General features: G+C 44.5%; 1 protein-coding gene across 1 annotated transcript; it reads left to right on the forward strand.

Moving 5' to 3' along the window:
* Nucleotides 1-19254: 19254 nt before the first annotated feature.
* LOC144692001 (lysozyme C-1-like) lies at nucleotides 19255-44024 on the forward strand. Its single transcript, XM_078560565.1, has 4 exons — nucleotides 19255-19467; nucleotides 23082-23255; nucleotides 25886-25964; nucleotides 43777-44024. The coding sequence occupies exons 1-4, from the start codon at nucleotides 19338-19340 to the stop codon at nucleotides 43841-43843; spliced, it is 450 nt and encodes a 149-aa protein (XP_078416691.1). The 5' UTR covers nucleotides 19255-19337; the 3' UTR covers nucleotides 43844-44024.
* The last annotated feature ends 16924 nt before the right edge of the window (nucleotides 44025-60948 follow it).

Here is a 60948-nt window from a genome sequence, read left to right on the forward strand (position 1 = left end):
CTAAGAACAGAACGCTAACACCGTGTGTGCTTCTTCAATCACCTCCAGCTCTAGACTTACAGTTACCCAAGTAGCCCGTGCTGTATAACGATTGGTCGATACAGTCACATGGTCAGTTAACTACATTCTCCTAAAGGTACATAACACTCCACATTACCATAGTGTCCAAAATAATAAAAAAAAGTTACGACTGCTATGATCTTTCTCTGGAATTTGGTCACAGCATTGTCCTGTAAGGTTAGCAACTCTGCAAAAGGTCATGGTTCGGCCCCACTAAAAAAAATTGAGCACATTGTTGTTGGATCTTGTGGATCCTAGTTTCACGCTTGTTGTAAGCGGTGGCCGAGCTGGTACAATAGATAGAGTTGTCAGCAGATACTTCTTAAGTGGAACACGTTCTGTTTATTTATAAAGGTACTCAGCAGCTGCACATGTGTGCTTTTACATCAAACCCTATCTCCATACTACTGACTACTAACTACAGACTACTGACTACAGAGGTAGCCCACGCTACTCTATTATTGGTTACACAAGATCATGTGATCTTACTTTCTAACATCCTTCCTAAAGGTATACAACACATCAGGTAAGGCCATAATTACCACAATTATCTATTTTTTTTCATTTCTGGGATGGGATGCGAGCGTCGCTGGCTAGGCCAATATTTGAGAAGGTGGTATAAGTCAGCTTCTTGAACCACTACAACCCGCAGGGTTTGGATACACCCACAGTGCTAATAGGGAGGGCGTTCCAAGATTTTGATGAAGAAACACTGAAGGAACAGCGGTATAGATCCAGGTCAGGATGGTGTGTGACTGGGAAGGGAACTTGTAGGAGACTGTGTCTAGGCTGACACTCCAGAGCTGTTGAGGTGCCATCTTTCAGATGAGATATTATACATACATACGAACATATGAAATAAGAGCAGTAGTAGGCCATTCGGCCCCTCAAGCTAGCTCCACCAATCAATAAGATAATGGCTGATCTGATTGTGGCTTCAGCCCCAGATTCCCCCACTCCTTTGACTCCCTAGTTAGTCAAGAATCTATCTACTTCTGCCTTAAAAATATTCATTGACCCTGTCTCCACCGCTCTCTGGGGAACAAAGTTCCAAAGATTCACAACCCTCTGAGAGAAAATAAATTCTCCTCATCTTATCCACAAATGGAAGTCTCCTTATTTTTAAGCTGTGTCCCATAGTTCTAGTCCCTCCCACAAGGGGAAACATCCTTTCAGCATCCACCTTGTCAAATCCCCTCAGGATCTTATATTCTTATATGTCTCAGTAAGATCACCTCTCATCCTTCCAATGGATACAGGCCCAGCCTGTTCAACCTTTCCTCATAAGATAAGCACCCCACCCCACCCGACCCCCGCCACCCCTGCAGCCCCCACAACCCACCATCCCAGGTATCAGTCAAGTAAACCTTTTTTGAACTTCTTCTGACGCATTTATATCATTTCTTAAATAAAGAGACCAAAAGTGTACTCAGTACTCCAGATATGGTCTCACCAACGCCCTGTACAACTGTAGTAAAACTTCCCTGCTTTTATATTCCATTCCCATTGTAATAAGTGACAACATTCCATTGGCTGTCCTAATGACATACTATACCCACCTACTAACTTTTTATCAGTCATGTACCAGGACACCCAGATCCCTCTGCATCGCAGAGTTCCGTAATCTCTCTCCCTTGAAATAATATACTGCTTTTCTATTCCTCCTGCCCAAATAAACAAGTTCACACTTTCCCACATTCTACTCCATCTGCCAAATTTTTTGCCCATTCAATTAACCTATCTATATCCCTTTTCAGGCTCCTTATGTCCTCTTCACATCTTACTTTCCTACCTACCTTTGTGTCATCAGCAAATTTAGCAACCATACATTCAGCCCCTTCATCCAAGTCATTGATATAAATTGTAAGTGGTTGAGGCACCAGCACCAATCCATTTGGCACTCCACCCGTTGCATCTTGCCAACCCAAAAATGAGCCATTTATGCCTGTTCTCTGTTTCCTGTTAGCTAGCCAATACTCTGTCCATGCTAATATATTACCCCCTACACCATGAGCTTTATTTTGCACTGTCACCTTTGATCTGGGATTTTGTCAAATCCCTTCTGGAAATCTAAGTACACCACATCCACAGGTTCCTCTCTATCCACTTTGATTGTTATTTCCTTAAAGAACTCCAATACATTAGTCGAATATGATTTCTCTTTCACAAAACCATGTTGACTCTCCCTGATTGCATTGAGATTTACTAAGTGCCCTGCTATAGCCTACTTAATAATAGATTCTAGCATTTTCCCAATGACAGATGTTAAGCTAACTTTTGTCAGTGGTTTCTTGCTTTTCGTCTCCCTCCTTTCTTCAATAGAGGAATCATATTCCCTATTTTCCAGATGGAACCTTTCCAGAATCTAGAGAATTTTGGAAAATTAAAACTAATGTATCTACTATTTCAGCAGCCACTCCCTTTAAAACCCTAAGATGAAGTCTATCAGTACCTGGGAACTTATCAGCTTTTAGTTCTAATAATTTTCTCAGTACCCTTTCCCTGGTGATTGTCATTGTTTTAAGTTCCTTCCTTCTTTTCACCTCCTGATTCACACTTATTTCTAGGATGTTATTTGTATCCTCCACAGTGAAGATGGATGCAAAACATCTGCTCAATTTGTCTGCCATTTCTTTATTTTCCCTTATTAAGCCCCCAGACTCACTCTCTAGAGAACCAACACTCACTTTACTCACTCTTATCTTTTTTAAATACCTGTAGAAACTCTTACTATTTTTATATTTCTAGCTAGCTTACTCTTGTATATAATTTCTCCCTTTTTTTTAGTCATTCTTTGCTGTTAATTATATGCAGTCCAATCTTCTGACCTGCCACTCATCTTTGCAGAATTATACACTTTTTCTTGCAATTTGAAACTAACTTTAACTTTCTAAGTTAGCCACAGATGGCGTATCTGTCCTTTAGACTCTTTCTATCTCACTGGAATGTGTCTTTTCTGTGTATTCTGAAATATCTCCTTAAATGTCTGCTGCTGAATCTCTACTGATCTAACCCTTAATCAAATTTCCCAGTTCACTTTAGCCAGCTCTGTCTTCATGCCCTCATAATTACCCTTACTTAAGTTTGAAACACGACACTTAGATCCACTCTTCTCTCCCTCAAACTGAATGTGAAATTAAATCATATTATGATCACTGACACCTAGGGACACTTTCACTATGCGGTCATTAATTAATTCTGCCTCATTGCACAAAACCAGATCTAGTATAGTCAGCTCTCTGATTGGCTCTAGAATGTGCTGCTCTAAGAAACTATTCTGAAATTACTCTATAAGCTCTTCAGCTAGGCTGTCTTTACCAACCTAGTTTGTCCAATCTATGTGTAGATTGAAATCAACCATGATTGAAATCAACCTATTATCAGGAGCTCCCATTATCTCTTTCTGTATACCTTGTCCTGCAGTGTGGTTGCTGTTAGGGGGCCTATAAATCATTCCCACAAGCAGCCTTCCTACTTTTACTATTTATCATCTGCACCTAAACTGACTCTACATCTTGATCTCTAGAACTAAGGTCATCCCTCTCTATAGTACCAATGTCATCCTTAATTAAAGCAGCTACCCATCTAACTTTTCCTAGCTTCCTGTCCTTCCTAAAATGCCATGTACCCTTCAGCTATGTCTCTGTAATAGCAATCAAATCATACATATTTATTTCTATTTACACTATCGATTCATCTGTTTTGTTACGAATGTTATGTGCATTCAGATACAGAACCTTTAGTTCTGCCCTTTGACTATGTTTGTAACCTTTGGCCTTAACTGCTGTACATTCTGTCCCTTCCTGCCATGCTCTGATCATCATTCTCCTTGTTGCAACTTTGCTCTCTTGCTACTTTGCTCTCTTGCCTTCTCTTCTCCATTTAATTTATCACAATAACGAGATGCAAATGCATTAAAATTAAGTTTCCAACATTTAAGGGTGAAGTGGACAATTGAAAACTGCTTTCATGACGTTGTGAAACCAATTTTTGGCCTTCTTACCCTATAAGCCGCTTATGCCCACAATGACACCTGCCTCCAATGGGACCAGGTGATTCTACTTTTTAGCATAGCTAGAATTTCATTATGCAGCAGTTTAATTATTTAATTCAATCCCACTAGAAATATGAACTTTTTAAATATATTCATTGGATGTGGACATTGCTGGCTAGGCCAGCATTTATTTCCCATCTCTAATCACCCCACAGGGCATTTAAGAGCCAACCACATTGCTGTGGGTCTGGAATCACATGTAGGCCAGACCAGGTAAGGATAGCAGATCTCTTTCCCTAAAGGACATTAGTGAATCAGCAATGGTTTCATAGCCATCATCAGGCCTCTAATTCCAGATTGTTATTTAACTCAAATTTTGCCATCTGCCACAGGGGGATTTGAACCCAGGTCTCTGGGGCATTACTCTGAGTCTTTGGAATACTAGTCAGTAACAACACCACTATGCCACCACCTCCCCAGAAGACAGAATACTCACAGAAGACTTTCCTTACTTCTGGCTCAAGGTTGGTAATGGAGGGGGTCACTGCTTTTCTTAATTTATATTTATAACCTAGACCTGGATGTACAGGGCACAATTTCAAAATTTGAAGAAGATGCAAGACTTAGAAGCATTCTGAACTGTGAGGGGGATAGTGATAGACTTCAAGAGGGTGTAGATAGGCTGGTAGAATGGGCAGACAGGTGGCAGATGAAATTTAATGTAGAGAAGTGTGAAGTGATATATTTTGGTCAGAAGAATGAGGAGAGGTGACATAAAATAAAAGGTACACTTCTAAAGGAAATGCAGGAGCACAGGGACCTGGGTGTATATGCGCATAAATCATAAAATATGGCAGGGCAGGTTGGGAAAGCAGTGAATGAATTATACTGAATCTTGTGTTTTTTTCAATAGGGGCACACAGTACAAAAGCAAGTAAGTTATGAACCTTCATAAAACATTGGTTCAGCCTCAACGGGAAGGATATGAAGGTTTTAGAAAGGCTGCAGAAAAGAATTACAAGAATGGTTTCAGGGATGCGAGACTTTAGTTATATGGGATTGGCAAAGCCAGGGCTGTTCTCCTTGGAGAGGAGAAGGTGGAGAGGTGATTTGTTAGAGGTGTTCAAAATCATGAGGGGCCTGGACAGAATAAGTGGGGAGAAACTATTCTCAAAAGCAGATGGTTGAGAACCCTAAGGTAACTAAAGAACCAGAGGCAACATGAGGAAAAAACTTGTTTAGGCAACAGATGGTTCAGATGTGGAATGCACTAAGAGTGTGGTGGGGACAGATTCAATTCCGGTTTTCAAAAGGGAACTGGATAATTACCTGAAGAGAAAAGGTTTTATAGGGCTAGAGGGAGAAGGTCGAGGTGTGGGACTAGCTGAGCTGCTGCTGCTGAGAACTGGCACAGAGACAATGTGCTGAATGGCCTTATTCTGTGCTGTAACCATTCTGTGATTCTAGTATAGACACCTCAAAGAACTTGATAAACACATGAGGAAAAAAAGAAGCTGAAGGTTACCCTGACAGTGTGATCAAGAAGGGTGGGAGGAGGCTTGTGTGGAACATAAACACCAACATAGATGGGGTGGACCAAATGGCCTGTGTCTATGCTGTAAATTCCATGTAAAGCTGCCAGCAGGGAATACAAACAGTATAGAGTGTCTCACATCCTCAGGCCATCACAGCCAAGGGACTAACATTCAGTAGGCAAACTATCAGTAGGGTACTAATGATGCTTTGGCTCCCAGTAACCTTGAACTTCAAAGACCCTGAAATACCTGTTTATGAGAAAGCTGTGCGCAGGGAGTTGTAAGGTCTGTATTTGTTTTACATTGACTCAGAGACATTCAGCAGCAGCAGCTTGAGATCCAGGAGCCTGGGGCCAGCCTTCCCTCTTAGTCTCCCCAGGCTCTGAATTCACAGCCACACCATGAGCTCCAGACATTCTGCTCAACTCTTACCTTCCAGTCGGAACTTAAACTCCAGGAACTCATGACCAAACTTGCCCTTGTGCCCCACATAATAATGCAGGTAGAAATTATTTGCCATGGCCCCTGTGCTGCCTGCCTCTGCGTCACACATTACACAGCCCCACGTGGCTGCAGAGAAGGATTTCCCTCCAGTTCTGATTGTTGTCATCATTGAGCCAAATCCCCCAGCCTGTGTTATTCCTGAAAACTTGCTTCAATATAGGAGGCAGCGAACATTAAAATCAGCACCAATCTTACGGATTGAAAATCCAGTGAGACAATTAGTGGAGTGGGTTCCACTGAGGTCAGTGGAAAGAAAAATCAAGTTGGGCAAAACAAAAGCGGAGTTGAGAAATGGCTGGCTCCATACCTGACCAATTATAGCACGTATGGTCCCAGTATTCTGCTAGGCCAGGAGATCGCTATCCATCATACATATCTTGTGAAGGGCAGAATAGGGGTTTCTGCCATGCATCTATCAATCAACACTTGGAGTCAAAAAATTCACCAGAGGCAAAAGCAAAAAGCCAAGCTGCTTCACAAAATAGGATTGAAAAAAGCTCACATGACAGCAGTGAACGCACACACACACATGCACACACATACATGGACACATACATGCACACTTACACAAACATACACACACACAAACATACACATGTGCGTGCACACACACACAAACATAAACACACATGCACACACAAACATACACACACAAACACACACACATACGTGCGCAGACACACACACAAACACATGCACACAAACACATGCACGCACACACATGCACACACACACATACACAAACACACACACAAACAAACATACTGCATGTATTTCCCGCACATAAAAAGTGACCTTGCTTCAAAAGTATCATTCAGAAATTTGCCATTCAATTATCTGATAATAACTGCCTGTTTTGAATGAAAAAACAAATTAATAAATAAGGCTTTATTTGGAAAGTAGAATGATTTCTGTAATTTTGTACCATTTTTGTAAAACATCAGATTAACTCACTGATTTTCAAATAACTATATCTACAGCTGAAGAACAAAGATTACCTATATGCTCAGAATATCAATACTAGCATTATGCAGAGCACTGATTGAAAGTGTTTCTATAACAAACAAAGTATAGGTTTATTCATGTACCATGTTACAAAACTTAGTGTCTAAATTGTGTTAAATATTCTGCGACACTTTTTTCTAATATACAATACCAAAATGCTAAAATAGTACACAAGGACAAATAACTGTTGAGTGGAAAATATCCTGCACTAAAAGCAAGCAAATATTGCTGCTAGTCAAAAGTGAGGGCCAAAGACTTGTGCTTCTGGGGAGTAAATAAGACAATTAATTGTTGACTAGTGACCAGTTATTTTGCATATAAAACACAATATACTTTTAAGATGGAAGTGAGCTACCTTTTAATTTGCACTTTACTGATAGTTAGTAAATCAATGTTAAAATGTCATGCCACTTCAAATAAAGAACAGATGCTTGGGTTATAATTTGATTGATGTGAAAAACTATTTCTCACGTATAATACCTTTTTGTTGAAAATACTCCCCACACATCATTTAACAGAAGGCTGAAGTAGGGTGCATTCACCCTGTTCCTAATGTCATTTAATTTGCTTCATATTTCTTCCGTTCCAAAGCAATGTTGACAAATGAACGCTACCGCCAACTCTGCAACACTTACTCCAGTAGAACGCATCAAACTTACCCTTTGCTACAAATTATAAAACATCATCACCAAAGGAATGTTTGATGGGTTCAGTCTTTTATCTTCTTACCTGTGAGGTATTTGTAGCATCCAGCTGTGTTTTTTTCTGCTGTCGAACTGTTGATTATTGCCACCCTGGGAGCATTAGAAAGTTATGATTGATTAACTTTGAAAAAAGTTTAATTTCAGACACAAATTAGGCTTCTTAAATAATGCTAGTGAGGTCAGTGGAATTAAAACTCAAACGGGGCATATAACGGATGGCCAATCAGCAAAGGGGAGTTTGCCATCTGTTATGATATGCCAGATGGTATTTGCCAGGCTGACCAAATCCCACAGGGAAACTTGGCCAAGCTACCACAAAGATTTTACAATTTGCATTTATTACGAGAAGGTTTGTGCACTGAAGTCAGAGGCAAAGAGTCCACTACCTGCCTTAGAGATTTTAAAGAGTAAATTAAAACACTTACTAACAAAAGAAAAGAGAAAGTTAAACACACAAGATTACAGTTACACGGTTAAACTTAATCTTATAACAGTTCCCAAAAGATTTGGGAATAGACTCCCAAGTAAACACCCCTTTCAGGCAACAGTGCAAATAGAGTCTTAATCTATAAAGCATCCAGCAATATTACCACAAGCACCCACTGTTTGTATAAGGGAGGCATTTCACAGTTTCTCTCTCTCTCTCTCTCACTCGACAATGGAATTCCAATGCTTTTAACAAAGCCTTGTTCTCTGGAACAAGCAAACCCCTCTCGGGGTGGCTAGAGACTGCATTTTCACAGGCTTAATTCACACAGTCCGCCTTTCAAGATCCCACATGGCCACTCCCCGTACAGCTTGTCATCTTTCTTTAAATATATTTTCTCCCATTTGACCTGCAAATCCCATTGTTTCAACCTTATTTGGAAGTTACTTTTCCCAGGACATAAAAATCTTTCATGTTGTCATTATGGCCAGCACTTTCAGGAAAATTATACTTAATAGCTTTATCTTATTTACCTTGCCAGTTGTAAAACATTCTATCATGTCCCCTTGGAGTTCAAACAACCTTTCAACTCACCTACAAATGTAAATTCCCTGCACGCTATGTCTACTGGAACTTCATCTTAAGCTTACCAATATCCATTTCAAAATGCCTGTTTTTACACTTAACCCCTTCGCTGATTCAAACCTCACAGTCTGACTGTCTGCAGTTTAATGAAACTAGTCACATACATACAAACATACACACACAGCCCCCATAAGCCTGTTTCAGTATCCCACAGTAATATTAAGGAAACAAAAATGTTTCCTTTACACATCCAGCAGTGAATATTAAAACCTTTAAATAGGAGGTGCCGGAAGGACAGTCCGGTGTGCTATGAAATTCTATGTATAAATGCTGTGAGCCTCTTCCTGTTCAGTGTCCCTGTCCTTTCCGCACTGACACTGTTTTCCATTGCAGGCCCATTTGGAAAAATAAATGCATGTGGCAAGATCTCAGTGGATATCTGCAGGGTTGCCAACTGTAAAGATGGAAGAGACTGCGCTCAGCATTCCACGTTGTATTCCTCCACGAGATTCTTTTAACTAGTTAGCTTTGCATTGCTGGGACTTTCACATCTCATTAAACTGCACTTGCCCAAGATGGTGAGCAGTCAGTCCCCTGGGATCGCTTTCTACACATTTAGTTGGTAGGACTGGGTCAAGGGGTGACTCATCGTCAGGAGTTGAGACTTCCTTAAATGGAGGGAGGCCATGTGGGCCTGATCCTGCAGATGTCCTGCATCAGTGTGAATCATCACCAGTGTGAATCCCAAGGATGATTACCATGGAGTTCCTGAGTTGGTTCCCTTCTCTCTGCTGAGTGTGAGGAAATTGGAGGAGACTTCGATCAGCTTCAATGTCCCTGGGTTGTAGAGGGTGAAAATAAAGCAATGGACAGCCCCTGGTACAGTGCATCTGAACCCCAATCGACGATTTCGGGATCTGAGTCAGGCTCCAAAACCTCCCCTCAAGATGGTGCCATTAAGCCCAGAGCTTAAAATAATGCTCGTTACATTTGGAGAGTGTGATGGTGAGGGACATAGAGGGCTACCATGAGATGTGTTAACTTGTCCGAACCTTGCACCCATTCCCTTCATTGCTTCCATTCTGATTCTGTAACGCTTCGAGCTCCAGCTTTGTGGGTAATTGTTTTACAATTGTACCCACAAGAATTTGAAATAAATAAATGCAGCAACACAATCTAAGCAGTTGGTGTCAATAAGATTCTTTCAACAACAACAACAACAACAAGTTGTCTTTACATCATGTTTTTAACACAGTAAAACATCCCAAAATGTTTCAGAGAGGCGTAATCAGATTTAAACAGAAAGTTCTGGAAATGCTCTACAGGCCCGGCAGCAACTGGAGACAGAGAAACAGAGTCAACGTTTCAGGTCAACGATCCTTCTTCGGATCTGGGAAAAATTAGAAAGACAATAACTTTATGTAGGTCAACCGGGAGGATAGAAAAATAACAAAAGGGAAGCTCTGTGAGAGGATGGAAGGTGGAAGACATTTATTAACAAAGAGAGTGGTAATGGGACTAATATAGGCACAAAAGAAGGGTCTAGAGGAGGTGAGAATGGCAGAATAATGAACAGACATTCTCCACCAGAAAAACGAGAGAAAAGCTAGATTCAGTCTGAAATGTCCGAAGAAAAGGAAACAAAGCAATTGGAAATTGTTGAATTCAATGTTGAATCCTGAAGCCTGTCGCACAACTAATCAAAAGATGAGGTTCTGTTCCTAGAGCTTATGTTGAGCTTCATTGGCACATTACAGAGGGGTGAGGGCAAAAATATCAGCATGGGAGCAAAGTGGAGAACTAAAACGTCAGGCCTTCAGATGAGAGGACAAGGGGAATCCTATTGTGGTTCTGCGAGGGAGGGAAAGGAGTGAGAGCAGAAGCGCGGGAGATGGGTCGGACACAGTCAAGAACCCTGTCAACCAAGCACCTCGTGGGAGCTGTGCTAATAGACACACCTGTTTGAAATAAAAATATAAAATTGTAGTCACAATGCTGAAACAATAACTCTGTTCCTCTCTCCACTGGTGCTGCCAGACCTGCTGAGTATTTCCAATATTTCCTGTTTTAGTTTTGGCTTTCCAGCATATGTAATATTTTGTTTTTGCACACTTATTCTAAAATCTGGTTTTAGCTGGCAAATTTGGGTAGTTTGAATGTGCCTAAGGAAGCTAAACTGGGTAGCTGCATGTTTAACAACTCAGGAGCCGATCAGGAGCAATCTTTCCCTGGCAGCACATGGGACAGGATTTTCCCCTCGCCGGGCGGGCGTGGTGAGCAGGGTCGGGAGCGGCCACGAAACGGATCGCCGCATGCGTTCGGGCCCCAACCATGCTGGATGGCCAGTTAAAGGCCAGCCGGCGTGAAAGGCGCGCTGAGAAGCTCAGCACGACCAGGGTGGGGGCAGGAAGAGCGCGAGCGATGAAGTCTGCGCATGAGCGGGGGGAGCGCGCACTGGAAGCTCCCTGAAGGGAACTGAAGAATCCTAAAGACAAAAATAAAGATTTTAGAAATGATATAAGCATGTCCCCACATGTGACTCAGCGACATGAAGTGGGACATGTAAAAACTGACGTTAAAATTTTTAAAATTTTTTTTTAGTTACCGTTGGATGAGTTTTCGTAAAGAATGGAAAGGCTGCCTGGCCTATTCGCTCGTTCACCAACCGAACGGTTGAGCAGAAGGCGAAGAATGCAAATTAGTTAATTGCTTAAAGGCCTTAATAGGCCTCTTAATTGTCGGCGGGCACGTTATCGCCTCCTGCATACCCACCGACTGAAAGATCGCGAGAGTGCGCGATGAGGTCAGGACACTCGAGCGACATCATCGCGCACTATTTCACTGTCCGCTTGGCTCGGACACACACACGCCCACGGGACGGAAAACTCTGCCCATGTTCCGCAGAAGGTATGGAGCACACTGACACATGACAACACATTGCAGGATGCCTCTGCAATTGAGTCAAGTGTTCTCTCACTATTAGATTATTGATGAACTCAGGCTCATTATTAAATCTAAAGTGGCCAGTTTTCTTGTTGGTTCAAGAACGTATTGTTCCAGATGGCTGTCTCAAAGATACTCAAGACATTCCCCTCCTTTGTGACTTGATTTGTTCTGCTTCCCCTCATCTAGGTGAAAATTAAAGTCTCCAATTATAACTTCTCTGCTCTGCACCAAGCTTCTCTGTCTCCGTGTTTATGTATCCTGCTACTTTATCTACTATCTGGCTGTCTATGAACAATTCAACCTTACATCCTTTTCTATCTCCCAATTCCACCCAGACAGTTTCTACCACCTGCCCACCTTTACTGATTGCCCTTTTTCCTGATGTTGCATTTATATTCCTCGTCAATCCTGCTTACCCTCCTCTTTTTCCAGTTCCCTGTCATTCCTAAACACCTTATAGAGCCTGGAATATCTCCCAGTCATGCCTCGTTTCTAGCCTGGTTTCAGTGATGGCCACTGCATCACACCCCGTTAAATTGAATTGTGCTTCCAAATAAGAACATACGAAATAGGAGCAGGAGCAGGTCAGGTCTCACCAAGGCCCTGCACAGTTGCAGCAAGATTTCCCTACTTTTAATCTCCATTCCTCTTGCAATAAAGGACACATTCCATTTGCCTTCCAAATTACCTGCTGTACCTGTACGCGATCATTTTTGTCATTCGTGTACGAGAACACGCAGATCCCTCTGTACTGCAGCATTCTGCAGTCTCTCTTCAAATAAATAACATCCTGCTTTTCTTTTCTTCCTACCTAAATGGAAATGTCACATTTTCCCACATTATACCCCATCTGCCAAATCTCTGCTCACCATCCGCCCACTCACTTAACCTAACTATATCACTTTGCAGGTTCTTTGTATCCTCCTCATGAACGTTTCTCCACCTATTTTTGTATCATCAGTAGATTTGGCTACAAACAGTGGGGCCCTTCACCCAAGTCATTAACATAGATCATAAATAGTTGAAGGCCCTGTGCTTTTTTTTTATTCAGTTATGAGACATGGGTGTCACTGGTTAGGCCAGCACCTATAGCACCTCGTTCAAAGGGAATTTAAGAGTCAAGCACATTGGTGTGGGTCTGGAGTCACATGTAGGCCAGACCAGGTAAGGATGGCAGATTTCATCAACGGACCAAATGTGTTTTTACAACAATTGACAATGGTTTCATGGTGATCATCAGACTTTTAATTCCAATTTTTTATTAAATTCAAAGTTCACCATCTACCATGGTGGGATTAGAACCTGGGTCCCCAGAGCATTACCCGGTGTCTCTGGAATATTATCCCAGTGACGATATCACTATGCCACTGCCTCCACTAGCTACAGCTTACCAGCCTCAAATGACCCATTTATCCCTACCCTAGATTGCAGTTAGTTATTCAATCCTAATATATCACCCCCAACACTATGGGCAGAATTTTACCTCCCACAGGCAGGCGTGTGCCCGACCCAGTCGGGTGTAAAATCACGTCAGATCACGTTGGGCGAGCATCCCGACACCATCGTGCACTTGCACGATATTTCACTCGGCGGGTGCGTGCAAAAGCCAGAAGCGCACCCACCGACAATGAAGCAAGCCATGGACCCGTAACTCAGGGAGCTCCCGTACAAATATAGGAGTCAACTGTTTGCAGATCATGTACACAACATCACCTGGTGTACTTCAACAGGCCAGTGGTCCCTGGCTGGAGATGCTTCTGTTTAAGAGCTACTGTACAGTAAAGAGAATAGGCACTGCTGTATTTATTACTCATTATCTCAGGTTGTATTACTGTAACGATTAAACATCGAGCTGTTGGAGTGAGGACATGATATTCTATCCTGAACAGGACGTTGAGTTAATGATAAGATGCAGAAGATTTAGGGGTTGGACAATATGTTTGGTCCTGTGCTTTGAAGAACTGTTGTTTGGTGTGTACTATTCAGCATGTCTCCAGCACATTAACTCATCCTGTCTCTACCCACCCCTATCACCCTCCCCCTCCGTCTCCCTCTGCGGAAGGGAAGAGTTACCAACGCCAGAGTTCAGGCAGTGGAAGTGTCCCATTGGCTCATGCTGGCAGTGGGGCAGGAACATGCTGCTGGCTGTTGTGAGGGGTGTGGGGGTTGGAGGGGGCAGTGACCCCTTTACAGGAATGAAGAAAGATGCATCACAGCCCCTCCCATTGGGTTTAAGGGGGGTTAGCTACCACTCTTTCCCACAGAAGCAAGATCTGAGGGACAGCCTCATCACCAAGCCTGATTCATTCAAGCACACGGTGAGTCTGTACAGTTATCCTTCTCTATAACTGGGCTGCAGGTTAGGAAAGGGAATCCCCATGTCGATGCACCTTGAGTAGCCGTTTTAAAGAAACCCACACCTAGTTGTTTTGCCAACTCCAGATAGAAGCCTGGCTAACTAACAGGAAACAGATGGTCAGGATAAATGGGTCGTTTCAGGTTGGCAAACTGTAACTAGAGGTGTGGAATGAAGGGAAGGAGTGTATTGTAGCCGAATTTGCTGACAATACAAAGATAGGTAGGAAAGCCAGTCGTGAGGCGGATACAAAATGTCTCCAAAAGGATTGGCTAATTGAGTGGGAAAAAAATTGGCAGGTGGAGTATAAGGTGGAAAAATGTGAGGTTGTCCACTTTGGCAGGAAGAACAGAAAAGCAGAATATTTTGTAAATGGAGAGAGACTGCAGAAGCAGTGCTACTAAGGGATTTGGGTGTCCTCGTACATGAATGATAAAATGTTAGTGTGCAGGTACAGCAAGTAATTTGGAAGGCAAATGAAATGTTGGCCTTTAACACAGAGGGGGTGGAGTATAAAAGTAGAGAAGTCTCGCTATAATTAGACAAGACATTGGTGAGACCACACCTGGAGTACTGTGAGCAGTTTTGGTAACCCTACTGATGGAGGGATTTATTGCTTTGGAGGCATTTCAGAGAGGATTCAATAGAAGATTCAATAGGCAGGATGAGGAGATTGTCTGTTAAGGAGAAACTGAAGAGGGTGGGACTGTACTCACTGTTGTTTAGGAGAATGAGAGATGTCCTTATTGAACCATATAGGGCAGAATTTTACACCTCGCAGGTGGACGCACGCCCGACCAGATCGAGCATGAAATCGCGCGAGATGACATCGGGCAAGCATCCCGACGTCATTGCGCACTCACGCGAGATTTCACTCAGTGGGCGAGCACAAAAATTGGAAGCGTGCCCACCGACAATTAAGAGGGCAATTAAGCCTTAACAGCACAACTGTCTGCGATTTTTCATGGTCCATCCAACCTTACGGTTGGCGGACGGGCGAACCGGCCAGGCAGCCTTTGCATTTTTCATCAAACCTCATCCAAGTGTGGGGTGAAATCTCCGTTAGGCAATAAAATAAAATGAAATATCTGGGGACAGCGTTTTTATGAGGTATGCTTTCAGGTGCTCGATTGTGACGCATGGACTTTTTTTTTGCAGCTTTTTAAACCTTTAGTTCATCATTTGCAGGTCTGCAGCTCCCTGAGGCAGTTGTCTGCCTTCAGGGAGCTCTCTCGCAGCGCTCACCCACACCCGCATTGATGTCATGACCCACCCTCTTCTTAGCCCCACCCTGGCAGTGCTGAGTTTTCCGCTGGCCGTTAATTGGCCAGCCAGCGTGAAATCGCAGTCAGGGGCCGATCGCGGTCGGTGGTCCATTGCCCGGCCACTCCCATGCGCCGTTGCCACGTGCTCACCGAGGGTAAAATTCAAGCCATAAGATTCTAAGGGTCTTGACATGATAGTTGCTGAGAGGATGTCTCCCCTCATGGGAAAATTTAGGACTAGTGGGTACTGTTTCAAAATAAGGGATTTCCCATTTAAGATGGAGATGAGGAGGAATTCCTTCTCTCAGGAGACCATTACTCTTTGGAAATCTCTCCCCCAGAGAGCAGTGGAGGCTGGGTCATTGAATATATTCAAGGCCGAGTTGGATAGATTTTTGAATCACAAGGTGATCAAGGCGGGAAAGTGGACTTGTGGCCACGTCAGATCAGCCATGATCTTATTGACTTGCAGAGCAAGCTCGAGGGGCTGAATGGCCTATTCCTGCTCCTATTTTTTATGTTCTTATGTTAAATGCTTTGCATGATCTGAATTCAGAGCCTTGGGTGAAGCTGGTTCAACTCTATCCCTGTCAAGTGGATTGCTGTCTCTCACATTCTGTGTATCTGTAAAGGTCCACTTGTGGAACGACTGCATAGCTGGACAGGTTTTAGTCTTCCCGCACAATGGATAACACTCTCACCTGTAAGTCAGAAAGCCTTTAATTCAATTCCTGCTCCAGGGACTTGAGCACACAATCCAGACTGACACACCCGATGCAATACCAAGGGGCTGTTGTACTGTCAAAGGCGATGTCATTCTGATGAGGCTTTAAGTTGGGGCCTCCAGTGCCCTCTCAGGTAGATCTCGCAGCACCTATTTCAAAGAATAGTAGGGAAGCACCCCCTGGAATCCTGTCCAAAACCTAAAACAGGTTATCTGGTCATTATCACATTGCTGTTAGTGGGAGCTTGCTATACGCAAATTGGCTGCCATTTTTCCTACATCACAATAGTATCAACACTTTATTGGCTGGACAGTGATTTGGAACATTATGAATGGAGCTACATAGATGCAAATTCTTTCTTTCTTTTTCTTTAACAACTGATGGAGGGAGCAGGGTGAAGGTAATTGGGAAAGGGCGATTCCTTAAGGCCCTGTGGCAGCCATGTCCCGGGACTGTGATGAATAGCCTCACACAAGATGGCCATCACCCAAGAGACAGACGCCATTGATGACAGAGTGCTGACACATTTGTAAGGCAATTTACAAGCATTATGAAGGATTCATTGGAAAGGCACCAGCAGATTGTAAACGGGGCAGTGCAGTGCCCATGCCCAAAAGAAACTTGGACAACTTCAGACCAAAGAAGGCAAAGAGAGAGGAGATGGTGGTCTGAGGCATGGGAGGGCAGGGTGAGGGGGAATCAGAATTTGGGACTGTGCCCAAACATTGCCGAGGTTCTGCCCTGTGCAAAATAAGAAAAGGAAATTCCAGTCAGAGAAAGTGGGCGAGTCTTCTGTGCCATTTCTGGTACATCAAAATTACAATGCTCTAATCAGCTAACAACTTGGATATTAGGACCGGAAAATCCCAGCTGGAGTTAACGTTTCAAGTCCAATATAACTCTTCTTCAGAACAACACCCCTTCTTGAGGTGTTAAAAATAGATGCTTCAGAATTCAGCAGGGCCGAATCAGCTGGATTAACGTTTGGAACTCAAAACCTTTGGCACGGTGAATCTTAAGCAAGACCCCAAGCGTATGTAGCATGGTGTGTTCCAGTTCACTCAGCGAGTCCCCATTGCTGCAGCAACATGCACTTTTACATGCACAGTGTAGTCTGGAGCTATGAATAGTGATGGTAGAGGCTCCAAAATTCTTTCCATCACATGCTATTGCATACCACCTGCTATTGATGTGTGTTGGAAGGATTTGCAGGTTGATACTGAACTTGTTTAGCCACATTATGAACACACCTTCATTGGCCATCGGGCCCCTTGAGTGGGATTTGAATCCAGAGCTTCTGACTCAGAGGTAAGAACGCTGCCCACTGCCCCACAAGACCTCCAATGCATACTTACTTATTATGAATAATAAAAGTTAGTATTTTACGGTTAATTCCAATGAAAGCCAATAAATTCCTTTGAACCCTATTATCTTGTAGAATAACCTAGAAACTTACAAGTGAAGCATATTCTTTCCTTAACACTTGGACTGGGACTGAGATGAGGGGAAATCACTTCACTCAAAGGGTTGTGAACCTTTGGAATTCTCTAGCCCAAAGGGTTGTGGATACTAAGTTGTTGAGTTTATTCAAGACAGAAGTTGATAAGATTTTTGAGCACTAAGGGAATCAACCGATATAGGGATAGGACAGGAGGCGGCATTGAGACTGAAGATCAGACATGACCTATTGAATGGAGCAGCAGGTTTAATGGGTTGATACTCCTGCTGCTATTTCTGATGTTGTCATGTTCTTAAATTTTGAATAAACTAGACTTGTATTCCCTCGAGTATAAAAGATTAAGCAGTGATCTAAGTGAGATTTTTAAGATGATGAAAGAGTTTAATAGGGTAGATAAAGAGAAACTGTTTCCTCTCATGCAGGGAGTCCAGGTTAAGCGGGGGAATAACCTTAAAATTAGAGTCCAGCTGTTCAGGGGTGATGTCAGGAAGTGCTTTCCACACAAGGGATCGTGAAAATCTGGAACTCTCTCCAGTAAAGGGCAATTGAGACCGGGACCAATTGAAAATTTCAAGACTGCGATTATAGATTTTTATTGGTGAGTTGGACAAAGGGATGCAGGCCTAAAGTGGGTAAATTAAATTAAGCTACAGATCAGCCACAATCTAACTTGTTTTTTATTCGTTTATGGGATGTGGACGTCGCTGGCTAGGCCAGCATTTATTGCCCATCCCTAATTGCCCTTGGTTAGCGGGCATTCAAGAGTCAACCACATTGCTGTGGACCTGGAATCACACGTAGGCCAGACCAGGTAAGGATGGCAGATTTCCTTCCCTAAAGGACATCAGCGAACCAGGTGGATTTTTACGACAATTGGCAATGGTTTCGTGGTCACCATCATTTTTAATTCCACATTTTTATTGAATTCAAACTGAATGGGAGATCAGGCTTGATGGGCTGAATAACCTCCTCTTGTTTCTTTTGGCAAACCAGCCTCCCAATGCGTCACCTAAGCAGCGTAGTGAAGGGTCCAGGTACACAGGAGACTGTACCCAGCCTTCAGAAAGATACAGGGGAGAAATTAAACAAATAGGAATGCAGGAACATAGGAAATAGGAACAGAAGTAGGCCATTCAGCCCCTCTGGCCTGCTCTGTCATTCAAGTAGATCATAGTTGATCTTCTACCTCAATGCCATTTTCCTGCACTATCCCCGTATCCCTTGATATCTTTGAAATCTAGAAATCCATCAACCTCTGTCTTGAACACACTCAATGACTGAGTCTCCACCCACCTCTGGGTAGAAAATTCCAAACATTTACATCCCTCTCATGTAGAAATTCCTCCTTATCTCAGTCCTAAATGGCCTGCCCCTTACTATAAGGCTGTGTTCCCTGGGTCTAGATGCCACCGCACCCCCCCCCCCCACCCCCCACCCCTCAACCTGGGGAAACATCCTTCTTGCATCTACCCCGATGAACCCTGTAAGAATTTAGTAAGTTTCAATAAGATCACCTCTCATTTTTCTAGACTCTAGAGAACATAGGCCCAGTCTCCTCAGCCCCCCTCAAAATCTGCCCTGGTTCCTAACTGTTTCTCTTCCTTCCCCTTGTATCATAATCTGATTATTGTTCAATCAATGAGACACCGGGTAATTCAAAAAGCATTTTCTTTCTTTTGTTGTATTCCAGGCTCATCTTTGAGGAACTTTGTGAGCTTAACACAATATTTCTGTATAATGGCGGAACTGATCCCAGACTCCAGCCTGTGCCAATGAAGATTCTCGTTGTTCTCAGTCTCCTGTTTATGGTCACAAGTGGCAAAGTCTATGAGAAATGTGAACTTGCCCGGATTTTGAAGGATAAGGGATTAGATGGATTTCACAGGCACAGCCTGGCTAACTGTGAGTCTCACTTCATCAGCACTATTAACAAAGCCAAGTGCACTCAAACACCCCCGTTGCATCATCTGGGGCTTCCCCTTCACCTCCTGTCAGTGGATAAGAAAGTAAACGCAGTGTGTGGTGTGGGACTGGGCTGTACAGACCAGAAAGTCCAAAACTCCAGCACATTCACTGATGCCAGCTTGGGTGAGGTGCCTGAACTGTACCCCAGGATATTTGAGAGGGGAAGAGGGAAAATAGCTGGTAACAGTCTTACTTTTCTCTAGTTTGTGCAATTCCTGACCTGAGAGAATGATGAACTGGTAACTTAAAAACAGAAAGTGACTAAACACAGCAAGTCAGTCAGCATCTGTGGAGAGAGAAACAGAGTTCACTTTTCAGGTCTATCACCTTTCATCAGACCAACCTTACCTCGTGTGCTGCTCTGATTGGTCTCCATCTCACCTCTGTCTCTCCATCTCCAACTCAGTCTTTCCCAGGAGCTCAAAATTGTGACTCTTTCTAACTGTTTAAAGCACTGATTTTAAATCTTCAAATTATTGTCTCTTGATTTACCTCATCTCCATGACTAATATCAATCTCGCTATCCTTCTGCAGTATGGGTCTGGTCCCTCTCCAAGGCTACTCAATAACAGCATTATGAATGGTCTGTGAGTGAGGGGTGTGGGGTTGGAGGGGGCAGTGACCCCTTTACAGGAATGAAGAAAGACACATCACAGCCCCTCCCATTGGGTTTAAGGTGGGGGTATCTGCCACTCTTTCCCACAGAAGCAAGATCTGATGGACAGCCTGGTCACCAAGCCTGATTCCTTCAAGCACATGGTGAGTCTGTACAGTTATCCTCCTCTGTAACTGGGCTGTGAGTTAGGAAAGGGAATCCCCATGTCCATGCACCTTGAGTAGTCATTTTAAAGAAACCCACATCTAACTGTTTTGACCACTCCAGATAGAAGTCTGGCTAACTAACAGGAAACAGATGGTCAGGATAAATGGGTCGCTTCAGGTTGGCAAACTGTAACTAGAGGTGTGCCTCCAGGATCTGTGCAGGGACCTCAACCATTTACAATGAAGGGAAGGAGTGTATTGTAGCCGAATTTACTAACAATACAAAGATGGGTAGGAAAGCCAGTCGTGAGGCGGATACAAAATGTCTCCAAAAGGATTGGCTAATTGAGTGGGAAAAAAATTGGCAGGTGGAGTATATGGTGGAAAAATGTGAGGTTGTCCACTTTGGCAGGAAGAATAGAAAAGCAGAATATTTTGTAAATGGAGAGAGACTGCAGAAGTAGTGCTACTAAGGGATTTGGGTGTCCTCGTACATGAATGATAAAATGTTAGTGTGCAGGTACAGCAAGTAATTAGGAAGGCAAATGAAATGTTGGCCTTTAACACAAGGTGGGGTGGAGTATAAAAGTAGAGAGGTCTCACTATAATTGTACAGGGCATTGGTGGGGCTGAACCTGGAGTACTGTGAGCAGTTTTGGTAACCCTACTGATGGATGGATTTATTTCATTGGAGGCATTTCAGAGAAGATTCAATAGGCAGATTCCTGGGATGAGGATATTGTCTGTTAAGGAGAAACTGAACAGGGTGGGACTGTACTCACTGTTGTTTAGGAGAATGAGAGATGTCCTTATTGAACCATATAGGGCAGAATTTTACACCTCGCAGGTGGACGCACGCCTGACCTGATCGGGCATGAAATCGCGCGAGATGACATTGGGCAAGCATCCCGAGATTTCACTCAGTGGGCAAGCACAAAAGTTGGAAGCATGCCCACCGACAGTTAAGAGGGCAATTAAGCCTTAACAGCACAACTGTCTGCGATTTTCGTGGTCCATCCAACCTTATGGTTGGCGGATGGGCGAATCGGCCAGGCAGCCTTTGCATTTTTCATCAAACCTCATCCAAGTGTAGGGTGATAGGGCAATAAAATAAAAAGGAACATCTGGGGACAGCATCTTTATGAGGTATGCTTTCAGGTGCTCGATTGTGACGCATGGACATTTTTTTTACAGCTTTTTATTTATTTCATCATTTGCAGGTCTGCAGCTCCCTGAGGCAGCTGTCTGCCTTCAGGGAGCTCTCTCGCAGCGCTCACCCACACCCGCATTGATGTCATCACCCGCCCTCTTCTTGACCCCACCCTGGCAGCACTGAGTTTTCCGCTGGCTGTTAATTGGTCAGCCAGCGTGAAATCGCAGTCAGGGGCCGATTACAGTCGGTGGTCCATTGCCCGGCCGCTCCCAGGCCCGATGTTCCCATGCGCTCACCGAGGGTAAAATTCGGGCCATAAGATTCTAAGGAGTCTTGACAAGATAGTTGCTGAGAGGATGTTTCCCTTCATGGGAGAAATTAGAATTACTGGATTCTGGATTTCCCATATAAGATGGAGATGAGGAGGAATTCCTTCTCTCAGGAGACCATTACTCTTTGGAATTCTCTCCCCCAGAGAGCAGTGGAGGGCTGGTCATTGAATATATTCAAGCTTTATTCACAAGATGGTCAAGGCAGGAAAGTGGACCTATGGCCACATATGATCAGCCATAATCTTATTGACTGGCGGAGCAAGCTCAAGGGGCTGAATGGCCTACTCCTGCTTCTATTTTTTATGTTCTTTTGTTAAATGTTTTGCATGATCTGAATTCAGAACCTTGGGTGAAACTGGCTCAACTCTATCCCTGTCAAGTGGATTGCTGTCTCTCACACTCTGTAAGCAAGAAGGGCAAAGAAAGACTCTATACAACTTAACCAAAACTAAACAGAGCATCCTTTTGACAAGGGCAAGAAGAAAGTAAATGAAAGATGGTTTCTGCTACAAGATATCTTGAGGCTGTTGCATCATCTAGAGTTCTGTGGTGACAATGCATGTAGGCCAGAGATCCTGAATTAACATCCAACGAAATTATAAAACTGAATTGCACCAATTTGTGAGAGAGAAGCTGGACCAATGAGAGAGAAAGGTACACAAGGATCTGTTGATGGGGTGAGATGAAGCAAAATGGGAGGAGGCTCAGATGGGGCGTAAACTTGGCCATCACATCACTTCATAAATCATGTTTATGCCATCCGAATTATAAAGAAAACATACAATTCCTTGGTAACTATAGCTGGGCTATAGTAGGGTTGGTTGTATTATTTTACAAACACCATTTTGACTCATATTAAACATTTGCTCTTTTTGTTAACTGTCCCAAGAAGCTGGTTAACATTGACAAAACTGCACTAAATGCAAGAGCTGCCAACCGTCCAGGGATTGAAAATTAATTTCTGGTTAGACATATTCCCGGACGTCTCATCATTTGCCCTTCCACCTCAGGCAGCCTTTCTTTTCCACATCTCAAATATTCCTGTAACTGAATTGACAGAAGTATTGCAAAATATATTTTTAAAATATTCCGTGGTTTTGCTTCTCGGTGTTGCTGGCAGCAATGTTCAAGAAATTAATTTTCAATTCCTGGAGACACAAGGGCAATCCTGGACAGTTGGCAGCTCTAGCAGCAAGACCATTTTTGTCAGTATTATTCAGCTTTTTAAGGACAGTTAACCTGAGTCAAGCTTGCATTTGCAAAATATTACAAGCAATAGTGTCCTTGTGTCATTTTAATTTTAGGGATCTGCATGGTTGAAACAGAAAGTGGATTCAACACAAATTTAACAAGACATTATCGGAATCTTGGAATAATTACATCAACTAACTATGGGATTTTCCAGATCAATAATATGGAGTGGTGCGACAATGGCATGGCCACATTCAGCTACAATCTCTGTCAAATCAGCTGTAACAGTAAGTCAACCAACGCTACATCAATCTTGCTTTTAACTTTGACTGTGACGTGACAGTGTGGCTCAGTGTGTAGCGCTCTGAATCAGAAATGTACAGTTTCAAATGCTGCTCCAGAGACTTGACAACAAACTCCGAGTTGACATTTCCTGGGACTGTGGTGCTGTCGGAGGTGCAGCCTTTCCGGAGGGATAATAAGCTGAGCCCCTATCTGCTCTCTCAGGTAGATGCAAAAATTCCATGACCACTACTTTGAGGATGAGCAGGGAGGGGAGTTATCCTGAGTGAATTGTTCTTCTTGGACCAACGTCACTAAAACAACAAGAGAACCTGGGGCAACATTTTCCCACCGTTGGGAGGGAGGCATGGGAGTGGCCACAGGGGGGCGGCCTTCCGATTGGCGCCCACGGTCGGGTGGGGGGGTGGTGGGGGGGAGAGGGGGGTGAGGTGGGGTGGGCCAATTAAGGCCTGCCCCCTGTGAAGTCCACCAGGAAGCGCTATGCGCTCCCTGTGTGGGCAGGGGGATTACCTCAGCTGGGAGTGCGCACTTTCGCACGAAATAGTGCACAGATCTCCCTGAGGCAAAGCGCTGATTAATTTTCAATCCCTGGACGGTTGGCAGCTCTTGCATTTAGTGCAGTTTTGTCAATATGATTTGAAATTTTAAATAAAGGTATTTTTAAAATTTCCGTCATGTCCCCTCATGTGACACTGTCACATGAGGGGACATGTCCATATCTTGTATTGACACCTTTAATAAAAATTTAAATGCCCTCATGAAACCTCATCCCGCCCATGGATGAGGTTTCATATTTTCTCGGAAGCCCGCCAGGTCTCCCGGCCTGCCTGCCAACCTTAAGGTTGGACGGGCAGGTCCATCAATCAGGTTAATTCATTTTTTAATGGCCTTAATAAGCCGTTGACAGTTCGGCAGGCGCAAAGACAAATCTAAATGACGCGGGGTGACGTCGGGATGCACGCCCGATGTGCCCCCGCAACATTTTACGTGTCAGCGAGTGGGCCCCGCCCCCACTCGCCGACTGGAAGATGTTGCATCTGGTCATTATAGCTTTGTGGTTTGTGAGATATCGCTGTTTGCATTTTGGCTGCTATTTTCCCACATTGCAATAGCGACTACACTTCAAAAATTACTTCACTAATTTTGAGGCGCTTTGAGACACCCTGAAGATGTGAAAGGCACTATATGAATGCAAATCTTTTTCTGTCTTTCAATTTGCCAGCCTGGGGTGGGTGGTGGTGGTGGGGTTAGGAGGGTAGCTGTGGAGGGGGATGGGGTGGTGAAGGGAGTGGACACATTTCCTGGTAGAGAGGGTGACTCAATGACTCAAGGTCAGCAGTTGTTGCCCATCCACGAGTGCCCTTAATTCAGAAGGTGGTGGTGAACGCCATCTTGAACCACTGAAGTGCATGTGCTATGGGTATACCCACAGAGCTGTCAGGCACAGAGTTTCAGGATTTTGACCCAGTGACAATGAAGTAAGGACTATGTGTGGCTTGGAGGGAGACTTGCCGGTGGTGGTGTTCCCTTGCATCTGCTGCCCTTGTCCTTCAAGGTGATAGAGATTGTGAGTTTGGAAGGTATTGTTGAAGAGCCTTAGCAAGTTGCTGCAGTATATTTTGTAGATGATGCACAGTACAAGCACTGTATGCCAATGGTGAAAGGAGTGAATGTTTAAGGTGCTGGATGGACTGCTGATTAAACCAGGACTGAAAACGTTCTACTTCCTATGATGAAGTGTAGGCTGTAAGAGGGGAAGCATCTCTCAGCATCTACCCTATCAAATCCCCTCAGGATCACATATGTTCCAATAAGATTACCTCTCATTCTTCTCAACTCCAGTGGGTATGGGCCCAACCTGCTCAACCTTTCCTCATAAGACAACCCCTTCATCCAAGGAATCAGCCTAGTGAAGATTCTCTGAAGTGACTGCAGTGCAAGTAAATCCCTCCTTAAGTAAGGAGGCAAAAATTGTATGCAGTTGTAGCAAGACTTCCCATACTCCATCCCTTTTGATAAAGGTTAACCTTCCATTTGCCTTCCTAATCATTTGCTGTACCTGCCTGCTAACATTTTTGTGATTCATGTACCAGGACACCCAGATCTCCTCTCTATACCATAGCATTCTGCAGTCTCTCTCTATTTAAATAATATTCTGCTTTTTTATTCTTCCTGCCAAAGTGGACAACCTCACATTCTCCCACAGTATTCTCCACCTGCCAAATTTTTTGCCCACTCACAATCTATCTGTATATTCCTTTGCAGACTCTTGGCCTCCTGACAACTTGCTTTCCTACTTATCTTATTATCATCAGCAAATTTGGCTATAACACACTCAGTCCCTTCACCCACTGCATTTTGCCTCAGAAATCACCTTGCTATTGTCGGGAGATGCTGTAGTTTGTGAGATGCTTGATGCAATCTTTTTTTAAAAAAAAGAGTCTATAAGTTGACTGCCTGTTGAATAAGTAAACCTATGAGGTAGACCGTTCACTATGAGCCCTGCCCTAAATCCCAACTTCTCCCTGGCCCTGCCTCCAATGCATTGGTTAGCACATTAGTGTCACTGTTAGATTGTAGGAATTAACATGGGTTTATTTATTTTTTATTATAGGTTTGTTGGACGATGATATCACCGATGATATTCAATGCATCAAGTCGGTAGTTGTTACCCAGCTTGGAATGGACATATGGTATTTTCAACCCTCCTTTCTTATTTTGTCTCTTGCTAACTCTTTGAGTATTCATGTTGACAATTCAAAATGGTGGGAAAAGGGATTTAAATGGAACCCCAAGGTGAAGGGCCGAGGTTCACAGTTCAGGACAATATCATGGGGTGAAAAAAGCAAAAGAATATCTGCTAAATCAGAAAAATGGTAAAGGTTAAAACCAGAGGCTGAGCAATAAGCTCCGCGATCAGGGGCGTTTTCCACCTCGCCGAGCATATTATGGAGCGCGATGACATCAGGCGCCATTCACGATGTCATCACGAAAGTTGACGATATTACCATATGCGGGCAGGTCAAAAAAAGCTGGGAACCTGCCCGCCCTATTTAAATGTTAATTTAAGTGCCAATTGAGGCAATTAACAAGCTAAATTAAAAGCAAAGTACTGCAGGTGCTGGAAATCCGAAATAAAAGCAGAAAATGCTGGAAAAACGCAGATGTTCTGGCAGCATCTGTGGAGAGAGAAACAGAGTTAATATTTCAAGTCCGTATGACTCTTCTTCAGAGCTAACAAGCTATCTGACTGGAATAATACGGCCAGCAGGAAATAATACACTTTAGTGAGATTTACATCAGGTAGGGAACCCTTTTTTTAAAGGGTAACCTTGTTTGGGCAGGTCTTTTACCTCAATCTCAGCTTTGCAGGTCAAAAATCCGTTGACCACAGGGACTGCTCTTTTCAGTGGGAAGAGTTAAATTTTGGATATTTTCTCTTGAGGAGGACTCTGCTCTCTTTCAGAGGGCTCGTTTGATAGTTCATTGAACATGCTCCTGCCCATAACCCAGGATTGAGGGGGGGGTGAATATTCTCAGAGACAGGTGGGGATTGTGGTCTCTGTTGGAGACACAAACTCCAGTGAGGGGTAGAGGAGGATTAGGAGGAGGAGAAGGGTGAGAGGAATAAGGGATCACAGGGAGGCTTAGAATGCTGCGGGTCCACAGGAAGGGGACAGAGCAGAGCGAGACTCCGATGGCTAGGGGGAGCCTAGAAGCCCTCGTCAGAAGCCCAGATGACATTGCACCAAGGGTATACAGGCAGAGATTCAGCTACCTACAACTGAGTTAGACTCCATGTAGAAGACAACTGAGGCTTTCAAGGGCAACAGTTACACGACTTTGTGTGATGCTCACAGGGGAGATTTCGCCAAGCTGCCTTGTGGTCCACCCAATGTCTGTCGCATTGAAGGTGTCAGTGCCGCTGAACTTTTTTGCCACAAGCTCTTTTCAGGCAGCCTGCAGAGACCTGACTGGGAAAACACAGCCTGCTGCATACCATTACATCAAGGGGAAAACTATTCCCCCCATTGGGGACAGGTGCGGGAGTGGGCGCGGGAATGGGCGCACCTCCGATCGGCGCCCATGATCGGGGACGCGCCGCCATTTTACGTGGGCGGGCCAATTAAGACCCACTCAGCGTGATGTCCGCCAGGAAGCGCTATATGCTCCCTGTGTGGGCGGGGGAGGGGGGGGGGGAGGAAGCGCTATATGCTCCCTGTGTGGGGGGGGGGTGGGGTGGGGGGTGGGGTGGGGGGGGGGGGGGGGAGGGGGGGGGTGGTGGTGGTGGGGTTCCCTCAGCCCGGAGTGAGATGTGAGATCGCATGCGCGAAGGAGCGCACTGATCTCCCTGAGGGAGATAGGCTCTGAATTAAAATTTGCAATTCAAATGATAGAAAAGCTTCCCTGACATGTCCCCTGTGGGACATGTCCATAACTTTTATTGAAACCTTTATGAAAAATTTAAATACCCTCATGAAACCTTATCACGCCGGTGGATGAGGTTTTATGATTTTTCTGAAGCCCGCCAGGGCTCCCGGCCTGCCCGCCAACCTTAACATTGGACGGGCAGGTCCATTAATGATTTTAATTAGTTTGTCAATGGCCTCAATAGTTTGTCGACAGGTCAGTGGGCGCACAGCTGATTCGGCTGTGCCCCTGCTGACCTGAAAATGGAAATGACACAGGGTGACATTGGGAGTTCCACCCGACGTCATCCCGCGTCATTTTACACATCGGCGAGCGGGTCCCACCCCCCCGCTCACCGACCGGAAGATCCTGCCCAAGGTGTTCACGGATGCAATGTTCCGGAGGGACGGCAATTACATCAGCTTCACATAAGATGCCCAAAGCCAAAACGAGAGAGCCCGAGGATTTGCTGCCAGTGCTGGTTTTCCCACCCTACCTGAAAAGTTTGACATCATTTGCATTCATTTGCACTCAAATGATATCAATTGCGCTAAAAAGCAAGCATTTAGCTATCATTTAACATCAGCTGCACTCAGAAGCAATCATTTAACTATCATTTAACATTACAAGCATCATAAGTGACATCAATATCATCAGTTGCCCCAACCACAGTGCTCAAACATTTATGATTAGTGGCATTACTTAAGCATTCGGAGACGAAAAAGGATCATAGAATTTATTTTCCATATTTCTGAATTTCGATAGCTTCAAACATCATAAAACTGAGCTAACTTTAGAAAAAGCAGACCCTGTTTTGATGAGGTACTTTTATGTTCTGCCACGTCCCTTGCCCTGGATGACTTCGGCAGGCGTCCTCTGTGCTGCTGTGACCTTGAATGGCCACTAGGACTGGCTGGTCCTCCCTGCCAACCAGTGAGGTTCCAGGAGCTGGGTGGGTGACCAAGCTCCCAGTTCCCCTGTTGCCCTGAGTTTGTGCCCCTGAGCTGGTCAGGGCTGGTCGAAGGGCATCCTGACAATTGTGTCAGCAATGCACTCAGTTCACCCATCCAGGACAGTGGCCATTCTGTCAACAGAGGCAGCATGGCATTCTGAAGAGTGGGTGATCACAGTATGCATGGCCTGGATAGATATCTCCACAGTCCGGACCGGAACATGCACCCCCCCCCCACCAATGCCCCCCCCATGCCGCCCCAATATATCCAGCAAATGTTCACTGACCTCTCACTGGACATCCAGCATCTGCTGCAATATGGATAACTCCAGAGGCTCATTATCCAGCTTGCAATCAGCCCTGGATCACTCTGGACACTCGTCCAACGCCCAAGAGCTGCTCCACCACACCCTACATCGGCTGCTCATACGATTGTGAAGTGCCTTCACCAGTGTGTACATGACCCCTGTCCGAAGCACTAAACCCTGCTGAAGTGTCAATATCTGTGATGGTGCTGGGTACAGACAGAGGATGTGACACCAAACCCTCTGAGGGGTACTTCTTGGAGGAGGAGGGAGGTTGCTGCATGGATTCAGTTGCTGCATCCTGCATGGAAGAGGCTTCTCCTGTAACAGAGAGAGGTCAGTAAGGTGGTAATCAAGTATCACATCACATCGGAACATACAAGCATAAGATTTAGGAGTAGGAGCAGGCCACTCGACCCATCAAGCCTGCTGCAGTATTCAGTAAGATCTTAAAAACAAAAAACTGCGGATGCTGGAAATCCAAAACAAAAACAGAAATACCTGGAAAAACTCAGCAGGTCTGGCAGCATCGGCGGAGAAGAGCAAAGTTGACGTTTCAAGTCCTCATGACCCTTCAACAGAACTAAGTAGAAATAGGAAAGGGTTGAAATATAAGTTGGTTTAAGGGTGGGGGGTGGGGGGCGTTGTTGGGACAAGCAAGCAGTGATAGGAGGAGATAACCAAAAGATGTCACAGACAAAAGAACAAAGAGGTGTTGAAGGTGGTGATATTATCGAAAAGAATGTGATAATTAAGAGTGGAGAGCAGGACAAGCAAGGTAACTCTAGTGGGGGTGGGGTGAAATAAACCATGGGTGGAATACATTTAAAAATAATGAAAATAGGTGGGAAAAGAAAAATCTATATAAATTATTGGAAAAAACAAAAGGGAGGGGGAAGAAATGAAAAGGGGGTGGGGATGGAGGAGGGAGTTCAAGATCTAAAGTTGTTGAACTCAATATTCAGTCCGGAAGACTGTAAAGTGCCCCTGGCGGCATTCCGTAGGGATCATTCCCTCCGTGACACCCTGGTCCACTCTTCCATCACCCCCTACTCCTCAACCCCCACCTATGGCATCTCCCCATGCAAACGCAAAATATGCAACACCTGCCCCTTCACTTCCTCTCTCCTCACCGTCCAAGGGCCCAAACACTCCTTTCAAGTGAAGCAGCATTTCACTTGCATTTCCCCCGACTTAGTTTACTGCATTCGTTGCTCCCAATGTGGTTTCCTCTACATTGGAGAGACCAAACGCAGACTGGGTGACCGCTTTGCAGAACACCTTCGGTCTGTCCGCAAGCATTACCCAGACCTCCCTGTCGTTTGCCATTTTAACACTCCACCCTACTCTCTTGCCCACATGTCTGTCCTTGGCTTGCTGCATTGTTCCAGTGAAGCTCAACACAAACTGGAGGAACAGCACCTCATCTTCTGACTAGGCACTTTACAGCCTTCCGGACTGAATATTGAGTTCAACAACTTTAGATCTTGAACTCCCTCCTCCATCGCCACCCCCTTTCCGTTTCTTCCCCCTCCCTTTTGTTTTTTCCAATAATTTATATAGATTTTTCTTTTCCCACCTATTTCCATTATTTTTAAATGTATTCCACCCATGGTTTATTTCACCCCACCCCCACTAGAGCTACCTTGCTTGTTCTGCTCTCCACTCTTAATTAGCACATTCTTTTAGATAATATCACCACCTTCAACACCTCTTTGTTCTTTTGTCTGTGACATCTTTTGGTTATCTCCTCCTATCACTGCTTGCTTGTCCCAACAATCCCACCGCCCTCCCCCCTTAAACCAGTTTATATTTCACCCCTTTCCTATTTCTACTTAGTTCTGTTGAAAGGTCATGAGGACTCAAAACATCAACTTTGCTCTTCTCCGCTGATGCTGCCAGACCTGCTGAGTTTTTCCAGGTATTTCTGTTTTTGTTTCAGTCAGATCCTGGCTGATCTGAATTTAACCTCCACTCCACATTCCTGCCTACCCCCGTTAACCTTTCACCCTCTTCTTTATCGAGAATCTATCTAGCTCTGCCTTAAAAATATTCAAAGCCTCTGCTTCCACTGTCTTTTGAGGAAAAGAATACCAAGGACTCACAATGCTCTGAGAAAAAAAAATTCTCCTCATCTCTGTCTTAAATGAGTGACACCTTAATTTTTAACAGTGAGCCCTGGTTCTAGATTCTTCCACAAGAGGAAACATCCTCTTCTCATCCACTCTTTCAAGACCTCTTCGGACCTTAAAGGTTTTGATCAAGTCGCTTCTTACTCTTCTAGCCTTTTCTCATAAGACTATCTGCCCATTCCTAGTATTAGTCTAGTAAACTGTAGTAATTGTAGCGACTGTAGTGACTGTAGCTTTAAGGCTTATTGTATAGTATAGTATCACATGACAGTGTGAACAAACCAGCTCTAAGTAAGGGAACCTTAGAGTGGGAGTTCTTCTTCTAATTGTGGAGCTTGATGGAAGCATGTAACTGCTGCTGCAGTCTGTAAATAAAGTTTGATGTTTCTAAGGAGAAGCCTTTCTGAAAAATCAAGTGCATAACATAAACCTTCTCTGAACTTCTTCTAATGCATTTACGTCCTTCCTTAAATAAAGAGTCCAATACTGTACACAGTACTCCAGGTGTGGTCTCACCAGTGTCCTTTATAACTGCAGCATAGCCTCCCTAATTTTACATTCAATTCCCTTCACAATAAATTATAACATTCTATTAACTTTCCTAATTACTTGCTGTAACTGCATGTTAGCTTTTGTGATTCATGCACTAGGACACCCAGATCCCTATGAATCTCAGAGCTCTGTAATCTCTCACCATTTAGATAATATGCTTCTTTTTTATTCTTCCTGACAAAATGGACAATTTCACGTTTTCCTACGTTATACTCCATTTGCCAGATCTTTGCCCACTCACTTAGCCTATCTATATCTTTTTGTAGCCCCCTTGTGTCCTCTTCACAACTTACTTTCCTACCTATCTTTGTGTCACCAGCAAATTTAGTAACCATATCTTCGGTCCCTTCATCTAAATCATTTATATAAATTGTAAGAAGTTGAGGGCCCATCACTAATCCCTGTGGCACACCATTTGCTATATCCTGCCAACCAGAAAAAAGACCCATTCTTCTGCTTCCTGTTAGCCAGCCAATCTTCTATCCATGTCAATACATCAAGAGCTTTTATTTTCCGCAATAACCTTTGATGTGGCACCTTATCAAATGCCTTCTGGAAATCTAGGTACAGTACATCCACCAGTTCCCCTTTATCCAAAGCACATGTAACGCCTTCTAAGAACTCCAATAAATTGGTTAAGCATGATTTCTCTTCTACAAAGTCATGTTGACTCTGCCTGATTGCCTTGAATTTTCCCAAGTGCCTTGGGAAAAGTAACATCTTTAATAATAGCTTCCAACAGCTTCCCTATGACAGATGTTAAGCTAACTGTCTTGCTTTCTGGAAAATTAAAACCAGTGCATCAACTATCTCACTAGCCACTTCTTTCAAGACCCTAGGAGGAAATCCATCAGGACCTGGGGATTTGTCAGCCTACAGCTGCAACAATTTGCTCAATACCACATCCCTGGTGATTATAATTTTCCTGAGTTCCTCCCTCCCGCCCATTTCTTCATTTCCAGCTATTTCTAGCTTGTTTCTTGCATCCTCTATATTGAAGACCGATGCAAAATGCCTGTTCAATTCATCTGCCATCTCCTTATTTTCCATTATCAATGCCCCAGACACACTTCCTATAGGACCAACACTCACTTTTAAAACTCTTTTATAAGTAAATATCTATAGAAACTCTTACTATCCATCTTTATATTTCTAGCTAGCTTCCTCTCCTACTCTATTTTTTTCCTCCTAATTAATCTTTTTGTCATTCTTTGCTGTCCTTTATATTCTGTTCAATCACCTGACCAGCCACCCATCTTTGCACAATTATATGCTTTTTCTTTAAGTTTAATACTTTCTTTAAATTCTTTAGCTAAACACAGATGGTGGGTTCTCCCCTTGGAAGTTTTCATTCTCACTGGAATGCATCTATTCTGTGTATTCTGAGATATCCCTTTAAAAGTCTGTCACTACATCTCTATTGACCTATCCCTTAACCTCATTTGCCAGTTCACATTAGCTAGCTCTGCTTTCATGCCCTCATAATTGCCCTTACTTAAGTTTAAAATATTAGTCTTGGACCCACTCTTCTCTCCCTCAAACTGAATGTAAAATTTAACCATATTATGATCGTTGCCACCTAGGGGTGCCTTCACTATGAGGTTATGAATTAATCCTATAGCATTGCACAATACCAGGTCTAATATAGCCTGCTCTCTGATTGGCTCCAAAACATGCTGTTATAAAAAACTATCCTGAAAACATTTTATGAACGCTTCACCCACACTACCTTTGCCCATTTGATTTTTCCAGTTGATATGTAGATTAAAAGCCCCCAAGATTTTCACTGTACCTTTCTGACAAGCTCCAATTATCTCTTCCTTTATACTCTGTCCTACCATGTAGTTACAATTAGGAGGCCTGTACACCACTCCCACAAGTGACTTCTTACCTTTATCATTTCTCATCTCAACCCAAATCACTTTTGCACTCTGGTTTCCTCAATTTAGGTCATCCTGCTCTAATGTGCTAATACCATCATTAATTAACAGAGCCATCCCTCCACCTTTTTCTAACGTCCTGTCCTTCCTAAATGTCACGTACCCTTCAACATTCAGGTCCCAATCTGTGCCATCCTGTAGCCATGACTCCGTAATGACTATCAGATCATACGCATTTATTTCTATTTGCACTATCAGTTCACCTGTTTTGTTTTGAAAGCTATGTGTATTTAGGTACAGATCCTTTAATTTTGTCCTTTTATTATTTTTGTAACATTCAGCCTTATCTGCTGATTTACTTTTAGATTTGTACCCTCTGTCATTTCCTGTTTATCATTTCCCAAATTAGTACCTTTCCCTTTTGCCTTGCCTCTACTCTTTGGTTTACCACAACTTCCCAAATTTGATCCCTTGTCCCCCATTATTTAGTTTAAAACCCTTTCTGCTTCTCTAGCTATGCAGCTCGCTAGAATATCAGCCCCGGCACGGCTCAGACGAAGACTGTCCCAACTTTTCCCAATACTGGTGGCAGTGCCCCACGAACCAGAACCCACTCCTCCCATACCAGACTTTGAGCCATGCATTCATTTCTCTAATCTTATTTGGCCTGCGTCAATTTGCACATGGCTCAGGTAATAATGCAGAGATTATTACCCTTGAGGTTCTGCTTCTTAATTTGGTGCCTAACTCCTCATGCTGACTCTGCAGAACCTCCTTCCTCATCCTGCCTATGTCATTGGTACATGGACCACAACAAATGGATCCTCCCCCTCCCACTGCAAGTTCTTCTCCAGCTCTGAACAGATGTTCAGACACCAGGCAGGCAACACAGCCTTCTGAACTCTCACTCTTTGCTACAGAGAACAGTGTCAATCCCCTTCACTATTCCGCCCCCTACTACCACTACATTATTTTTTGTCCTCCCCATTTGAATGACTTCCTGTACCACAGTGACATGGTCAGTCAGCTCTTCCACCCTGCAGCCCCCACTCTCATCCAAACAAGCTGAAAGAACCTCAAACCTTGATGCATCGCCCCTAACACATGACTCACATGAACATTTCCATGACCTGACATGCATGAACAAGCTCCACAGACGCTATCAAACCTTGAGCGATGACTTGAGGCTTCTGATCATGAAGCTTGTTAAGGTTCCAAGTGTAAAATCTATACGGCAAACACATCGCATATTGCCTAACCTCCTTTAAAACACGGAGATTTCATCAATGATTACATCAACATTTCATCAACAATTTCAAACTATCACATGTCATGTCTCAATCCCATTATCAGATCAGCCTGCGCCTGACTGAAGGCTATGCTCTGGCATCATAGCATCATCCAGCCAACCGCCCGCCGTTTGACTTGGAATGTACAATGGCATGGTTTAGGACAGCTGTGCCCTTGTGGAAACATGCTGCTTTTGGATGAGCAGCTAATCTTAAACACCTACTGCATTCGCTTGAGAGACTAGGGTCACATTGGGCCAATGTTGCTCATACTGATGCCGTGCTAACCCTTGTTGACCTCATGAAGTCATTGAACCTTTTGTGACACAGGAACCAGCTCCTCCTCACAATGTCCCCACGGCTGACCTCCTCGTCCACCTCCTCCCACATAGCACCAGTCTGCCTGGGCTTCCTCATCTTCCTAGTGCTTAGAATTAGATCTTCATAATACCTCCCCTCAACTGCACGGAGTAGGGCACCAAGAGCGGCCTCATTGAACCTGGGGGCAGCTTTGCCCCTTTTGGAGAGCCTCTCCCTCAGCTCTGATGGCACAGATATCTACACATGGAAATATTTAATTCATGTATAACTCCTCAATGCCTGAAGCTGGTAGACTTGCTGATTTATGATAATTTTGTCACCTGAAATTTTAGATGGTTTTGCAGACATTAGTTCAAATTAAAATAGACTTACCTGGATAGATTACAAAAGTCAAATTTCTTCACCACACACAGTTTCTGCTCTTCAAGGATCATACGATGTGTCACCTGACACTGAGCTGTGCCGGGGGGCCTTTTAAAGAGCTGGGCACAACCTTGTCCCAGGTCATGGCCCGCTGCCTCTGAGACCAGGCATCCTGCCCTCCAGCACGCATTGGGCAGGGTGAAGGTCCATAACCCGCCCTTGCCACTAGTTGGTGGCAATCACCGTTTTATCGGACATGCTCCGATGACGGGCCTGTAAGTCAGAAGGCCTCTGACTTCCGGGCGCAGTCCTGCCGTCACCACGGGCCGGTAGTATTCAGCTCCAGCAGTTAAAAGCTTAAGCTGAGGAAGGTGATAAGAGTTCCAAGGGGTGAGTTAGAATATTTTTGTGGTAAACTCCTCATTGATCAAGTAAGGCCAAACTCTAAATGATTTCATCACCTTCCATGGATTCCCTCGATTGAAGAGCCCAATGCAGGATCGGCATGGACATCCGCACACCTGACCGTTCATATTATCAATGTTGGTGCTTACGGAAACTTCTGGGCCCATTGGATGTTGCGAGTGTGCCGTAGATGGTCCTCGAAACATCGCTGAACCAAATTTCAGTGCTTGCCTCTGTGTGGGCCGGTCGGCTGCTAGGTTTTCCCAAGAGAGGTGGTGGGCGATGCAGAAGTTTGGAAGGCTCTTTTTCAGGGTGCCCTTATCTCACTTGCGCTGACCACCCGGATAACATTTGCTCAATTTTCTGGAGGGTGTCATTGAGCCCAGCACGATGAAGGACCTCACTGTTTGTGATTTCTTTTCCTGCCATCAAATTCTCACGATGGGCCTCAGGTGTCTTTGGTGGAAGTGTTCCAGAACCTCGAAGTGGCACCTATTGCACACCCAGCATACTGCTCCATACAGCGAGGCAGTAAGGACAGTAACCTGCTATAGTTTGATTTGAGCCTTCGGCTTTATGCCATGCTGCTTCCAGATGCAAACACGGAGTTGGCCACAGGCAGAACTTGGTTTCTCGATGCTTGCCCAGATATCTTCATCAATAGTGGCATCCCTAGCGAGCACGCTGCCAAGGTATGAGAATTTTTCTACAGCCCTGGTGCCATTAACAGTTATGTCTGGTGCTTCATAATGTGTGCCTGGTGTCGGCTGAATCATAACCTCAGTCTTGGAGACACTCATTTGGTGATTAAAGTTTTTTGGCAGGACTTGAGAATTTCTTTGCCATTTTCTGGATGTCTTCCTTGTTGCGGGTAGCGAGGGCACAGTCACCTGCATTCAGAAGCTCTCTGATTACTGCCTCTGTGACTTTGGTGGAGGCAGACAGCCTGGAGACATTGAAGAGCTTCCCTGAACGGAAGCTAATGTTGATGCCTGCAGGCATGTCTCTGATGGCTTCCTTGAGAATTGCAGCAAAGAAGAGATTGAAGAGTTGGGGAGCCACAGTCCATCATTGCCTTACACTGCTGATTACTGCAAAGGCATCGGACACCTCAGCACACGCACAGACACGTCCAACCATGCCATCATGCACTAGGTGCAGGATTTTGGCAAACTGTTTGGACATCCTAGTTTGGAAAGCGAGTGCCATAGACCAGGTCAGCTCACACAGTCAAAAGTTTTAGTTAGATCAATGAACATCACATGTGAATCCTGACTTTGCTCTCTGCACATTTTTTGCAGCTGTCTTGCTACAAACACCATGGGTGGAATTTTAAGGTCGTCGGGCGGGTGCAGAGGGGAAGGCCCAGGAGCGGCCGGGAAATGTCCCACTGCCCACGATGGGCCCCCAACCGCGACCTTACACTGGCTGGCCGGTTAATGGCTAGCCAGCGTAAAAGACGCGCTGAAAGGCTCTGCGCTGCCGGGGTGGGGGTGGGAGGAGGGCGAGTGCTGAAGTCAGCGCGGGGGTGGGGGAGTACACAGTGACAGCTCCCAGAAGGCAGAGAACTACCTCAGGGAGCTGAAGAGTTTGAAGCCATCAAATAAAGATTTTAAATTGCGAAAAAAATGTCCACACCTCAGACTCATTCACCAAAAGATATAGATTATAAAAATTCTGCCCAAAGATTTTAATTTTTAAAAAATTAATATCGGAAACCTTGTCCCGCCCTTGGATGAGGTTTCCTCAAAAATCCAAAGGCCGCTTGGACGACTCGCCAGCCATAACGTTGGATGGGCAACGAAAAATCCAGGTTAATTAATACATTAATGGCCTTAATAAGTCTCTTAATTGGCGGCGGTAGACTGTCCACCAATATTCATTACAAGCCCACCAACTCCCACAGCTACCTCGACTACAGCTCCTCACACCCCGCTTCCTGTAAGGACTCCATCCCATTCTCTCAGTTTCTTCGCCTCCGTCACATCTGTTCTGATGATGCCACTTTCCAAAACGACGGTTGCAACATGTCTTCCTTCTTCCTTAACGGAGGTTCCCCCTCCCCCATTGTGGTTGACAGGGCCCTCAACCGGGTCCAACCCATCTCCAGCGCCTCTGCCCTCACCCCTCCTCCTCCTTCCCAGAACCATGATAGAGTCCCCCTTGTCCTCACTTATCACCCCACCAGCCTCCGCATGCAAAGGATCATCCTCCGCCATTTCCACCGACTCCAGCATGATGCCACCACCAAACACATCTTCCCCTCACCCCTCCGTCAGCATTCCATAGGGGCCACTCTCTCCGTGACACCTTGGTCCACTCCTCCATCACTCCCAATTCCTCATCCCCTTCTCACAGCACCTTCCGCGGCAATCGCAGAAGGTGCAACATCTGACCCTTTACCTCTCCCTCCTCACCATCTAAGGGCCCAAACACTCCTTTCAGGTGAAGCAGGGCTTCACTTGCACCTCCTTCAATTTTGTCAGTTTGTATTCTCTGCTCCCAATGCGATCTCCTCTATATTGGGGAGACCAAATGCAGATTGGGTGACTGCTTTGCAGAACACCTTCGGTCTGTCCACAAGCATGACCCAGACCTTCATGTCACTTGCCATCTCAACACACCACCCTGCTCTCACGCCCACATGTCCGTCCTTGGCCTGCTGCAATGTTCCAGCGAAGCCCAATGCAAACTGGAGGAACAGCACCTCATCTTCCAATTAGGCACTTTACGGACTTAACATTGAGTTCAACAACTTCAGATCATAGGAACATAGAAACTAGGAGCAGGAGTAGGCCATTCGGCCCTTCGAGCCTGCTCTGCCATTCATTATGATCATGGCTGATCATCCAACTCAACAGCCTGCTCCCACTTTCTCCCCATCTCCTTTCATCCCTTTCACCCTAAGAGCTATATCTAACTCCTCCTTGAAAACATACAATGTTTTGGCCTCAACTACTCTCTGTGGTAGCGAATTCCACAGACTCACCTCTCTCTGGGTGAAGAAATTTCTCCCCATCTCAGTCTTAAATGGTCTACCCCATATCCTCAGACTGTGACCCCTGGTTCTGGACTCCCCCACCATCTGGAACATCCTTCCTGCATCTACCCTGTCTAGTCCTGTTAGAATTTTATAGGTTCTATGAGATTCCCTCCATTCTTCTGAACTCCAGCAAATATCATCCTAACCGACTCAATCTCTCCTCATATGTCAGTCCCACCATCACAGGAATCATTCTGGTAAACCTTCACTTCATTCCCTCTATAGCAAGAACATCCTTCCCAGATAAGGAGACCAAAACTGCCCACAATATTCCAGGTGTGGTCTCACCAAGGCCCTGTACAATTGCAGCAAGACACCCCTGTTCCTGAACTCGAATCTTCTCGCTATGAAGGCCAACATACCATTTGCCTTCGTTACCACCTGCTGCACCTGCAGACTTACCTACAGCGACTGGTGTACGAGGACACCCAGGTCTCGTTGCACATTCCTCTCTCTCAATTTATAGCCATTCAGATAATAATCTGCCTTCCTGTTTTTGCTACCAAAGTGGATAACCCCACATTTATCCACATTATACAACATCTGCCATGCATTTGCCCACTCACTCAGCTTGTCCAAATCACAATGAAGCATCTTTGATTCCTCCTCATAGCTCATCCTCCCACCCAGCTTTGTGTCATCTGCAAATTTGGAGATATTACATCTAGTTCCCTCATCTAAATCATTAATATATATTATGAATAGCTGGGGACCCAACATCGATTCCTGCGGTACCCCACTAGTCACTGCCTGCCATTCGGAAAGAGACCCGTTTATTCCTACCCTTAGTTTCCTGTCTGCCAACCAGTTTTCTATCCATCTCAATACACTAATCCCAATCTCATGCACTTTAATTTTACACGCTAATCTCTTATGTGGGACTTTGTCGAAAGCATTCCAAAAGCCCAAATAAACCACATCCGCTGGCTCCCCCTCATCAACTCTACTGGTTACATTCTCACAAAATTCCAGTAGATTTGTCAAGCAGGATTTCCCTTTCGTAAATCCACGCTGACTCTGTCCGATTCTGCCACTGTTTTCCAAGTGCTCAGCTATTAAATCTTTTATAATGGACTCTGGAATTTTCCCCACTACCGACGTCAGGCTGACTGGTATATAATTCCCTGTTTTATCTCTTTCCCTCCCTTTTTAAATAGTGGGGTTGCATTAGCTATCCTCCAATCTGTTGGAACTGTTCCAGAGTCTATAGAATCTCAGAAGATGACCATCAATGCATCCACTATTTCTAGGGCCACTTCCTTAAGTACTCTGGGATGTAGATTATCAGGCCCTGGGGATTCATCAGCTTTGAATCCCATCAATTTCTCCAACACTGTTTCCCTATGAAAACTGATTTCTTTCAGTTCCTCCCTCTCACTAAACTCTATGTTCCCCAACATTTCTGGTATGTTATTTGTGTCCTCCTTTGTAAAGACAGAACCAAAGTATGTATTTATTTGGTCAGCCATTTCTTTGTTCCCCGTTATAAATTCCCCTGTTTCTGACTGTAAGGGACCTACATTTGTCTTCAATCTTTTTCTCTTCACATACTTATAGAAACTTTTACAGTCAGTTTTTATGTTCCCCACAAGCTTACTCTCATACTCTATTTTCCACTTCTTAATCAATCCCTCGGTCTTCCTTTCCTGAATTCTAAACTGCTCCCAATCCTCAGGTCTGTTGTTTTTTCTGGCCAATTAGTATGCCTCTTCCTTGGATCTAATACTATCTCTAATTTCCCTTGTAAGCCATGGCTTGGCCACCTTTCCTGTTTTACTTTTGCGCCAGACAGGAATAAACAATTATTCACCCATGTGCTCTTTGAACATTTGCCATTGCCTATCCACCGTCATCCCTTTAAGTAATATTTCCCAATCCATCATAGCCAATTCGCGTCTCATACCATCGTAGTTTCCTTTATTAAGATTCAGGACCCTAGTCTCAGAATCAACTACATCACTCTCAATCTTGATGAAGAATTCTATCATATTAAGATCACTCAGGGGCCTTGGACAACTAGATTTCCAATTATTCCTTTCTCATTACACAATATCCAGTCTAGGGCCTGTTCTCCCATTGGTTCCTCAACGTATTGGCCCAGAAAACCATCCCCTATATACTCCAGGAATTCCTCCTCTATGGTATTGTTACTAATTTGATTTGCCCAATCTATATGCAGATTAAAGTCATAATTACAGACGTTCCTTTATTGCATGCGTCTCTAATTTCCTGTTTAATGCCATTCCCAACATCACCACTACAGTTTGGGGGTCTATATACAACCCCACTAACGTTTTTTGCCCTTTAGTGTTTCTCAGCTCTACCCATACAGATTCCACACCGTTGGAGCAAATATCTTTCCTCACTATTGCGTTAATTTTCTCTTTAACCAGCAATGCAACTCCATCACCTTTTCCTTTTTGTCTGTCCTTCCTAAATACTGAATACCCCTGGATGTTCAGTTCCCATCCCTGGTCACCCCGCAGGCATGTCTTCATAAACCCGACTATATCATACCTTTTTACATCTATTTGCACAGTTAATTCATCCACTTTATTGCAAATGCTCCTCATATTAAGGCAGAAAACCTTTAGGCTTGTCTTTTTAACATTACTTGTCCCGTTCCCACTATTTTTCACTGAGGCCCTGTTTGATTCTTGCCCTTGATGTCTCTGCCTATCACTTTTCTTATTCCCCTTTCTGCCTTTTGTTCTTGTCCTTGACTCCCCCTCCTCTGACTCCTTGCAAAGGTTCCCATCCCCCTGCCATTTTAGTTTAAACCCTCCCCTACCACTCTAGCAAATATTCCCCCTCGGACATCAGTCCCAGTCCTGCCCAGGTGTAACCCTTTCAGTTTGAAATGGTCCCACCTCCCCCAGAACAAGTCCCAATGTCTCAAGAATCTGAAACCCTCCCCCTCACACCATCTCTTCGGCCATGTATTCATCTGATATATCCTGCTATTTCTACTCTGACTAGCACGTGGCACTGGTAGTAATCCTGAGATCACTGCCTTTGAGGTCTTACTTTTCAACTTACTTCCTAACTCCCTATATTCTGCTTTTAGGGCCTCATCCCTTTTTTTACCGATGTCATTTGTTCCAATGTGTACCACGCCTACTGGCTGTTCACCCTCCCCCTTTAGAATGTCCTGTAGCCGTTCTGAGACATCCTTGACCCTAGCACCAGGGAGGCAACATACCATCCTAGAGTCTTGTTTGCAGCCACAGAAACGCCTATCTACTCCCCTTACAAGTGAATCCACTATAACGATTGCATTCCCACATTTTTTACTCCTCCCCTGTGCAGCAGAGCCAACCATGGTGCAATGAATTTGGCTGTTGCTGCTTTCCCCTGAGAGGCCATTCCCCCCAAAATTATCCAAAGTGGTATATCTGTTTTGCAGGGGAATATCCACAGGAGACTGCCTGCACTGCCTGCCTAGTCTCTTGCTCTGCCTGGTGGTCACCCATTCCCTTCCTGCCTGTGGACTCTTAGCCTGTGGTGTGACCACCTCTCTATATGTGCTATCCACGATACTCTCTGCCTTGTGAATGGTCCACAGCGTCCCCAGCCGCTGCTCCAGCTCTGAAACCTGGGCTTCTGGAAGTTACAGCTGGAGACACGTCCCGCACAGGCGCTGGTCCCGGGTACAGGAAATGTTCCCGGCTTCCCACATAGAGCAGGAGGAGCACACCACAGCTTTGAGCCCTCCTGCCGTGACTTATCCCTTTAAATTAAACTAAACCTTTTGGAAGTAATATCAATTACTCTAGGGCCCTTCTTCCCTGCTCCTCGTTGTTACAGAATATAGCCCTTACAAACGATGAGCCACAAAATAAGACCTTAAAAACCATAAGCGATAAAAGTAGTAATTACTTACCTGACCGTACTCACAGTACTCAAAGGATCACCTAGTTCCCTTGCTCACCGCTCTCCCTCAGTCACCAAACTCCAACTTAAGCACTCTACTGCAGCCCAAAGCAGCACTCCAGTGAAGTCATGAAGACTCTCCTCCATTTTTACCCACTTCTTTAAAGTGTATTTTTATATTTTATCTTTCTTTTACTTATTTTTATCTTCATTTTTATTCATTTTTCATCCCTTTTTATTTCCTTTTTTTTTATCCCTTTTCCCATTTTACCCTTTTTCCCCAACCACCGCCCCTTCCACCCACCCCCTCACAGGGCTATCTGTTCTTTCAGAGCACTGATACTTGTTTGGCCATTAACACATTCTGCTTTCTCACCTTCGTGCCACGATCAGCACCATCAGCATCTTCTTTAGTCTTCACCACGACCATTAACACTGTCTTTGTCTCGTATTCATGACATCTTCGTCAATCCCTCCTTATCCCCTGCCTATCACTGACCTTCTATTCTGCTTTACCTGTTCCACCCCACCTCCAACAGTATAAATTCCATCTCATTTCTACTTCTCTTTAGCTCTGAAGAAGAGTCGTATGGACCTGAAACATTAACTCTGTTTCTCTCTCCACAGATGCTGCCAGACCTGCTGAGTTTTTCCAGCCTTTTCTGTTTTTATCTCAGACTTCCAGCACCTGCAGTATTTCGCTTTCTCTTAGAGGTCTGTTCTGAAATTAATCTCCACACATGCCCACTCTCACTCTTTTACTACACGAATGAGTGCAGGATAAAGGAACAGAGGACTATGCTGATAGGATTATATGAAATCATGTGGGAGGAGCCTGTGTAGAGCATTAACACCTGCACAGTCCAAATGGGCTGAATGGCCTGTTTCTGTCCTATCATTACTACGTAATTCTATGTATAAATGTCTCTTCTTATTCAGTGTCCCTGTTGCCTCAGCCCTGACACTGTTTTCCATTGCAGGCCTGGCTGGAAAAAGAACTGTTTGGGGCGAGATCACAGTCACTTTCTGGATGATTGCCAACTGTAAAGATGGAAGAGACTGTTCTCAGCATTCCGCTTCGTACCCCTCCTATCGCAGCACGACACTCTTTTAACTAGTTAGCTTTGCATTGCTGGGACATTCACATCTCATTAAACTGCACTTGTCAGAGATGGTAAGCAGTCAGGCCCCTGAGATTTTTATCTACACATTTAGTTGGTAGGGCTGGGGAAAAGAGGGGGTGGCTCATTGTCAGGAGTTGTGACATTCTTATCTGGAGGGAAGTCGTGTGGACCTGATCCTACAGATATCTATTCCCTACATCAGTGTGAATCATCGCCAATGTGAATCCCAAGGATGATTACCATGGAGTTCCTGAGTTGGTTCCCTTCTCTCTGCTGAGTGTGAGGAGATTGGAGGAGACTTCGATTGGCTTCAATGTCCCTGGGCTGTAGAGGGTGAAAATAAAGCAATGGACAGCCCCTGGTACAGTGCATCTGAACCCCAATCGACGATTTCGGGATCTGAGTCAGGCTCCAAAACCTCCCCTCAAGACGGTGCCATTAAGCCCAGAGCTCAAAATAGTGCTCGTTACATTTGGAGAGTGTGATGGTGAGGGACAGAGAGGGCTACCATGAGACGTGTTAACTTGCCCCAGCCTTGCACCCATTCCCTGCATTGCTTCCATTCTGCTTCTGTGCTACACAGACATATAATCAGATAAAATGTGCCATCAAGACACAAAATGAGATATTAGGGAAGGCAGTCAAAGAGTAAGTTTTAAGGGAGAGTGAGACAGACTTAGGGAGGCATTTCCAGAGCTTGGTGCCTAGGGCATGGCTGCCCACCATTGTGCGATTAAAGCTCAGCATGCTCAAGAGGCCCAAATTGGAGGAGCACAGAGATATTGGAGGGTGGAGAGGAGGGGGGTGAGCCTTGGAATGATTTGAACACACTGATGAAAATTTTTTAATCGGGTAGGTTGGGCCTGTACTGACTGGAGTTTAGAAGAATGAGATGCGACCTTATTGAAACATATAAGATTCTTAGGGGGCTTGACAGGGTAGATGCTGAGAGTTTGTTTCCCCTTGTGGGAGAATCTAGGACCAGAGGGCATGATCTCAGAGTAAGGGAGCACCCATTTAAGACAGAGATGAAGAGGAATTTTTTCTCTCAGACATAGTGAATCTGTGAAATTCTTTACCGCAGAGGGCTGTAGAGGTTGGGTCGTTAAGTATATTCAAGGTTGAGATAGACAGATTTTTAATCAGCAAGGGAATCAAGGGCTATGGGGAAAAGGCAGAGAGTGGAATTGAGGACCAGCCATGATCTCATTACATGGCGGAGCAGACTCGATGGGCCGAATGGCCTACTTCTACTCCTACATCTTATGGTCTTATGAACCGGGATCCAATGTAGGTCAGCGAGCACAGAGAATGAAACAAGGTGTGAATTACGATACAGGCTGCAGAGTTTTGGATGAGCTGAAGTTTAAGGAAGTGGAAAGTTGGAGGCCAGTCAGGAGAGTGTTGGAATATTGAACACTTTAAAGCTTATAACGACCTCTCCATTTTCTGGTCAAGTTCTGCCTTCAGTCAGAACCTTCCTTAACATGAAAATACCCAAAAGGTGTCACCCAGAATGGTTTTTGTTTCCCTTATTGTGGAGTAAGCGTGCTCAGAGCATCAGCTATAGCTCAGCTGGTGGCTTTCTTATCTCTGAATTAGAACATCATGGAGTCAAGAGCTCCTTCAGAGTATTAAACACAGGACATCTATGTTGACAAAGTGCTGGGGCAGTGTTACACTGTTGGTGATTTTTTTCAGATGAAATGTTAAATCAAGGACACTGCCTACCAATTAAGGTACATATAAAAGATCCCATGGAAGTATATTGAAGAATAGGGAGTTCTTCCGAGTGTCCTGGCCAATATTTATCCCTCAACCGATGTTTGTGGGAGCTTGCTGTGCGCAAACTGGCTGCAAATACTGACTGCACTTCAAAAGTACTTCATTGGCTGTAAAGCACTTTGGGGCATGTTATGATCCCAGCTGAGATTACCCCTGGACAAGCCTGATCCCGGGGTGGAACCCAGCTTGATAGATCCTAACTTTTAATTTGTTTGTTTAGATACGTTGAGAGTAGCTCCTGAACAGAGTCAGAGGAGTCAGCTAATGAACTTTTAACAAAAGGATAAAACATTTATTAAACAAGATAAGATTAACTATATTACAATACTCCTTCACCCACAACAGTACCTTTACAAATATATACAGATTTTGTAAGGATAATGCAAGTTACAAAAACTATCTTATACTCTAATGTTCACAGTAAGTACACAGTCCATGTACCAATAAGCACCCCATGGTCAGACACACCACACTCTGAAGCCAAATGACAGATGCCATCTCAACCAGATGCTATGGATCTCTCCTCAACTCCCCCTAGACGCTTGTTACATCGTGAGCCAACCGGTCTCACTGAACTCCGTCATTCATGCGAGGCTTTCCAGTCTCCACTCTCCAAGAACCCACTATGGAATCTTCTCCCAAACTGATGCTTTCTCTCCGACGCCTTCCACAAGGGTTCACCTCCAGGGTTTCAAACTATCCTTCCAATGTTCCTCTCCCCGGGTCACCACGTGCATCCAAGCTTTCTTCCACACACTCTCTCTCACCGACTCAGCTGTCAACAGTACACTGCTCCTTCACATGCTCATAGCAAACCTTCAGTTGTCTCTTTGGACCTTCTTGCCTCTTGTAAGCTGTTCTTGCTTTACATCCGCTTCCTGCAACTTTTGTCTCTTCAAGTCTGAAGCTCGGAGGCTTTTTCTCTGCCTCTCACTCTTAACTTCATTAACAGGACCTTTTCCAGGTTCCCCTATTCCACTCCCCTGGATTTTTGGGGCTTTTCTTTAGCTTGGGATGGCCCAACCTGGGACTGACTGACTTTGCTCCAGTCTCTCCTGGCAGCTACTTTCAACCAGCTGAACTCCAACAGCTTCCAAAACCAAACCGCTGTTTTTCTTCTTCTGTATGTGTCTGCAGGAGGGACCTGCCTCTCTGGACCCCAGTTGCTAAGCAACAGCCCAATTCTTCCTACTCTTGCATTTGTTTGACTTCTTAAGTTGTAAACTCTCATTAGAAATGCAAGCATCTTTAAAGCAAAACTAAAACTCAATTTGACCTTTCTTAACACATAGATACAGAAATGCAAATCAAACTGAAACTTTAAAGCTAAAACTCATTCCTAACACCCACAAATATCAATATAACTTACTTAAACTATCTCTATTTCCTAACAGGGCATCCTGGGTTTCTGAATAGCGACATATAAATGCAAGTCTTTCTTTTCCATGTTAAAACACCAGACCACTGACAACTACAAAACAACCCTCCGCACCACACCCCATCCTCCCATCCTCTCCCCCAGCCTCCACCCACCTCTGGATAACCCTGAGGACCTTAGCTGGGGGTTTGAGCTGGCTCAGCTTGCTGCTGCCCCTTTCACCCTGCTGGCTGGCCAGCATCCTCTGAGGATGACCCCTTATCCTGAGAATATGGTCCTCTGGTTCTCGAATCTCCAGCCAGTTGAGCACCCCCAGTGATTGTCTTGTTGCTTTGCTAATGGGGAGAAGTCGTCTCGAAATTTGATACTTCAGGGGTGGACGTGATGTGCCACACCAGGAATCATGCCCCTATTATAGGCCAATTTGCCACACTCCTGCTGACAGCCTCAAAAGAGCATAAGAATTAGGAATAAGCCTCCTTTTTTTGCCCCTTTCATAGGATGTGAGCATTGCTGGCAGGGCCAGCATTTGTTGCTAATTCCTAATTGCCCTTGAATGGAGTAGCTTGCTAGGCCATTTAAGATTCAACTCATGTAAGGGCAGCAGATTTCCTTCCCTAAAGGACAGATGGATTTTTACAACAATCAGTGACAGTTTCATGGTCACCATTACTGAGACTAGCTTTATATTCCAGATTTATTAATTGAATTCATATCCTACCAGCTGCTGTGGTGGGATTTGACCCCATGCCCCTAGAGGATTAGCCTGGGTCTCTGGGTTACAAGTTCAGTGATATTACCACGACACCACCATCTCCCCCTACAACTTAATACGATCAAGTATAATCTTCTGCTTCAACTCCACTTTCCTGCCCTATGCTCACATCGCTTGATTCCCTTAGTGTCCAAAGTTCTACCAATCTTTAGCTTGGATGCATTCGATAAGTATATTGAATATTCTCAACAACTGAGCATCCATGGCGCTCCAGGGCACAAAGTGCCAAAGGTTCACAACCCTCTCAGTGAAGAAATTACTCCCCATCTCAGTCCGAAATGGCTGACCCCTTATCCTGAGAATATCATCCCCTAGCTCTAGAATCTCCAGCCAAGGGAAACAGCCTCCAAGCATCTACCCAGTCAATTCTTCTCAGAGTTTGATACTTCAGGGTGGACATGATATGCCACACCAGGAATCATGCCCCCATTATAGGTTGTATATGGTGTTGAGCCGCACCTGCTTAACACCGTAACCTCATCCAACAGGGGCAACATTTCACCTCAGGCACAGCTGCAGGATATTTTACCATGAAGATGGAATGGTCAGCAATGTATAATTGTTACTGGTGCTAGAATAAATTCCTGGAACTCTCCATCTAACATTGTTCAACACCACCTACATCCACAGGATGCATGACAGCAACTCACCAAGTTGCAGTTCAGCAGCACTTTCCAAACCTACAGCCTCTACCATCTAGAGGGACAAGGGCAGCAGATAGATGGGAACACCACCACCTGGATGCTCCCCTCCAAGGCACTCACCATCCTGACTTGGAAATATATCGCTGTTCCTTCATTGTCACTGGGTCAAAATCCTGGAACTCCCTCCCTAACAGCACTGTGGGTGAACCTACACCACATGGACTGCAGCGGTTCAAGAAGGCAGCTCACCACCACCTTCTCAAGGGCAAGTAGGGATGGGCAATAAATGCTGGTCCTGCCAACAATGCTCACATCTCAAAGAATTAAAAAGAAAAATGGGAATATACACTCGAGATCTGATTTTTTTTTGTATTTATTTATTCACTAACTTTCAAACACACTGATGCAAAATAATCATACAGAGGTGGGAGTTCCACAGTTTGAACTCAAACTAGAAAGAATGCAGAGCAGTATTATTACTATTTACTTCCTGTACGGTACAGGATTATAAGTGTTGAATGGGCATTAGTGCTAGGCTGATGCAGTTTAATGATTACCATACCAACCCCTTCCTCTGCCACTCTCTAAATCAGTGTTTCCCAAATGTTTTCCCACCGTGACTCTATTTTAAGGCCATAGGCTGCATGTGTACCTGGGTGGGAGTTGTGGGGGACGGAGGAGGGGCGGTTTGCTCCTGGTTGAGGAGGGGGTAGCGGGGAAAGTTCATATGGTTGGAATTATTGGGAAGCCCTGCTGTAGATAGATTCATGATTAATAAGGGGTAGGTTAACAGGGGTAGGCAGGAATGTGATGGGGAGGTTACAAGCAGATCGGCCATGATCTTATTGAATGGCGGAGCAGCCTCGAAGGGCCGAGTGGCCTACTCCTGCTCCTAATTCATATGTTTGTGTGTAATTGGAACAAGGGTTATTTAAGGTTCTCCAGCTAATGTTGCCATCGAGAGAGGTTTTGAGAAGATCTAAATGATACAATGTTAGAAGAGATACAGGATCTGAGAGGCCTGGGTTTTTACATATATAAAACTTTGAAAGTGACGGAGAAAGTCGATAAGGTCATTGAAAAAAAAAATACAGGATCCTTGCTTTATACTTAGAGGCTTAGAATGCAAAAGCAAGGAAGTTAGGCTAAACCGTTACAAAACACTAGACAGGCCTCAATTGGAACATTGTGACCAAATTTAGAAGGGATGACAAGGCCTTGGGAGGCTGGGTACAGAGGAGATTTAACAAAATAGTTTCAGGGTTGAAGAACTTAAGTGGTTTAATAGATGTGTTCAAATTAAGAATAAGTGTGATAAAGTAAATAAGGAGATAATGGCCCAGATTTTCTCTATGATGGAGAGGCTCTCCTTCATGGCGAAAACCCCTGAAAAGGCTGGAAATCCTAAGTGCCGCCCCTAAACATGACATTTCTTATTTTTGCGGGGATGGGACTGGATTCAGGCCGGAGCTCATAAATGCGCAGTTTATGGACCCAGCTACCCATTTAGACCACCTTCTCTGGAGTGGGATTTTGGTTGGCCATAAATGAGAAACCAGAGTGTGCAGATTAGACCAGGTAAGAGGAGATCTGAACTTGGTAAATTCATTTGGATAGTCCTTTGGAGAGGTAAGGCATCCCTTTGGATGTGGGCCCCGGACACCTTTAAGACAGGTAAGGCACTCTTTGGGAGAGATAAGACAATCTTTGCAATTGTTAAAAGTAAATATAATTGTGCATAAAAAGTGCATAAGCCAAAGCTGCCAAGGAACTGTGAGTGCTGTGAAAGCATTCAAGGAGCTGTGAAAGCTGTCAAAGTTGTCAAGGAACTACCGAAGCTGTAAAAGCGGTCAAAAAACTGTCAAAGCTGTCAAGGAACTATCAAGCTGTCAAGGAACTGTCAAAGCTGTTAAGAGACTGCCAAGCTGTCAAAGAACAGTCAAAGGATACTAGGTGAGTTGGCCTGGAGATGGTAAGGGCAAAGGATATTGGGTGGGGGCCATAGGTTGCTTTAGTTGGCACTTAGTTGGTAGAGGGGCTATAAAGGACCATGGGGGTATGGACGGCATAGGTTGTAGGAGGGGCCATGGGGGGTGGGTAGAGGGGTATGGCTTGGACTATGAGGTATGAGAGGTGGGCGGAGGGCATGACATGGCATAGGTTGGCATGGAAGGGGCACGGGCAGTGTGTGGGGGGTTAAGTGGGGGATGAGGGTGAGGGCTGTTTTTTGTTTTAAAAAAACTTAAACAAATTGCCAGAGCACAGAGGCAGGCCTTCCGACCAGTTTGCCTCCGCACCTGGCAGCCTCGTTCCGGGGGCAGTGTGCCTGGCTTCTAATCCAGCCCATGAACCCCCCCAGAGTAACAATCCCAACTGCAGGCAGCCATTTTTACATGGCGGAGTCACAGAGCCGGGAATTCTCCTGTCTCGGTTTCTATGTTTCTATAGCCATCAAGGGGCATGGGGTAAGCACAGGAGTACAGCATTGAGATAGAGGATCAGCCATGATCATATTGGATGGTGGAGCAGGCTCGAAGGGCCGAATGACCTATTCTTGCTCCTATTTTCTATGTTTCCACTGGCAGGAGGGTTAGTAATCAGTGGACACAGATTAAATGTAATTGGCAAAAGAACCAGCATGGAGAGGAATGGACATCATTTTGCACAGCAAAATGTTATGGCCTGGAATGCACTGCCCAAAAGGGAGATGTAATCAGACCCAGAGCAGATTCACTGCTGGCAGCAGTGTGTACCATCTACAAGATGCACTGCAGCAACTCACCAAGGCTCCTTCAACAGCACCTTCCAAATCCGTGATCCCTACCATCTAGAAGGACGAGGGCAGCAAATGCATGGGAACACCAACACCTGCAAGCTCCCCTCCAAATCATACACCATCCTGACTTGGAAATATATTGCCGTTCCTTCACTGTCGCTGGGTCAAAATCCTGGAACTCCCTCCCTAACAGCACTGTGGGTGTACCTACACCACATGGACTGCAGCAGTTCAAGAAGGCAGCTCACCACCACCTTCTCAAGGGCAATTAGGGATGGGCAATAAATGCTGGTCCAGCCAGCGACTCCCACATTCATGAACAATTTTTTTAAAAAATTAACTTTAAAAAAAAGAAATTGGATGTATATTTGGAAAGGAAACATCTAAAGGCTACAGAAACAACAAGGAGGTGAAGCTAATTCAAAGCTCTTGTCAAAGAACCACCACAGACACAATTTTTAAATTATTCATTCATGGAATGTGAGTGTCACTGGCAAGAGCAGCAATGATTGCCCATCCCTCACTGTCCTTACGTGAGGAGCTTGCTCATCCATTCAGAGGGCAGTGAAGCATCAACGACATTGCTGTGAGCCTAGGGTCACGTGTAGGCCAGAGCGGGTAAGAACAGCAGATTTCCTCCCCCTGAAGGGCATCAGGGCTTTTTATGATAATCCAGTAGTTAGATGGTCGCCATTATTAATATTAGATTTTCATTCAGATTTAATTAATGAACTGAATTTAAATTTCCCAAGTGCTGAGGTGGGACTTGAAATCAAATTGCTGGAATATCAGACTAGGTCTCTGGGTGACTGGTCCGCTGACATATCACTATTCTACCAATTCCAATGGGCCAAATGGCTTCATTCTGTGCTTTATGATTCTTTAAACATTAAACCCTTCCAGCCAGTGTGATTCATTCCCACAATGGGCTGTGCGTTTGCACTTTGATGAGATGTAGTCTGCCCATCAGCTGTGCAAATTAAGTCCTTGTATCTACCCTAAATTACCTCCTTCAAAGTGGTGAGCAAATGAGGTCATAGTGTCTCGCAACCTCTCCTGCCAATTAAAAGCATGGAGCAGTGATCCCAAGGGACTGAATAATTAACATCTGCGGTTAAGTGCAGATTAATGCAATTTGAAAAGACAATCTCTCTCACCCCTTTATGGGGTTCCAGCAGTGTATAGTTATCTCGTATAAGGGCCATGTTCTGCCAAGCCTAACGGCACCAATCAACAGGGTCTCCGCCATCTTTATAAGGTGCATCCAGCCACGAAGTGGTCGATATTTCTCCCTTTGCATCTGCTATTCCAGGCAACCCTGCAAAAGGCAGATGACAATATTCAGTCAATAGTTAGTCTCCAGATATTGATCTGCTGATATTGGAGTCTTTTACTCCACTCTCCTTTGAAAACCAGCCCTTCAAAACCATCTTCGGCGACTGAGCGTTCACAGAGGTCTTGGCTCAGGCTCAGGGAACTCGCTGCTCCATTGCACAAACTCCCACGCCACTTGTCAATGGCTCCTCATGACCAACCTTTTGATTGGCATTTTGATCACTTCCCTCAACACCTTTCCAATTGATTCCCATCTCTTCCTTCTGTAAATGCTAAGCGTTTATTGTATTAAATACAAATGGTTATTATTGGTACTGCTTACAAAATCCAAGACGAGCTACTCGTTGATCAGCTAAGTTGATACTGACCTAATTTCCACTTATCGCTCCCTCTTGTACTTTAAATTGTTTTTACATCAACTCAGAGATTCCCGACGACGCGGCCTTCTCTTCCATTCAGTTCTTTCTTCACATTAACAACAACTTGCATTTATATAGCGCCTTTTTTTTTTGCAAGACCTTCCAAGCACTTCACAGGAGCGTTATCAACGATACAAGGAGATATTAGGGATAGGTGACCAAAAGCTCGTCGAAGGAGTAGATTTTAAGGACCATTTTAAAGGAGGAGAAAAAGGAGGAGCTGAGGGCTCAGGCAACTGAAGGCATGGCTACCAATGAGGGAAAATCATGGATCTCTTCCACTTATTCCCCCAACCTATTAACATTTTTGTTGGCGATTCTGTTTTACATTCAGCCTTCAGACCACCTTCTTCAGTGCCACAATCTCCAGCTCTCTTGTACAAAGCTTTTCACAAATTCGGATAGAGGGGTTTGACAGCCAATGAAGTACATATGAAGCGTAATCATTGTTGAAATTTAGGGAACAATGAGGGAAATAAAAATGTATTTCTCTGAATTCCGCAAAGGCATATTTTCTTCTTACCTTTGAAGGCCTGCGTTTGAGATAGCTCCAACTGTTCACTTTTTATTGACCAATGGCATTCTTGGCATCAATATTTTCCCTCACCAAGTCTGAAGTGAACCTCACAACTGTCCTGGTGGTGCTTTTTAAAAATATATTCTTTCATAGGATGTGGGCATTGCTGCTAGACCAGCATTTATTGCCCATCCCTAATTGCCCTTGAGAAGGTGGTGGTGAGCTGCCTTCTTGAACCGCTGCAGTCCATGAGGTGTAGGTACACCCACAGTGCTGTTAGGGAGGGAGTTCCAGGATTTTGACCCAGCGACAGTGAAGGAAAGGTGACATATTTCCAAGTCAGGATGGTGAGCGGCTTAGGGGGGAACTTGGAAGTGGCAGTGTTCCCATGCATCTGCTGCCCTGGTCCTTCTAGATGGTAGAGGTCGCGAATTTGGAAGGTGCTGTCAAAGGAGCTTTGGTAAGTCACTGCAATGCATCTTGTAGATGGTGCACACTGCTGCTACTGTGTGTCAGTGGTGGAGGGACTGACTGTTTAAGTTGGCGGGTGGGGTGCCAATCAAGTGGGTTCCTTTGTCCTGGATGGTGTCAAGCTTCTTGAGTATTGTTGGAGCTGCCTGATCCAGGCAAGTGGGGAGTATTCCATCACACTCCTGACTTGCGCCTTGTAGATGGTGGACAGGCTTTGGGGAGTCAGGAGGTGAGTTACTTGCCATAGAATTCCCAGCCTCTGACCTGCTCTTGTAGACAGAGTATTTAAGTGACTGGCCCAATTCCGTTTTTAATCAATGGCAACCCCCAGGATGTTAATAATGGGGGATTCAGCAGTAGTAATGCCATTGAAGGTCAAGGGAAGTTGGTTGGATTCTCTCTTTTTGGACATGGTAATTGCCTGGCACTTGTGTGGCATGAATGCCACTTGCCACTTGTCAGCCCAAGCCTGGATATTGTCCAGATCTTGTTGCATATGGACAAGGTTTGCTCCAGTATCTGAGGAGTCGTGAATGGTGCTGAACATTGTGCAATCATCAGCGAACATCACCACTTCTGACCTTATGATGGAAGGAAGGTCATTGATGAAGCAGCTGAAGATGGTTGGGCCAAAGACACTACCCTGAGAAATTCCTGCAGCAATGTCCTGGGACTGAGGTGATTGATTTCCAACAATCACCTTATTTTGTCTTCAATATGACACCAATTGGTGCTAAAGTTGTCTCCAAGAAACTTAGTTTCCTTGTTCATGTCAAACATTCCTGTTCCCACCCCCACCCCCCCTCAACCCCCATGAAGTCCAAGTCAGCTCAATAATTGAAAACTGTCCCCATAGCCAGGAGGGTCTTGCAGTGTTTCCCATGCATTGCTGGATAGATTGCAAGGAACCCTTTATCACCATGTGCATCAGCTTGTCATACACTCTCACACACACTCTCTCACACACACACTCTCACACACTCTCTTACATACACCTACTTTCACAGACACATTCACACATACACTCTCTCACACACACACTCACAAACACATTCACACACACTCTCTCATACACGCACACACACTCTCTCATACACATGGTCACACACACTCTCTCACAAACATTCTCTCACACAGTCTCACTCCCCCACACACACAGTCTCTCACACTCTCACACATTCTCACACACACACACACACTCTCACATTCACACTCTCACACAAACCATCTCACGCTCTCATACACACACACACTCTCACACACTTTCTCACACACACTCACTCAAGACAGGAAAATGATGGACATGCCACCTGCCCCTTTCCATACCATTTTTTCAGCCTTCCCATCTCCCAGGCCATCCCCAAAGGACTGGTAAAATCCAACCCACACTCTTTTGCTCTCATACACTATGTCACGCTCACTCAATTTTGTCGCTGGGTCAAAAATCCTGGGACTTCCTCCCTAATAGCACTGTACGTATACCACATGGACTGCAGTTGTTCAAGAAGGTGGCTCACCACCACCTTCTCAAGGGCGATGAGGATGGACATTAAATTCTAGCCTAGCCAGTGATGCCCACATACCATGAATGAACTCACTTGCCCTCACATTCACTCTCTCACATGCTTTCTTTCTCACTATCACTTTCTCACTCATTCCCATTCTCTCACTCCGTCTCCATATTCTTTTCATTCAGATCATTCCCTCCCTTTTATTAATATAATGCTATTAATCATTATTTCCCTTGTGCTGCTCTTTCTTGCACTTTTCAATCTTCACATTATCTGTTGCAGTCAGAACTCTTCCTCCCATGTAATTCCTACATTCTCTCTACATTGAGATCGAGTATCTACCTCTAACTCATTCCAAAAAGCCAAGTTTGCTACTTGCTAATTTCTGATTTGATTTACTTCCTCTGCTACAATTTTCAGTCTTGGGGACATCTTACTGCAGTTATACAGGGCCTTGGTGGGACCACACCAGGAGTATTGCGTGCAGTTTTGGTCTCCATACCTGAGAAAGGATATACTTGCCATAGAGAGAATGCAGCAAAGGTTCACTAGGCTGATACCGGGGATGGCAGGACTGTTGTATGAGGAGGGACTGGTTCGACTGGGCCTGTAATCACTAGAGTTTGGAAGAATGAGAGGGGGTCTGATTGAAACGTATAAAATTCTAACAGGGCTAGACAGACTAGATGCAGGGAGGATGGCGAGTCTAGAACTAGGGGCCACAGCCTCAGGATACAGGACAGGCCATTTAGGACTGAGATGAGGAAATATTGCTTCACTCAGAGGGTGGTCAACCTGTGAAATTCTCTACCACGGAAGGCTGTGGAGGCCGGGTCACTCAGTATATTCAAGAAAGAAATTGATAATTTTTTGGATATTAGGGGCATCAAGGGGTATGGAGAGAAAGCGGGAATATGGCGTTGAGATAGAGGATCAGCCATGATCATATTGAATGGCAGAGCAGGCTCGAAGGGCCCAATGGCCTACTCCTGCTCCTAGTTTCTATGTCTCTATCCATTTGGAGCTTGGGGTCTCTTTTTAAAAAATGCTATTTTCATCATGCCAACAAAATATATCAAAAGTTTAGCGAGAGGCAGAAACAGAAAGTTCTCTGTACCAGGCTGACAATCCAGGATGTAAATTGACTATAGTCTTCACGCATTTAATGTCATCAGTCAGGTCATCATCTAAAAAAGCTGCAATAAAAACATATTAAATATAATATTAGAGTACATAAAAGGAGAAGGAAAGAAATGCATTCATGTAGCACTTTTGTAATGTATGAAATGCACAGCCAATTTTCACCCAGCAAGACCCCACAAACAGCAATGATATAAATGTGCAGATAATCTATTTTTAGCGATTTTGGTTGAGGGTTAAATATCGACCAGTACAGCAGGCTCAAACTCTGCAGTTCCTCTTTGAAATAGTGCCTGCGGGATCTCCTTAATGGGATTTAATGACTCATCTGAAAGACCGTGCCTCTAACAGTGCAGTGCTCCCTCAGTGCTGCACAGGGGTGTCAGCCTAGATTTTTTTTGCTCAAGATTCTTTGGCCCAGGGGCAAGATCAATACCCTCTGAGCCGTGGCTGATATCTGCTTTCTCAGGTGAGATCCAGGTGGCCTCCAGGAAGCCAATGAGGTAATATCCACCAATGGTCCTTTCAACAATTGACTTTCTGTCGATGTTGAATTTGGTAGTGCCTTTGGACTTACTTTGACCTTACTTACAACACTGGGTGCCTCCAGTAGGCAGGTGGTCATCATATACAGCAACGTCCAAGACCCACCAAGAACGGTGGTGGAGCAAGTGATGTGCCACAGGGATCAGTGCTGGGGCCTCAACTTATGACAATTTATATAACTGACTTGGAGGAAGAGATTTTTTTTATTTATTCATGGGATGTGGGCGTCACTGGCTAGGCCAGCATTTACTGCCCATTCCTAATTGCCCTTGTTCAGAGGGCATTTAAGAGTCAACCACATTGCTGTCACATGTAGGCCAGACCAGGTAAGGACAGCAGATTTCCTTCCCTAAAGGACATTAGTGAGCCAGATGGGTTTTTACAACAATCAACAATGGTTTCACGGTCATCACTAGACTTTGAATTCCAGATTTTTATTGAATTCAAAATCCCTCATGGTAGAATTCAAACCCGGGTCCCCAAAGCATTACCCTGGGTCTCTGGATTACTAGTCCAGTGGCAATACCTTTACACCATCGCCTCGCCAAAGGGGTAGCTGCTTAATTTGCTGATGATACAAAGATAGGTAGGAAAGTAAGTTGTGAGGAAGACATAAGAAGGCTACAAAGGGATATAGATAGGTTAAGTGAGTGAGCAAATATCTGGCAAATGGAGTATAATGTGGGAAAATGTGAATTTGTCCATTTTGGCAGAAGGAATAAAAAAGAAGCTTATTATCTAAATGGTCAGAGGTTGCAGAGCTCTGAGATTCAGAGGGATCTGGGTGTCCTAGTGCATGAATCACAAAAAGTTAGTATACAGGTACAGCAAGTAATTAGGAAAGCTAATAGAATGTTATTATTTATTACAAGGGGAATTAGGGAGGTTATGCTTCAGTTATACAGGGCACTGGTGAGACTACATCTGGAGTACAGTGTACAGTGCTGGTCTTCTTATTTAAGGAAAAATGTAAATGCATTAGAAGCAGATTGGAGAAGGTTTAATAGGTTAATACTAGGAATGGGAGGATTGCCTAATGACTAACAGCTTGTCTCTACTGGAGTTTAGAAGAGTAAGAGTGGACTTGATGAAACCATACAAGATCCTGAGGAGTCTTGACAGGGTGGATGTGGAGAGGGTGTTTCCTCTTGTGGGAGTATCTAGAACTAGGGGTCACTGTTTAAAGATAAGGGGTTGCCCACTTCAGACACAGATGAGGTGAAATTTTTTTCTCAGAAGATCGTGAATCTTTGGAACTCTCTCAAAAGCTGGTGGAAGCAGAGTCTTTGAATACTTTTAAGGCAGAGCTAGATAGATTCTTGATTATCAAGGGAGTGGAAGGTTATCAGAAGTAGGTGGGAATGTGGGGGTTGAGGTTACAATCAGATCAGCCATGATCTTATTAAATAGCGGAGCAGGCTCGAAGGGCCGAGTGGCCAATTCCTGCTCCTAATTCGTATGTTTGAATGTAAATTGTGGCTGTACTGTCACCCTGCCATCACTGCCTCATTGAAGCAGACACACCATATTGCCAAGCATGCACTTCCAATTTCCACAGCGGCTTGGTGCACAAATTACAATGCGCCAAATTGGGCACTGAGGCTGGTCCCCTTTAAGTGGGTAGAACCTCACGCCAACAGTCCTGCTGCATCCCCACCCAGTGAGCGCTGGCTCTTACCAGCTAGTAAAGTTGTCAGCTCCAGTTGAACATATCCCTGGAGATTTCATCAGATGACTTCCCCTTGCACCCCACCCCCACACAAATGTCTTCTATCATTGGTCAACCAAAATGTACACTCTCGCAATTCCCTCCTTACCACAGCCAATTGAGAAACAAACAGAAAGTTAATTGCCTGACTGGGTGATTCTTGACTTCAGTCAAATGTCCCTTTATCTCCCATCTCTAATTTATTTTTTACCCTATAAAAATATTCAAGGGTTTGTTTCTAAACAGCAGGATTTTTAATTAATGCCGGCTATGATTTATTTTGTCCTCAGTTTTGCCCACAGTTGTGCCCTGGAGGTCAATCATACATCCCTCAAGGCTCCAGGACAACCCTGGAGAGTTGGCAACCCTGTCGGCAACCAAGCAAGATGGGTTGGGGGATCAGTCTAATGGAGGATCCTTTTGTTGCCGACAGGATTAGCATTGAACACCTTTCAGAAAGCTATGATCAGTTTTCCGCACTTCATTTTAACTTGGCAAACGCTGTTTTACCTAAGCAGCTGGTGCCGCAGTCCCCTTTGGTCGTAGGACTGTCATCAGTCAGACACCACCAGAAATTGTTGATCTGAAACATGCCGCAATCCATTGACAAGACTTTTCCATTTTTCCATTCAATGTTGAGAGCCTCTGATTTGAAAGTACTCTCGTAAAACGCAGTACAAATCCCTGGAAATCAGAACAAATAAGAAAAAGTTAAATTGTGATGAGCAAGGCCATTCAGCCCCTCTATCCTGTTCTGTCATTCAATCCAGATCTTGGTTGGCCTGCCATATTAAGAGATTCAGAGGGATCTGGGTGTCCTAATGCATGAATCACAAAAGGATAGTATGCAAGACCAGCAGGTCATTAGGAAAGCTGACAGAATTTTAGCATTTATTGTGAGGGAATTGATTACAAAAGTAGGGAGGTTATGCTTCAGTTGTACAGGACATTGGTGAGACCACGTCTGGAGTATTGTGCACAGTACTGGTCTCCTTATTTAAAGAAAGATGTAAATACGTTAGAAGCAGTTCAGAGAAGGTTTACTGGAGAAAGGCTGGACAGATTAGACTTGTATCCACTGGAATTCAGAAGAGTAAGAGGCGACTTGATTGAAACGTTTAAGGTCCTGAGGGGTCATGACAGGGTGGATGTGGAGAGGATGTTTCCTCTTGTGGGAGAATCTAGAACTAGGGGTCACTGTTTAAAACTAAGCGGTCACTCATTTAAGACAGAGGTGAAGAGAATTTTTTTCTCTCAGAGGATAATGAGTCTTTGGAAATCTCTTCCTCAAAACACGGTGCAAGCAGGGTTTTTGAATATTTTTAAGGTAGAGCCAGATAGATAATTGATTAACAAGGGGGTGAAAGGTCATCAAGGTTGTGGCAGGAATGTGGGGTTGAGGTTACATTCAGATCAGCCAAGATCTTATTGAATGGCGGAGCAGGCTCGAGGGGCCGAGTGGCCTACTCCTGCTCTTACTTCGTATGTTCGTACCCACCCTTAGTTCCACAGCACTTGATACCCCTGCCTAACAAAAATCTATCAATCTCATTTTTGAAATCCCCTTGGGATGGGCAAAAAATACTTTTCAACGATGCACGCACCCGCGAATGAATGTTATGAATTAAAAATAACTAAGACAGAATTTAAACTACGAAAGGGAATGAGTTCGAATGTGAGCGGAGGGGCTTAAATTCTTGAAAAATGCCTGTTTGTTAGAAACCTGCCAAGATCCCACTCACTTCTGGCTTTTACCAAGGTATGGTTAGAGGCCCGTGAGCTGTCGATTCTGTCATCTAAATATATAAACATGCAAATAATTCTGTTATAACCCAGCATTCTGGCTTTAACACCTGTACACTGGTTTCCCAAGTTGTGTGGAACTAGTCAGGGTCAAGGAGGCAAGAACGCAGTGGAAGTCATTGTACAATGAAACTGTCAGGCAGGGAAGCTTTCAAAGAATGAAAATGAATAGCCGCTTCCCTGTCTATTTGAAAGATTTGAGCTCCAAGGACTTTTGAGA

The sequence above is a fragment of the Cetorhinus maximus genome, chromosome 16 (assembly GCF_964194155.1).
Source record: "Cetorhinus maximus chromosome 16, sCetMax3.hap1.1, whole genome shotgun sequence".
NCBI lineage: Eukaryota > Metazoa > Chordata > Chondrichthyes > Lamniformes > Cetorhinidae > Cetorhinus > Cetorhinus maximus.

What these genes read in the sequence shown, in the direction of transcription:
- LOC144692001 (XM_078560565.1), top strand. Translation starts at nt 19,338, where the DNA reads ATGAAGATTCTCGTTGTTCTCAGTCTCCTGTTTATGGTCACAAGTGGC. An exon ending in CAGGCACAGCCTGGCTAACT is followed by an intron (nt 19,468 to 23,081) that starts GTGAGTCTCACT and finishes TTTTAATTTTAG; the next exon opens with GGATCTGCATGGTTGAAACA. An exon ending in CAGCTTGGAATGGACATATG is followed by an intron (nt 25,965 to 43,776) that starts GTATTTTCAACC and finishes TTTCCATTGCAG; the next exon opens with GCCTGGCTGGAAAAAGAACT.